Genomic DNA, 72,089 nt, shown 5'->3' with positions numbered 1-72,089 from the left:
CTGAAACCTTTAATGCAAAACTCCCAAAACTAAATCAGTAACTTAAAATTTGAAATCGGTCCACACAAACGCGATTACCTTTGACACAAACGCGACTTCGCGACGCAGATGCGGCTCTGTGAGACACAGACGCAGCTCCAGAACCCAGACGCGACTTCTGGACACAGACGCGTCTAAAAACACCGCAGACGTGACTGAGGAACACAAACGCGATTTTCAGAACCTGCAAAATAAAATACTGTTGATAACACAGACGCGATTCCAGATGTCGCAGATGCACCAAAAAATCAAAAACGCGATCCGAAAGTACATAGACGTGAGAATATCAAAATGCTGTCGAAAATGTCAGATCTGCAACTTCAAAAACACAAAATCTACAACAAAGATGTTAAATGCAAAAAGGGACAAGAGTCCCACCGAGCGTGCCAAAATGTATATGGTGAAAATGGATAACAATAATAATGATATTGAAAGGCTAAATGAATTCAACCACAAAACCCTAGCCTAACAACAACAAAGATCTACCATAACATATGAAGATTACCTAAGACAATGCAAATCAAATGAAATCACAAAGATTATACCATCACGTCCAATAGAGTTTTGATCTCCATTCTTCCTATCTCCATTGATCTTGCTTGATATATTTGCTCTCAGATTTTATGTGCACAAGAGCTCAACAAAGAACGAAATGTGGTTGCAAGTAGGATCGTAGTGTAGTCAAGTCCTTAAGATGAATGATTAAGGTTGATAATGAAGGAAACATCTCCTTATATAGAAGACACTATATGAAATGGAGGGATAAGATTGAGAGGTGTAAAAGGAGGTCGGCTATGATTAGAGGGTAGGTAAAGAAATAATAAAATAATGAAAGGGGTAGGTAGTGTATGAATTAAGAGATGAATGACATGTGTCATATGTGGAAAAGGCTAATGAATTAATTAAATAAATAAAGATTTATTTAATTAATAGAAGAAGTGGGATCAATTAAATAAATAAGATATTTATTTAATTTAGGAAAAGGATAATTTAAATAAACAAATGTATTTATTTAAATGAGAAATAAGGCTAGAAGAGGATAAATGAATTAATTAAATAAATAAATATTTATTTAATTAATAGAATAATTAAGCGTAGATAATTTATTTAATTAGATTGGACAATTTTGGGTGTCTACAGTATCCATTTTAAACAAGTTAGTCTACATTTAAGATGCTCAGATATTACTTGGCATTAACCCAAACCCACTGCCCAATTTTAATTTCTAACACTATTTTCACTTGAGCTAAGTAGTTTGTTTCAATAGGACCAAAAATTCCTTTTTTGTTTATCATGTTCGCTAGTGCTTCGGTTTCCACAATGCAAAAGATTTTTTTTACAAATAGAACATCGACAAAGGCGAGTTTACCTAGAGGAGAGGCGTCTGTGCGTATGCACCCTAACTTTGGGGGTCCACGTGACATGCCATGTGGACCTAGAGACCAAGTTTGACCATCGACCAACTTAATCGATGAGTTGGCAACCCGAAATCATGAGGTGGAAGTCCAATAATTTGTTTTGCCACGTGTCTGGTGCGCATTGGTCTGAGGTGGCGAAATAGTGTCGTTTTGTACCCCCAATCGAAACGTTGGCGGACTTGCCTCGTTACTTATTGATATTTTCCACCAGTATCAAATGTGGTTTACGCGTGGCAAATTTTTAGATGACAACCCATTTTACCGAGCTCTCCCTCCAAAAAACGACGCTGCCACTTTCAAACTTTCCAACCTGCTGCATTAACTCTGCATTCACTTGCCCTACATCCAGATGCCCCATCATGTTTTTTGAGAAAAGAGGCATTCATGGCATTCATCTCCTAGCATTTCACTCCTACGAAAGGTCATCCATTTCGCGCATTTTCTCCATGTAAGGGTTTCCATCACCTCACCTCTTGTTCGTCATGGCATGTAACCAAACCGGCAAGGACCCAGAACGTGCGCACCTTCAGTCGAGTCAAGGATTTATTTTTCTCCTTCGAATTATGGACTTTGCTCAATTTTTTTGTCCTCCTTCCACTGTTTGACATTTCATTTAGTTTTTGCAGGGTTTGGCTATGACGAGGACGCGTTGCAGTTGCTGCGATAAACCAACGACGACTCCCCCTTCGACCCAGGTGAGGAAATGTCCTCACTAAGGCATGTTGATTCCAATTTTTTGTTTGAAGGCTACTTCCCTTTGCTATTTCGGTATTTTTTTCCTCATTCTCTGTGTTTCTGCAAGTCTTTGTGTTTTTTAGCACAACACAATGTGTTCTTGAACACAATTACATACCAAAAGGGAATCACAATCCTCTGTTCAAGGTTCTTTATTTTTTGTTTTGCTCACTGCTACGAGAAGGTAGGTTTACATTTCTTTTATCGTTGTTTGTATTGATGGCTTCTAATCGATGTCAAATTGAATTTGTTTAAGGATTCAAGGATTTGAATTGATACATGCTTGAATTATTAAATTACTCTGTAGAGTTCAATGGTTTTCAGTTGGAAGGGTTTCATTGATTGAATGTTCAAGGGTTTCAGTGTTTCAATGTTCCAATTTCTCAAAGGCTTTTGAATTCACTCACTATTTTAATGGTTTCAATGCTCGAATGGTTGAGGGTATAGGGTTTTCGGGATTTCCTTTGTTACATGGTTTCAATACTCGAATGCTTTGGAGAGTTCAATGCCTTTGGTTTCTATGGTTTCATTGATCGAATGTTCAAGGGTTTTAGTGTTTTAAATGTTTCAATGTTCCAATTTCTCAAAGGCTTTTGAATTCACTCATTGTTTTAATGGTTTCAATGCTCGAATGGTTGAGGGTATAGGGTTTTGGGGGTTTCCTTTGTTACATGGTTTCAATGCTCAAATGCTTTAGAGAGTTCAATGCCTTTAGTTTCCAAGGGTTTCACTGTTTCACTTTTCAAGAGATTGATTAGGGTTTCAAAGGTGCAAATAATTGAATTTGTTGAATGTTTCAATGGTGCAAATGTTTGAATTTGTCGAATATTGGAATTTTTGAGGGTTTCTCGGTTTCTCGATTTCAATGGTTCAAGTGTATATTTGAATATTTGAATGTTTGAGTCTTTGTGAGTTTCAGGGTTTGAGGGTTTGATGGTTTGAATGCTTCCAATGGTTCGAAGGGTTTCACTCTTTCAATGGTTTCATTGTCTCAATTTTTAACAAATTTCATTTCATTTCTTTAATGCTTAAATGTACTTTCAATGCTTTAATGGTTACATGCCCGAGTGTTTACACTCAATTAAATAGAAGTTTATTTGGTTGATTGCGAGTTAGTTGTCAACATACTTTTACTATTATTCTTTCAATGAACTCACTAATGATTGTCATGTTTCAATACTTTCAATATTCTCAAGTTACAATAGTTTCAATACTTGTCATGTTTCAATAGTTTCAATAGTTGTTATGTTTGAATAGTTTCAATGTTTTGATGTCCCCAATGATTTAAATTATTCAATGGTGCAAATAATTGAATTTGTCGATTGTTTCAATGGTGCAAATATTTGAATTTGTCAAATGTTGGAATTTTTTTAGGGTTTCTTGGTTTCAATGGTTCAAGTGAATATTTGAATATTCGAATGTTTGAGTCTTTGTGAGTTTCAAGGTTTGTGGCACTGAGGGTTTGAATGCTTTCAATGGTTCGAAGGGTTTCATTGTCTCAATTTTTTACAAATTTCAATTCATTGCTTCAATGCTTAAGTGGACATTCAATGCTTGAATGGTTACATGTCTGAGGGTTTACACTCAATTAAATAGAAGTTTATTTGGTTGATTGCGAGTTAGTTGTCAACACACTTTTATTGTTCTTCTTTCAATGAACTCATTAATGATTGTCACGTTTCAATAGTTGTCATGTTTCAATACTTTCAATGTTGTCATGTTTCAATAGTTTCAGTACTTGTCATGTTTCAATAGTTTCAATGTTTTGATGTCTCCGATGCTTTAAATTAAATTTTGAATGTTCACAAATGAAATAATTAATACTTTTCATGCTTCATTGTAACTAGTATTGTTTCTTTCAAATAATGCATAAATAGTAAATTAGAAACCCTCAAACCCTTAGACATGAATAGTGGCATGTATGTGCAAATGTGTATGCACATGTGTATGTATTTGCACATGTCTACTTATTTACACATGTTTATGTATGTACACACGTGTATGCACATGTATAAATCTACATGACTTACAACTCAAATTTGAAGACATTCACTATGTGGACATTTACATTTATGTATGTATGCGTAGACGCCTAAAAATTGCACAATGAATTAAGTGAATTTTATTCATTTAATTATTCTTAATTCTTCCTATTAATTAATATACCCTTCTTCTATCTAAGCCATTTAATTAAATTCACATTTAATTAAATCCCCCTTCTAGCTCATTTAATTAAATTTACATTTAATTAAAATCCCCCTTCTAGCCCATTTAATTAAATTTACATTTAATTAAATCCCCCCACTTGAAAAGTCCTACAAATGCAAGTTGCAACCACAATTGAAATAAATTAATTTTATTTTAATTAAATTCTATTTTCCCCACCCACTTGCATTTTCCTACATCTCCCACTTGTCTCCTAAACCCCTTCTAGATTCTTCTAAACACTTCTAATTTAGCTTAATCCATTTCCTAAATACTGTCACATACCTAAACAAAGGGAAGTCACTTCTCAAACCCTTGAAGTCTTTGAAAACCATTAAAGGCTTTGTGTCTTCAACAACTTAACTTTGAAAGTCTTCCAAACCATTAATGGTTAACTAACCCTTTGTGGCATGGTTAGAGACTTTTTGCCTTACTCAACCCTCATCTAACCCAGGGGTCTCATCAAGCATTCATTGCTTTGACTATGGTTATCCCTTTAACCCTTGCACAAGAGTTTATCCTTTGGGTAAAAGCTTTATCCAATGGGTAATCTTAACCTAACCTTAACCCTTACCGCCCAAGGTAACCATCATGTCTTCTCAAGCATTTAATGCTTCTTACATCTCCTCTCAAGCAGTCTTGTGTTGACAATTGTCACCATTTCATTGGTGAGAATTGTGAACATGGATTGATTAACTTTCAATCCTGGCCCTTGTTAAGATTATCCAATCTTGACCATCCATTGCCCTATTTTCCCTATAAATAGAGCCCATTCCTTCTTCAAAACAATCAAGTCTTTGTGCATCAAACTTATAGTCTCATAACATTAAGAATATTATCTCTCTTTGATGGAATAGTGCATTTTAGATCATTTTCATAGCATTATAATCTTAGATATATCATGTTAATCTCATATCGTGTTAGCTTCATCTTAGTATCATTTTCATACTAGTTTAAGCTTCGTATCAATATCTTGCATCCTATCATCATCTAGTTTCATATCTAATTCATCACTAGGATCTTGGTTGCATTCCATTTAGATCTTATAATAATTTAAATCTCATTCTTTAGGTTGTCATCTTAAAGAATCAAGTGCTCTTCCAAGTTGAGAGCCACCTTGAACCTTGAAGATCCTTGGAGATAGAGGAACATGGAACGATTTCAAAGAGTTTAGATTCATTTAACTTGCTTTGTTTGGATTTCTAACCTCTAATGCAATGTTTCATGTGTGTGTTTGAATTGTTTTCTCCTCTTGCAGGTTAACACCACATTTCTAGCATACAACATGTACATGTATATACATATGTGCATGTACATGTATACACGAATGTGCACGTACATGTATATACATATGTGCTTGAACATGCATATACATTAGTGTGAGCATCCACTATATGCACACCCTAACTTTGGGGACAACGTGTCATGCCATGTGGAAAGAGAGACCAACTTTTACCTCTGCCCAAGTACTTCGTTGACCTGGCTACAACAAGGTCATTGCATGCTTTGATCTCCATTTACATGTAATGTGATGATTGGGCCAATATGTCAACAATTGGAACAATGAGCCTCCAACCTTGCACAAAATTTACAAGAAGCCTGGGACCTTACTCAATTTGAAATAGTTCTTAGGTGGATTGAACAATCAAGTTCAAACAACTTTGATCCTCTATCTGATGCATTCACAAAAAACACCTTTATCTTTTTTGCACTTATCTTACTCCCAAACAACGACGACATGCCATTGTTTGAAAACCTTTGTGCTCTTCAATTATCAAAGTTGTCAGAGGACATATGGAGGGAGAGCTTGGTGGATTGGGTGCATCACAAATCAAAAGTATTAATATTTTCAAACAGTTGTGTGTCCTCATTGGAGTACCTTAATTCATGGAAGGTGAGGTGAGATATAGTTAATGACACTACAAGGAACTTTTCAAAGTGGTTGGAGGAAGTATGGAGGGCGAGCTTGTTGGATTGGGTGGTCATGTAGAAAAATGCCACGTGGTGACCTTGTTCGATGGTACAAAATGACACAATTTTGACACCTTACACCAATGGCAAGGTTTCTGAGGTGTTCAATTGGTAAAGTTTCATGTTGGGCACACAACTCAATTGTGCTATCAAAACTATTGCCATGAAAATCATTCAATATATGAAATCTGTAGCATGTAGTTGTTCACACCTTTGCTCAATCATCCCATTACATGTAAATTGTACCAACATATCAAACTTCCCTTTCCAACCCGAAACCATTGGACTCTGCAAACCATTCAAGAATTGAATATAAACGTAACATATAAAACCATTTGAGACATTCAAACATTGGAGCACTTGAACTATGCGAACCAATTACGCATTGAATGTACATGTAACCATTGAAAGCATTTAAGTCATCCAAACATTGAAACCATTGAAACCCTGTAACCCTCAAACAATCGAAACTGTTGACACATAATAAAGTATTTAAATTGGCAAAAACAGTCAATCATCCCATTACTTGTATGTCACCAATCAATATGTCTACCAATGTATCTATTGCATCAATTTCCACACATTGTGTGTAAGTATCAATCAAAATTGAACAAGAACTATTATCTAGAATGTCTTCTTAAACTTCAATTGAAAAAATGAGGCAAAAAAATTCTTGCCCCTGAGCCTAATGGCTACGATGCTGTAATGGGTGTCGTTTTATCGTCAACATCATTTGACTCACTGGTACTCAATTCAAGTGGCATTAGGTTGCAATATTCAGGGCTTGCACCCCTGCAATATATTTCGAAGTACCAGGAAAAGTAGGCGATGGGGAAGTACATGAATAATTCATGCATGTTGGAAAGTTGGGCAACATTGTGTTAATTAGATCTTGCATAATAGGGTGTCGGTCAGGAAAAGGCATGGACGTACTGAACTCACTGATCAACAACTTCTTTCTTGCTGACTCTTGGACCTGCTCTGATATTGCCCTTTCCTCAGCCTCGTGTTCCTTCCTTGCATTATCTCATTGCAGATTTTTAGCATTTTCCTTCTTCTCTAATTCCTTCAGCCTTTCCTTTTCTTGCCGCAAGATCGCTTTCTCCTTTCTCAACAGTGCATTAGTTTTTTTGGCCAACAAACTTGTTGCCTTGTTTGCTTTTATCTGCTCTCTCTTTCTTTGTTTCCCCTCCTCTATTTCTCTACTCCTCGTCTCTGCAAACTTGACACCCTCGACAAACTCATTAGAAGTTATAAATTGCCCTTCCTGTGCCAAACAGATGCCAGTTGGCCCCCCTACCACTTCTTTGGTTCACAATGTGAATGAACAACTTTAAGAATCGTGAAAGTGTATTTTGTTGTTGTGATTGAAGCATAGAGCACTTGTGACATCGGGCTCTTCTGTTCCACATTACAATCTTGTGTTGCTTCTTGCGTCAAACCTGCATCATTTTTATTGTCAGTCACCACAATCTGCATAGTAATGCACCATTTCCGGAATGACACCTTTTGGTGGTGAAGGCAAGCTAGATGTCCCTCGTTCATCTTCACCTTTCAACTCAACACCGATATTCGCCGCCTCTTCCACCACCTGAGATGGTGCAATTCGCTTGGATGGAAGGCCAAGAATCTTATTTAAAGTGTCAACTGCAGCTTCATCAATGTTGGTAGTTGCCCATTCCATGTCCACTCGTGCAATTGAATCCATTTGAGGACTGGCTGTGATGTTTTCCACAACCATTTATGGGGAGACATGGACTCCTGAAAGGTTGAGCATGTTTTGCACTATAGATGCATCTTCCCCATCATTAATGTGGAATGTGGTGTTGGGCTGCATGTCTTGGTTGAGGGCATTAGGATCGAGGGGCCATATCCTCGTCCATTTGAATCGCGCAACAATGTTTGAAACAATCAATGCCTTGGCCAAAGACTTGTTGCTTAATTCTACTAGTTCAGCCCTCATGATTTGTAGATTGGGGAACTTTTCTATCCATGCAACTCTTTTCGATTTGAAGTATGTTTTGAATGGAGAGTATACACTCACATCGAGTGGCTGCAATTTGTGAGATGTGTGAGCTGGCAGTGTCAGCAAGTCTATGCCCAACATCCTTGCCTCCTGGATGGTTGGCAATGAAACATGGCTGTCATAGTTGTCGAATATCAACAAGCACATGTTTGTTGGTGATACACCCCAGGGACGTAGTGCTTGAAGTGGTGCAACCAACTCATGAATAATTCCTTGGTCATCCACACATGTTGTTGCGCTGCCGTGCAAGCACCAGGTTCTCATTTAGCTATGTAATTTTGTATCTGCCTCTTGCCTTTGAATAGGTAGAACCTTGGAATGCTTTGTCCGAAAGCATTAACGCAACAAAGAATTGTGATCCACTCATGACTCTTTGGAAGTATATAAGAAACGTTCCTGCTTCCTTTCCTTGCAAGCACCCTCGTTGCCCCATTTTTATCGGTCATTAATCCTGTTTCATCACAGTTCCAAATACGGGCAGGACCACATGGGTTAGCATCATATACTTTTGACAATATCTCATAAAAAGTAGAAACCACTGCTGGTCTAAGACATAGTGCCCAGTCTTTGTCGATGCCTTCGACCGTCTGCAAGCTGAGTTCACGATGTCTAGCCTTGAATCCAGACCACCATGAGTTGCCAGGCATGCCATCCTTGAAAGGGGTTGGTCTACCCTCACAAATATGAGAGACAATTGCCTTCAAGTTTATGATTTCAAGGCCATGACCACAACCAACCATCTCTTGGCACCGCTGCACAATCTCCTCTTCTTGTTGATACGCGAGGATGATTGGTGGACCTTTCTTGGACGTGGTGGTCAGACCACCCAACCATTTTGACAGTGTTGCAGTTGGGATGCCCCATTTCCTTGATGCACCCCGTATGGACATGTCATTGTCCTCAACATCTTGGAGTGCACCTTCCATATCCGTTGTCGACCACAACTTCTGTTGCATTGTTACTTTTCTTGTAGTTGAAGGTGGACTAGGTTGGTCCACCATGGTTGGGATAGGACGTTCATTTGGATCATCTATTGCTGGGGGTATAGGGTCTGCCTGGGTCTGAACAGGAGGCGGGGCTTCTGCTTCAACATTGAAAGTGACACCCCTTTTTTCTGAACGCACCCTTGTGCATGTTGATCTCTTTGAAGCATGACGAGGCATCTTGTCTACACAAAACAACATGAACATGAATGTTAGCCATGGAAACAACGTTTAATAAATATAAGCCACCATGACTGATATGAATAAGTTTATGTTAGCCATTCAATCTTTTTTGAAGATTAATATCAGCTATACTCTTTTGAATCTGAATACTCTGAGATCGAACCAACTAACCATGTCATTTTGTAAATCAGTGTGTGTTGATCAGTGCCAATAGTGATGCTTGATATGGAATGAATGTGCAATTACAAATTGAATGACAACAAGATGCAACAAGTCAGCAAAGCTTGAACAATATGACTATGGTTCCCTTTTACAAAACTTAAAATTTCAGCAATTGTTTACTTCTTTTGTGTATTGGACACTTGTTTTATTGTTTTTTGTATTGGACACCTATTCCGGTATGAATCCATGGTCAAAACCTTCTAGGTCTTCTAGATGTGGGGGTGTAGCTGGAGTGTGTTCTTTCCAAAGAGTTACTTGATTGTATAGACGAGAAGGGGTGCTTGGCTTACAATCAGGTTGGATGTATATTTTGGTAAAAATCCATGATGGGATTTGTTCATCCACTGCTGTACAAAGTAGGTGTTGCTAGGACAGGTTTTGAGAGCATTCTCGGACTTGAGGACCATATTTTTCTAAGAAAAATCTATTGATATTGTTGTTTTGCCTTGATTGGAGCCTGATTTTGAATAATTTTGAAAAGAAACAAGATCTTGTGGGGAAGACAAGATCATCACAAGGGTATGGACAGAGAAAGAATTGGTCAACATTTTGACCATGCCTGGCTAACCACTCTTGTTGTGCTCGGATTTGGGGATATGGGATGTTAACAAGGCACTCTGTGGGTGGAATAACAAAGTGTTAGGTGGGGAAAGTTTCACAAAGATAGTTTAGGATTTCATAATCAACATCGTCTAGAAATAGGGTTTTGACAAGACCTTCACTTGTTAGAATCTCGTGGACCTTGAGATAGTTTTGCCTCTCATATTTGATAATTTTGTACAATTTGATAGCGTTGATTTGTGTTTGACATTTCCACGCTCTGTTGTATCCATGTGCGTTGTCTAGAATGTATCATTGTCAATCTGCATCATGCTATATATTACAAACTTTGCATGTGACCTCAAAACATTACTTTAATCTGTATATACATACATGCACATATGTATATACATACATGTAGAGTAATTGGCATGCATTTCTACATGTTCTTTGAATTCAAAGATTAGATTGGTATGGAATTGCTAAATACTTGTACATGTTTGTGAATGCAAATATTGAATTGGTTTGCAATTGCACAGTAAGTCATATGCCATTATACGGATTGATAGACATATATATGTATGAATAGTGATGCATGCAATCACACACACACACACATACATAAATACTCTCTCTCTCTCTCTCTCTCACACACACACACACACACACACACATACTCACAGACACATATATACGCAAATATATATTTGACTTTATATATAATCACATATATATGTGTGTGTGTGTGTGTGTGTGCGCGTATATATATATATATATATATATATATATATATATATATATATATATATATATATATATATATATACTCATTGCGTATATATAAATATATGTGTATATATGTATGTGTGTGTTTGTAAAGGTATTAATACATAATTGGAGCCCACTAGATATGTGGACCGCATAGAAAGGTATTCATACATATACAACCCATATATATGTGGATCCCTCTGTTGATAAGTGGGAGCCAACTCAGCTGTATACATGGCGAAGGGTGAAAGCTGACAGCCACCTCGTATACAATTGTGCACATATTAATTGTATACGCATGGCAATTGTGAAGGGTGAAAGCTGGCAACCATCTCCTATACAATTGTGCATGCATTAATTGTATATGCATGGCAATTGCGAAGGGACACAATTATTAATTTGTCAATAAATGAAACAAGACGACGGGCGAGAATAAATCTGGAGGCAATTATTAAAAAAGCAATGAAGTTGCTATTTAATGTGTTGGTGGGATATAGTTTCAGTTAGTTAAAAAAACATTCCCTTCATAAATCTAGAAGTTTTGTATATGTGTGTAGTGTTTGAAGAAGATGTGGAAGCCACCTTCACCCTTTACACAACGAGACAACAACTGGCCTTTAGGGGCAAGATCACCGATAAAAGGTTGAAGGTCGTATTCAAGTTCGGGGATGACAGGTTTCTTCGGTACTTGAAATTGTTTCTGGGTGACTATTTCACGAACACAGATCACCGGTATTGGACGTATGCGAACATCGTGGGCATGGTGGTAGATTGGGAAAAGCTCAGAGAAAGTTAAATGGTTGTTGAAAGAAATCGTGGACGATGACTGGCTGCCGAATCTCGATGAACTTTTCGTAACAACTATTCTAAGGCTAGGGTTTGAAGTGCTTAAGCGAGAACTGGGTCGTGGGGTTCCTACAATTTTCCCCTTCATTCGATGGGAAGTGGGGGCAGACCGCAAGGCAAGGTCTGCCGAAACCACACTCGAATGGACAATGCTGGAGATGCGGCTCATGGAGAGGAAGAAGGTAAATGAAGGAACATCAGGTGGTGTAGGAGGTGAGGGAATGTCGGGAGGTGCAGGTGAGGCGGTAGGAGAGGGAATTTCGAGAGGTGCAGCTGATGCGAGAGTTGCAGATGACACTGGTTGCTGGTACGAAGTACCAGAGGTTCCTGCGGAGTCCGAGGACAACGAAGACTACGTCCCCTCACCCAAGCAAAAGAAGCAAATGCAAGACTGAATGAATACGTGTGTATGTGTTGACACATTTTTGGTAAGCATTATATTGCTTAATGTTTTTAATTTAAAAGTAACTGAATACGTAATTTTTAGTGGGAATGGTTGCTGGGAATGCTTGTCAATACTTGGGAATGGTTTCTGGGAATGCCTGGGAATGGTCTCTGGGAATGCTTGGGATTGGTTTTCTGAGAATGCTTAGGAATGCTTCAAAATGTTTCAGATTAAACGTTACAGTTTATATAGATTGTAAAGGAGAAAATGTGATCTAACAGTGTGATGTAGAAAAATATGTATGGTAACAAGAACAATACTCGTGTGCTTTTGTTGAATCTTTGCCACTCCGTGTTTTTGCTTTTTGTTTTTCTCTTGCACTGTATTCTTTCGAATCTGACTCTTGTAATGAGATGGGAATTTATGTTTTATACATAGATTGCGTGGTTTCGCCCTTTTTAATGTGTTGTTTCGAATTTGAAATTTGGAATTGCATTGTTTGTCTATTGAATCTGCAGAAGTAATTCATTTAAGCCTTATTTGATTGTTTTTGGTTGGAATTTGGTGGCCTTACACGATTTTTGCTGTCGTTGCAGGTGGGAGTTGGCGTGACGAGACGGGAAGGAGACATGACGGGCTGTACAAAGGCGATAGAGTGTTGGGTACTGTGCCAGGGGAAGGAGGTGTCGCAACGCCGATGTGGACCCAAACTAACCAAAATGTGCTATGTGAAGGGTCGTAGTTGGGTCCATGCATGTCGTGTTGGCAATATTAATGTTTATGTTATGCTTGTTTTATTGGTGTCTGAGGCCGCATAACAAAAACTTGGTCATGTTTAAAGCTTTTACAATGACATTTTTTTTTGTTAGAGGGGCCCACTCTTTGGCATGGTTGCACGTGAAAGTGCCCACGCTGACATGTGTTTATTTTGTATTTAATATTTCCAAATGTTATGCAATATGTTATGTTTTTTGGTAATGGATACATGTATGGCCCGAAAGGTTTTATGTTTAATGTGAATATTTATGCGATTTTTTCTGCTATGTTTTTGATGTGCAGTTGCGCAAATTTTGCCCAATAAGGCGGTCATGTGTGGGGCCATGATGCACATGTTCTATATCATCTTGTGGACCCACGGACGTATTTGCTCCTCTCGCCTAATAGCAACCTAGCGCTGAAAAAAAAGTCTTCCACCGAAGGCTAGAGGAAGGCGCACCCTAAAAAACCTCGACTGCCTTGTTTTAGCTGCGATCTCTGGACGCACCAAAAGCCAATGTCCCCTCCACACTGTCTTCAGGCGAAACTGTGCAGCCACTAAACCAAAACAAAACCCCTCTCGGCTACCTGGCTGCCCGTTCAAACCGGTTGGCTACTTGTCTGCAAAACCCTAGTCCGAATTCACGGCTTTTCAAACTATCCAAAACCCCAGTATGAATTCACGGCTTTTCAAAGTGTCCAAAACCTATGTCTGTAATCACGGCTTTTCAAACTGTCGAAAACCTATGTCTGTAATCACGGCTTTTCAAACTGTTTCCCATTGCTTGGATGTTTCGAAGACCTTTCTTAGTTCTCAACAGATGGAATTGGGAGAATCGTATTTTATTTCATTTTCTTGTAACCTCTGTTCTCTTTCAGCTCAAATTGCAATGTTTTATGACGTGATGCCATCCGCTCTGAACCTTGGAGTATATGCTGATGTAGTGCACTCCTGGCTACGAGTTCGGCATAAAATTGGTAAGTCTTTATTTTATGCTTTGGATGGATCATTTTATCTGTGGTTTTACTTTTGTTAGTACCCAAGCAAGCATAAAATCAGTAAGATTTTATGGAAGTGTTTCGATGGATCACTTCTTTACTCCTTCCAACACTGTTTTCAGAAATTCTTTGTGATTAAATTCTTGTTTTTTTCCTCTTAATTTTCAATGTTGATGATAAGCCAATGAGTTTGTTGTGCTCATGAGATAGACAAGAGGTAAGCAAAATAATCAGCCGAAGTTGGTGAACTTTTAGGGGTTTCGAAAGCCATTTATGGCAAAAGAAGGATAAGAAAGTTCAAATGGCTACTATATTTTGAATGAGGGTTTGCGAAAATAACTCTGGGCGAAGAATTTTTCAGACACAGCCGTTCAGAATGCTATGGATCATGTGATCCGACTAAAGTGAGAAAATCATATGCGAAAAGAGAGCTGTCTTCTTTGTAAAGTAAGCTCCTCAAAGATCTTGGTGAAGAAGATCTTCCTCTATTCCATGTAACTGGCTATCTCTCGTATGGTTTTTAAAGGGGAAGCTCTTTGTATTTTTATATTGTTATAGACGACATTGATCAGGTTGACCAGTTAGATGCCCTATTCGACACAACTTTGCTGAATCTAGGTAGTGTAATTGTCACAACCCTAGATGATCTTGCTGAATCCTGGTAGTTTGGTGATTGTCACAACTCAAGTTGAGCTTCTTGAATCTTGGTAGCCTAGCGATTAATTATCACAACCCAGATGAGCTTGCTGAATCCTGGTAGATTGGTAGTCACAACCCAATATGAACTTTGCAAGATCCAGATAGTTTGGTAATTTTCACAACTCAAGATAAGAGGGCGCTAAACCATACTATAACAATTCTTTGTTGAACAAGTCCAAACCATGCAAGAAAACTTCTCTGTTCGCATGCATTCCACCAATTATAGGATAGTGGATGTGAAGATTTGGTTTGAGAGTCTTCTAGAAGCATTTGCAGATTTATCTGTCTCTCAAACAGTTGGGCACACAAACAGACTTTAAGCTTTGATATAGTAAGAAAAACAGATATTTGTGGGCATTACTTGTTTTCATCTGCAAATTGAAGTGTTTGATTGTAAGCATACAGGATGAATTCGGGTGAAGCTCCGAGAATGCACTTCAAACCTATGTGTCTTGTTGAACTGTATAGTAGGCAAAAACAGATCTTCATGGATATTGCATGCTTTTTTATTGGAGATTCAAAGAATATCACTTTGTAAGAACCTCAAAAGGCCCTCAACTGAGACAACTAACGTTTTGCTGAACCTGTTGCGTTTCAAGTGTGTTCTTTGCAAATAATGACAGCAAATAGAATTTTGACAATCTTAAGCACAAAAAGCAACTAATGGTATTTGCTGGGAATCAATTTATATTCAACAACACTGATCAAACCTTCATTACATCCGTTCATCATTTATTTAATAATAAAATAAAAATAACAAGCAGCTAGAGAAGAACTGATAAATACCAGTATATTCTGTTAAAACCCTTATTTTCCTATTGCTGGTCATGCACAGATTTTATGACAGCAAGCTGCAATTTATTTTAAACTGAGCCGAAATACTTGCATGTTAGCCCGATGGAAAGACATTTGCAAGGCGTCCCTTTTGGCATTTGTTTCGGAATTTTTGGACTCCTCAGCAAAAATCGTACCCTTTCAAGGAAGAAAGGTACGGCAGATCAGCAAGCTGTACATGCACAAAACCCCCATCTGTCACACACTTATTCCTACCTCTGTTCTGACTCTGCGGCTGCAATCAATCTTTTGCATAAAAATTAATAAACCCCTTTCCAATCTGTCCAATCTTGGTTTCTGGATAAAACCAACTGAAAGAGCAAGATCAGCTGATATTTCACAACCTCTGATGCTGTTGCACAAGAATCCCACGTTTTCCTGTACCGATACCTCTGATCACTGCAGAAGAATCTTCTGCTGAAACCCTAGGTCAAAACTCCTCTCAAAGCTCCAAACAAAAATATCAAAACTTAGCATAATGAAAAAGAAGACTTAAAATCTTCTTTAATCTTCTCCATTTAGGGTTGGCGCGATTCCCAAGAAAGGCGCGACTTGGCCTTTAATGATGTTTTAACTTTTATTATTTATTTTTGACTATTGAAGTGTCAAAAATAAATCATCTTCCATTTAATATAAAAACTGGCCCCATCTGATGAGAAATAGACCCTCACTTAAGTTATAACTTAAAGTGACTTTTTAAAACATTAAAACATTAAAGTTCGCCATTTAATATATAATTAAAAATAATTAAATATTAATATCTCTCTAAGTATTCATCAGAAATGCCTGCCGTCTGAACTGGAGACTGCCAAACCATAATCTGTCCTTGCCCAACCTACTGGCTATAAATAGCAAGACTGCTAAAAATAGAAAGTATCTCAAACGGAGTCCTGGAGACCTCAAACGAAGACCAGACCTGGAGTGCTTGCTCTGAAGGTGGTGAATCAAACTCTAGAGGACCCTCTACCCAACCTCATCAGCCTACGAGGGTTAGTCATAGGCTAATCTACTCAGCTGACAGATGTCAACTAGAAGGGGACATCACACACTTGAACAATATAAGCGCGGTCAAGATGAAGTGCTTGGATGCAACTTCAAACCCGAAAAAGCGAGTTTCTTGTTGAACTATAGATGGCACAAAAGTTACAAAACTAATCTTCACAAACATCACATGTTTTTCAATTAGGCACTAAATAGTATGTAAGAATTTAGCAGTAATTTGGATGGAATGCTGAGCATGTACTTCAAATCCTCGAAGGTAAGTGTCTTGTTGATTTGGAGAGTTTTTATGAACATTGCATGTTTTTTCTCATTGGGGAGATCAAGGATATTAACTTTAAGGAAATGGGATGAATCTATTTGGAGTGCTGAGCATGCTCCTATGAAAGATTTCAAGAGTCACCACAGGCTCACTGCTTTTTTTAGAATGCATGGCCATCTAAAGATACGGGAAAAACAACGACAACTGAACTTATCTCCCCTTCTTAGTTGTGGTAAAATGTGCCTCTTCCTCTAAAATTCTACTTCTTTTATCTTTTGATGATATTCACAATTTTACAATTTGTTATAAGTTTTTTGTAGCTTCATCAATTTACTTTTTATTCACAGCATAAATTTAATCTGCACCAATAGCAATGATCTGTACGTTTTGGTATTTTTATTTTATTTTTTATCCCTTTATTAGTACACAACTTAAATGTTTTCATCTTAGAAAAGATTGTCCTAAAATGAAGCCCGATGCTTTGGGTTTTTTCAAGCCTTTCCTCCTACCCTGAACATGGCCTCTCCAACTCAGGAGGATGGCTCTAATCAAGATAAGAACCTCAGCCCCCCTGGTTCGAAAAAGGCCCAATAGCTAGTCCTGAAGACTTTGGTCCTAGATTATCCAACCAAGGATGGTTAATTCTACACTAATTAGATACTGTAACTTCAAAGAGGGTGATGAGGCTTTTGGCAAAGAATTGGTGATCTCATGCATGAACACTTTATATTCAGGTCGGAATATGATTCCGCTATGCTTTTGTAGAGGCCTTTTCTTGGGATGGAGGACTCAAAGAAGAGAAATTTAATGATAGGTTGGAAAATTCTGATTCTAGTATGGATAAAAAAGTGTCAAAAAAGGGTAAAGAGGACAAAATTGACAAGATGCCTAAATGTTTTGATAGGCTTTAGAAGAATTAGAAATTCCTCCCTCCTCCCCTTCTCATTAATGAACATTAAAATTTGCAGGTGTAATGTAAGGGGTTTAGAATCAACAAATAGGAAATGTGTTCTTAGAGCCTTTTGCAGAGATAGATCCTATCTAGATATTTTGTGTCTACAAGAGATCAAGGTTGTTGGTTTTTGTTGGCAATTTTTGTGCCAACCTTAGCAGATATCGGATCTAGGAATTCGGATCTAGGAATTCAGTGCGACTAACACGTTGTGTTATCGTACTCAGCAGAGTTAGTTGCTTCTTCATTTTCTAGAAAATGCATAACATGAAGGTTATGCGTCAATAACACGAGGGTTATTGACCTGTGCCTTACAGTTACACCAACATCTTGTTATTGACATCGCGTGTTATTCGGCTGCAACGGGCTAAGGTTTTGGCTGCTCAAGTTTTGTAAAGTAGGTTTCACTTGCGCGGGATGGTGGGGAAGGCAAGGAAGTTGGTTCCTTTCTTCCCCCGCGTGGGCATGAGTTAGTAGAATGAGAGGCTGTGAGATAATAAAAAGAGTTAGTGGGTGATGTTCCCCTCCACCCCCGCAAGGCAGAAAAGGCCTCTCTTAGCGCATTCCTTTTAGGTAGAATGCACCCAGTGTCTCATTGAAATGGCCTTTTCGGCCAGGTTTCTAAGGGCGACAAGATGCACTTTTTGGTCTTGCTGAAGTGAGATGTCTGAGCGAAATGAGGACTGCGGTGGGCCCTGTTTGAAGAAGGCCTTTTCGGCCTAACCTTCTACAACGACACTATGACTTTTTGGTCTTGCCAAAACCTCCCCTCTTAGCGAAAAATTCTTATTCGGTAGGACAAGTGCCTGTTGATAGCGAAATGGCCTTTCAGCCAATTTTTCAAGAGGCGATGGAGGCGATTTTTTGTTTTGTCGAAGTGCCTACTCTCATCGAAATGGAGGTTTTTGGTGGGCTCGGCCTACAGGAGATAACGAAGGGCCTTTTCGGCTAGACTTTTAAAGGGTGTCAAAGCGGTTTCTTTATGTTGCCGAAACCTTATGTCCTGCCAAACTCTTTTGGGGAGTTTTTGATGCCATCTCGCGCGTCCATCTTCGTGCGGGATGGCAGATCCGACGGTTGAGATTTAACTCGCGAGCAAGTTGAAAATTTGAATGCTCTTTGTATGTTGGTTGTCGACCCAGTTGTCAAGATCCTTTTCCTTGCCCCATCGACGCTCGATTTCAATTGGATTTCTTCCCAGCTGTTGGATCTTTTGCCTTTAATCTAGACTTGATGTGTAGGCTGATTTTGGATGCTGCCCATGCCCAATTGTGCAAAATGTTGGTATGGGAGTCAAGTCTTTATTTTGTTAAGATGAGTTTGTGTGTTATGCGTTTTGTGACTTTATTAAATTTCTTCTAGTGTTATTTTATGTGAAATTAATTATTAATACCTCATGGTTATTAATAATTAATGTGTATTGTCATTTATAAATTAAATTAAGGATAAATTAATATGGGCACCTTTTTATGCTTAAATAAATAAATCAAGCATTCTAGGTTGATTATTTAAATTAATTGTTTTAGTATATATCATATAGTAGATTTATATTGTGTCTTGTTTATTTGAGAAAAGTTATTTCAACTCTTAAAAATTAAAATATCTTGTTGACTTTTTTGTGTGTGAGGAAATTTGAATTTAAATTAAAATCTAAATGTATTGAATTTGGAGGAAAGTATTCCAATTTTTATTTTAAGAAAAGTAATATTTTCAAAAGGAAAAGATTTTTGCCCTAAAAGATATTTTGGGTAAAAATCCTTTATATTTGGGGGATTTTTCCAAAATAGAGACTTCTTTCATTTTGGGAAATTTCCTCTTTGCTGTCGAATGTGGATTTTGCTGGAGGTGTTGAAGAATTTTTTGAAGGGGTTTTAGTTTGGTGAAAAGGGAAATTTCCTCTTTGTTGTCGAATGTGGATTTTGTTGGAGGTGTTGAAGAATTTTTTGAAGGGGTTTTAGTTTGGTGAAAAGCTTGGAAAGACTCTTCAATTTTCTTCTAGGAAAGCATATAAGGTTGGTTTTTGAATCTCTATTTTTGAATTTTAGTGTTGTTTAAGAAATCTCTGTGATTTTTGAGTGCTATGTTTAGTGGAGAAAATCTATTTAAAAATCTTGTAGGAAAGAAGTAAATGGTTGTAGTTTATTGTGGAAATGTAAATTCTCTGTTTACTTTGTTTTAATTTCTCCATGAGAGTATTATAAATGTAGATCAATAAAATCTGGGTTGGGAATTTGAAATTTCAAAAATTAGTGCTTATGCTGTGAATGGAAAAATGGGAAATTTGAATATTCTATGGTTGCAAATAAAAACAATTTACTAGAAGAAATTGTTTGTTTGCTGTTTATATACAGCCGTGTTTTGTTTTAATTTATTTTAATTTTTTTTGTTTTAGCATGTTCAGAAAGAAAATAATTTTTTTAATTATTACCAAATTGTGGGAAGGGCATTTTAATTTTGCTTTTTTTTTTTTTTTTTGGTATTTGATTTTTGCCCCGTGGGCATACCACAACATGGGAACCCACAATTGTGGGTGTCATGGGTATACCACAACGTGGGAACCCATGGCTGTGGGTGTTGTGGCACTCCCACATCATGGGTCTCCCACTCACCCACGCCCCCCTTCTCCTTCGTGGGTCCCACCTTTCCCATGCCTCCTCTCCTTGCAATATGTGGGCCCAACAAAAATAATAATTAATTTAGGTTTTTTTTTTTATATATATATATTTATTAGTATGTAGATATGTTTGGAAATATGGAAATAGTTAATTCTGTTTTATGAATATCAGTTATTTCTGCTTTTAAAATTATCAGATTTAAAAATATATATATATATATATATATATATATATATATATATATATATATATGACTAAATTTATCTATTGTTGTTTCAGAATTTTTAAATTGATGTTACTGAATATGGATATGACTAAATTTATCTATTGTTGTTTCAGAATTTTTAAATTGATGTTACTGAATATGGATTGGAGGATTATATTGTTTTTGGAAACTATTGAAGAAATTGATTTAAATCGAAATTTAGAAATTATAGTGAAACTTGGTCAAATATGAACTTGATGGAAAAATAAAATCTATATTCGAATGTAAATAATGGTTTGGGTTTCATATATGTTTTGGTTTCTTAATCAAGTCATTTTGCAAGTTAATTGGCTATATGTTGATTTTGTCCTTTTCATGTTTCTTTCCCTTTTTTGCTCGTCTCGTAAGTAGATCGAATTGTGTTAATATCACCTCCAGCTGGTTAAACCTAGATGGAAGGGTTTTGAGTGACCGAGTGTATTTCTTTAGTTGTGTTTGAAGTTTGAACTCCCTGTGTATGGTTGGTTTTTATGTTTTGCCTTGGAGTTCTTTTGGGTTTGTGTAGTGTCATAAGGAAGAGTGGCTTCCGAGTGGGGACCGGGCCCAAAGTGGTTGACAGGATAATCCCCTCGGAAGTTGGATAATTATGTGATAGCCTAATAATATATTAGGGGGTTTGGGTAGCTTGAACACTAATTAACATTATCTGTACCCCGCTCATGGTTGAGTGCTTGTACAGACTCATGATGCAGTGGGAAGGCCTGGAATGGCAAAACCAACAACCTTGTCCTCACGAAAGGTTTGTTGGGACCACATGAGACTTGGATGGTGTTGTGACGTATTCACACATCGCCCCATTGCAAATGGGGACCCCTACTTTTTGCTTTATAGGGTTTGTTTTTCTAGGTCTTTTAGGGTTTTGTCTATTAGCCTTTGCATGTTGAGTGTTGCCAGAGGGATCACTAGGATGGCAGGCTTTGCTTAAGCCAGGGTGAGTCCACGGGGCCCCAGAATTAGGGTTTCTTTGAGAGTCTTCCTTAGGGCTTGGTTTTGCTCTTGTTGCTAATTGTGTCTTGCTTGGTGAGTGAGTATCATCCTTGAAGGTCTGAGCTAGGTCAAGTTGGTGAGTGATGAAGTCTGGAATGTCATCCTGATCTTCAAATGCCCTGAAATTTGGCTAAGTCTGGAATGTCTTCTTGATCCTGAAATTTGACTAAGTCTGGAAAACTAAAGAATCCTCCAAAAACTAGATTTTGCATCATAACTCTTGGAGGTCCGAAACCACTCTCAAACATCCTGATAGTATATATGGAATATAACTTAAAAGTATAAGTATACTTAAATGTTATATTCCATACATGAATCCCGACAGAGAGACCAAAATGTAGAATTTCGGGTCTAGAGCGAAAATTCACCAAGGACTTAGGATCTCGCCTAAGTCAAAGAGTGGTCAAGCAAATTTGCAAGGATATGGAAGGAAATGGATCTAGGATCAAGTCTAAGACAAAGTCAAGTCAGTTTGAAGGTGAATTGAGCCTAGAATAGGAATTTCGCTCTTGACCCTTCCAAAGGGTCCAAAGCGAATTCCTCTACAAGACACTCCACCTTGACCCAAACTATGAGCTAACCCATTGCTAGCCTTGAATGAAGGTAAAAACACTTGTTTGAATGAAGAAATGCGAAAAAATGAAGTCAGGATCATAGCCTAAGGTGAATTTCGCTCCTGACCCTTCCAAAGGGTCCAGAGCGAAATTCATATAACACCTTATTTTCTTCACAAAGTCTCCAATTGGATGCCAAGGTGAGCTTGATAGAGATCAAAGGAGGCCTAACAAGTTATGCCCAAGCCAAGGAAAGGAGAAAGGAATCAAGAAATGAGCCTAAAATGAGAATTTCGCTCCTGACCCTTCTAAAGGGTCCAGAGCGAAATTCATATTTCCTCTATTTTGCTCTTTAGCATGACCAAATTTGCAACTTCTAAGACATGGTTTGGGGGCCTTGGACACATGTTTGCCTTGAAGAAGAGTTTTTAGACCTTGGGATGATGAAAGCTTAGCCTGGAAAGAGAATTTCGTTCCTAACCCTTCCAAAGGGTCCAGAGCGAAATCCTCCATTTAGCCCTCTCTTGGCCCTAAAAACCTAGTTTGACCTTGCCTAGACTCAGTTGGATGATGGATTGTCTGGATTGCGATTGAAGGAAGTTGAATTGATCAAGTTTGGAGGAGAATGAGATGAAAGAAAGTTAGAAACTAGCCAAGAGTGAGGATTTCGCTCCTGACCCTTCCAAAGGGTCCAGAGCGAAAATCCTTGAAGACCTCAATTTCTTCTTTGTCCAAACCAATTTCCTAGTTTCTAAGGCATGTTTGGAGGTGTTTTTGAATGTTCTAGCCTCAGGGAGTGAGTAAAGGTGGAAAAGATGAAGGATTCTAGCCTAAAAGGTGAATTTCGCTCCTGACCCTTTTAAAGGGTCTAGAGCGAAATTCTTGAAAACACTCATTTTTTTCCCCTTTGCCAAAGTGAGGACCAAGATGGAGATGCAAGAAGAGCGACCTATGTTTGCCTCCCAAGGAAGATTAAAGTTGGAAAAATCAAGAATCAAGGTCAAAAACATGATTTTTGCTCCAGACCCTTCCAAAGGGTCTAGAGCGAAAATCCTCATAGCTCTTGTTTTCTTCCTTATTTTGGCTAGGCGTTGGCTTGATGGAGGATGAATTGGTATGTTCTTGCCTTGAGAGGGAGTTGGATGCTTCGGAAGATCAAGATTTTGCCTAAGAGATGAATTTCGCTCCTGACCCTTCCAAAGGGTCTAGAGCGAAATTCACTATAAACCTCATTTGCTACCTTGAGTGGGCTTAAAACCTTGTTCCTTAAGTGGAAAATGATCTATGTTTGCCTCCCAAACAAGATTGAAGTTTGAAAAACGAACAATCTAGCCCAAATCATGATTTTCGCTCCTAACCCTTCCAAAGGGTCCAGAGCGAAAATCCTCCTAGACCTCATTCCCTTCCTTGTTTGACCAAATTTTGACATCCAAGGCATGATGAAAGGAAGGTTGGACATGTTTTTTGCCTTTGAGAATGTTTGAAGCGTTGAAGAGTGAGGATTTTGTCCAGGAGGGTGAATTTCGCTCCTGACCCTTCCAAAGGGTCCAGAGCAAAATTCCTTGCAAACCTTTTTTTTTAACCTTGCTTGGGCTTAAATCTTGTTCCTTGGGTGAAGAGGGATGAAATTTTGCCTTGCAATGAAGATTGGGATTAAAAGGATGAAGAATCAAGTCTAGAAATGGAAATTCGCTCCTGACCCTTCCAAAGGGTCTAGGGCGAAATTTCACTAAACCACCTTTTTTCCTCAATTTTATGCCAAGACAATTGCAAACTAAAGTGAATTGAGATGGGAGAGGTCCTTAGGAGTGGCTTCAACTTGCTAGAAATCATTGAAATTGAAAGAATTGAGCCAAATCAAGAATTTCGCTCCTGACCCTTCCAGAGGGTCCAGAGCGAAATTCCTATAATCACCTATTTTCCCTTCAAAATAAATTAAATCCTTGGTTTTCATGGCATAGATGGAAGGGAGGTGGCTTGACCTTACCTTTGAAGGAGATTTGAAGTTGGAAAGATGAGGGAATATGCTCAAGATCAAGAAATTCGCTCCTGACCCTTCCAAAGGGTCCAGAGCGAAATTGTGCAAAACCTATCTTTTCCCTCAATTTTATGTCAAGTTTAGTGTGGATCAAGATTAAAGGTGTCCTTAGGTATGTCCTTGAATTGCCAAAAGTCATCAAATATGAAGAAATGAGCCCAAAACATGATTTTCGCTCCTGACCCTTCCAAAGGGTCCAGAGCGAAAAACCCTAAAACCATCCTTTTCTCCAAATTTTGAGTGAAGTTAGGCCTAGACTAGGGTGAGAGGAGCTATTTGGAATGCCTTGGAAAGATTTTTGATCATTAAAAATGCAAATTTTGAGCTAAAAGGAGAATTTTGCTCCTGACCCTTCCAAAGGGTCCAGAGCGAAATTCTTCAATTTACCTATTTCCTCCTTGTGTCAAGTCAAGACTTTGAGTCCTAAGGTGTGGTTGAGGTTGGAATGATGTTACTTTGCCCTGGAAGGTGAATTGAAGTGAAGGAAATGAAGAGTTGTGACCTAAAACTTGAATTTCGCTCTTGACCCTTCCAAAGGGTCCAAAGCGAAATTCCCAATTTCACTTAAATTGCTCATAACGAACATCAGGAGATGGATTCCCAGACCTTGGTGGAGAGAAGACTAGTGTACGCATGCCTTGGAAGGCATTTTGGAGTAGAGGCATGATAGATTTTGTCCTAAAATGTAAATTTCGCTCCTGATCCTTCCAAAGGGTCCAGAGCGAAATTCTTAAAACCTCTATTTTGCCCCAAATTTACATCAAGCTTGGTGTTGGTTGAGAATGAGGGCATCCTTGGGCGTGTATCTAAGCAAGTACGGTCACAAAGTGAGAATAATTTGAGCCAGGAATGCAAAATTCGCTCCTGACCCTTCCAAAGGGTCCAGGGCGAAATTCCTATAGGGCCTGTCCTTGGGAAGGATTTTGAGCGAACTTTATTTTAAAGTCTCCTTGTTGATGATTTAAGGTGGAAAATGCTTTGTTGAAATGAACATGTCATATGTACTTAATCACCTTTTGGTTTATTTTGCAGATGGAGAAAACCAGTCCATCATCATCAAGGACGACCTCTTCCAGTCCATCATCATCAATTACGACCAATTTCAGTCCATCATTGTCAAGGATGTTCCACAGGCAAAAGGGAAGACTCAAGGTGTTCAAGGAATTGCCAGCTACCTCTAGAGCCTTCACTTTGCCACACTAAGGAACCACAAGATGACAGTGAAAGGCGTTGCCAGCATTTCAAGGAAAGGTACGCCATTCATCAAGCACATCAAAGACAGAGGAGAATCAACCAAGGTCGGTACCAGGGTACGTTGAAGAAGCAGATAGTTTCAGAAGAGTTAATCAAAGTTAGCTTCTCAGCATCATCAAATTCAACATCAACCAAGTTACAAGTGTCAGACAAGGTGGCATCCCAGTCATCATTCCTCCAATTGGATTGGTCTACCTCAGTGGGTCCAGATTCAATGTATCTGACTCATCGGGGACGACACAAACTTCGAGGCACCTACCCCTGCTTCCTATTGGTCCTCACCCTTGGAATGAAATTTTCTAATTGGCTAGGGAAGATTGTTGTAACAAACCCTAATTAGGGTTTCTATCTTGTAATCCTAGCCATTGATTCTAAATCAATCAGAGCCGTCTATTTGTGAAGGGTTCTCTATATAAAGCCTCGACTCCTCATTTGTAAAGGTTAATAGTTGATAGCTAGTTAATAGTTAATAGTTAGTTCATAGAGGTTAGAATAGCTAATGAGTAATAGCAAATAGAATAGCAACTAGAGTAGATTAGGAGGAGAAGGCAAGAAATTGTTGCCTAAATTGTAAATGAACTCCATTTTCATTGAAGTTAAGGTGAAATGTGTTCTTTCTTGCAATATGCATGGTTTCTTGTTGAATCTTCAATTTTAGATGGTAGATAATTAGATTGAATGGAGAAAAATTGTTGAATGCACATGCATGGAATCCACCTAGTCCAAACCACTAGCCTTTTGCTGACTGTAAGAGCGCCTTGCGTGGTCAACTGGCATAGAACGAGCTTAATCCTGAGTCATAACACCTCTGTTGTTCACGTATTATCTTGAATGGTGACCAATATCTGATGGTGTACGATTTGGACATATTTGAAACATCCCTTAGAAGATCGCACTGAGTTGGTGTTGAATTGTTCAACCTGATAGTGAGACCCAGCCCAGTAGGACTCCACCTAGTCATTCATCCATCTTCTCGCATTCTAGGTCTTAGAGTAGACTTCCTAAACCTTGTATCTTTTGCCATTTCTTTATCTTCCAGATAGTAAATAGGACTTGTGATTCCAACAAATCAGACGTTCAGGTCATCGGATGTAAGTCCCCTTGTGATTTCCCCTTGTGATTCCAGCAAAATCACATCATACCACGAGAGCTTATCCACACGTAGAGATCCTACATATAGGAACCTTGGAGTTACTCTGGCTGATCCTTCGGCGAGATCTTCAGCAGTCAGGAACTTTGTTCAAGAGAGGATAAGGTACCTTTAGGTATTTTATTCTGTGTTCGCATGTGCATAAAAAACACACCAACAGATGGGGCTAGGGGTCCGGGAGAGGCTGCCAAGATAACCCAGGATGGGGGTCGGGTCTATGGAGGCCTACGAGGATAACCATTCCAAGCTATGCGATGACACTCTTCCCTTATGTTCACTATTGTGTAGTCTTGTGATGTCACTTGGAGTATTATTGTGGAGTCACATTTATGTGTGTATGCTTTATGTGGTTACCCGATGTAATGTTTAGATCATGTTATCATTCTTTGTGGTTTGCTAGAGGGTCTTATTACTATCTCCTAGCATGGTGGGGTGGTTCCTTTATGGGCCACATGGTCGGGTGGTAGTGCCACTTTCCATCGGGTGTTCGTTCCTTTCTAGCGAGGGTTGGCTTCGCAGGTGTTCTGGTTGTTCTCGAGGATTTAATCATCTCATGTACTAGTTGGATCCTCTTTGATCTTATTCGATCATTCTTGTATTTCTTGGACCTTATGTGGTCGGATGTATCATTTGTTCATGTATAGCTTCATGGCAAGATTTAATTTTGATGTAATCATTTGTACTCTTATGAGACTTGATGTTTTAAGTGCAATGTAATATTATGAAGACCTCGTAATGTAAAAGCAATATATTATGATGAGAATTAGATGGTAGGATTTATATCTTTATCTTGAAACATCGATGTAAGGTAAATGAATGTATCATTATAAATGTAGCATAGAAATGTTTATGTTATCAAGTGCAAAAGTATGAATCAATCATTGTTTGGTTTAATTAAGTTCCTAATGGTTAAATATATCTTAAGTGGATGCAAGCCTATCTCACATAGTATTTGCAGCGGTTGATAACCGCTAGGCAGAGCATCAGGCACCGTTATTGAGACCACAGGGGTGTTGGGTGGTATATCTATTTCAGTACTATTTGATTTGGGTGCTTCTGATTCCTTTATAGCTTCTTCCATTGTGGATTAGTGTGGGCTCGCGTCTGTTAGATATGCGGATTGGTGGCAAGTAGAGTTGGCTACCAGTTCTTGTGTGGTTGTAGATTCCTTCATTCCGAGGTGTGAGTTGGACCTAGGACCCTTTGCTACCATAGTTGGCCTTCGAGTCATTCCTTTAGGGTTTCTTGGTGAGGCATTACAGTCAAGATGGGGCTTTAGTTTCTGTTCACCCCTCTATGTCTGATCACTCTCCCATAGAAACTTCCATTTGTGTTGACCTTTCTATGACTGTGGTCTCTTAGCCTTGCACCTCTCTATTTAAACTGAATTCTTCCTTGTTTAATTACCAAGATTGTTTGGGGGCCATTAAAATTGCTACTTTCCTGTCTAAAAAGCTGAATAGTAACCTCAACCCAATTAAAAAATGGGAGGGTTTGATCTTAGTATGGAGAAGCCTTTTTGGTATTGTTGGGAAAAAGAAAATCAAAGATGGGAATAACGTTGATCATCTTCATCATAAGCTGCTGCTTATTGAGAGTCGAATTTAGTCTTTATGTCATAACATTCATTTTGAGTCCATGTTAATTAGAACAAAGGCAATTCTCAAAAAGATGTAGAACTACAAGTTCCAAGGTCAAAAGGTCAGGTCTAGGATGAATTGGCTAAAAGGAGACATGGGTTCTAAGTATTTCTTTAACTTGATCAAATACAAACAAAGTAAGGATGTAATTGGTCCCATAGAGTTCAATGGAGAGGTCATAGATGACTTTGTAGTCATGAAATAAACTTTCGACTCCATTCAAAACCTCTTTGCTTCAGAGGACTGCTCCAAGGCCAAGGAAGCCAGAGAGTTTTGTATTAGAATGATTCCTAATAGGGTCTTTCCCGATGATATAAAAAATCTTGAACAAGATCTTTCTCTGGATGAGATCAATAATACCATTAGATCTTTGGCTAATGGGAAATCTCCTAGGGTAGATGGTCTATGAAGAGAATTTTACAAGGCCAACATTGAATGGATTGGGAATGAACTATTGGAGGTATTGAATGCAATTTTTCTACAAAATTTTATGGGATATGAGTTGAATAGGGGAATCATTAAGCTAATTCCCAAGGAGGAAGACAAAACTCAAGTTAGAAACTACAAGCCAATCACCCTTCTAAACGTCTCTTATAAAATACTAGCAAAATCTCTTGCTAGAAGGCAGATTGAGGTATTGGGTAGAGTTGTTTCAGTTACTCAAATAGGGCTCATGAAAAGGAGAGACATTCTAGAAAACTTGATCACTAGTTGGGAAGGAATGAATTGAGCAAAATAGGACAATCAAAATGTTGCAATGTTTTTACTTGACTTTGAGAAGGCCTATGATAGAATTGAATGGCCTTTTGTTTTGGAAATGCTAGGGGATTTAGGGTTTGCTCCTAAATTTTGTAAATGGACCAACATCCTCTTCAGAGAATCCTCAACACAGATCGATGTGAATGGGGAACTCAAAAGCCCCGTATTCTTTCAGAGATCCATTAGGCAGGGATGCTCCATTGCCATGCACTTTTTTTGATAGCAGCAGATGCACTTTCCTAATGATGACCAGCTTGTAAATGCCTAGTTTGCGGATGATACTGCACATTTTATTGAGCTAGAGGAGTTTAATTTTGACAATACTATTCATAGACTTGAATTTTTTTGTGCAGCCTTAGGATCCAAAATAGCTCCCCATAAATCCACAATTATTGGATGGAGTGAGGAACCCCTCTCTTGGTTAAGCTCCAAGGGCTAGCAATGGGTTGGCCCACACAATGTAATAAGATATTTGGGGATTCCATTCACTATCTCCCCCTCTCAAAAACATGTGGGAATGGGTATACCAAAAGATTGAAAAGAAATAGAGAAAATGGCAAATTCATTTGCTCTCTCTAGCAGGTAGAGTTCAAGTAGTTCAAAAAGCTATCCTATCACATGTTGTATATCATTCTTCTGCATGGCTAATTGCTAATTGCTAGTTTGATAAGTTGCAAAACATTATGAGGGACTTCTTGTGGTTTGATGGTAAAAGGGGTAAGAAAAGGCAGTGTTAATTGGGGATGGTGTTTTTTGCCAAAAGAAATGGGGGTCTTGGCTTGAAAGACCTCAAATTGCAAGGGCCTTGTTGCTAAATGGATTTAAAGCTATTGAAGAGAATGAGCCTTGGAATGTCTTGATAAGGAACAATATGACCTTATTTAAACAAAAAAGGGTAAAGATTGGGGACCTATCCATTTGTATAATATCTATTTTGGCCACTTTGAGGTTAGAGTCTTTGGTTATGTTGTTTTTATCTCTCTATGGAAGGCATGGTCGAAAGTTAGATCTTTGATTTTGAATGGAGAGGTAGTGGGTAATTCTACCCCATACCGTGCTCCTTATAGATATGTGTGGTGGAATACTATAATCAATGACAATTTTCTTGCTCTCTCCTAAGGTTGCTCTATTTATAAGTGGTGTTCAATGGAGATCTCCAATTGGCAAGATGTGATTGAGAATGGCAGATTGAGTTCTTGGGAATAGTTGTAGTCCAGATTCTCCTTACTTGACACTCATTAAAGGTCCAGGGAATTGCATCCCTAGTAGGTTTCTGATTGAGATAGAATTCCTTAAGCAAGTGAGATGGAAAGATGGTTTAAAATTGTAGGTTATCTTTGTTAATAAAATATACATGATGTCGATTGGTGGGAGAGGTTATTAATTGGCTTGATCAAAATTGGAAGCTAAAACTGGTTTGATGCCCATTGGTCTTTTATTCTGTCCCACATCTTGCATAACTGCCGCGCCCAAAGTGGTTAGCAGGGTAACCCATCGAAAGTTTGTTTAAGTAAGTGATGACTTAATAATATATTAGGGGGCTTGGTAGATGAAACATTAAGCAAGATAATTATACCTCGCTCATAGTTGAGTGCTAGTACATACCTAAGATGCAGTGAGAAGGCCTGGAATGGCAAACCAACAACCTTGTCCTCACGAAAGGATTGTTTGGGTCCGCATGAGACTTGGATGGGGCTGCGGGTTCGGGAGAGGTTACCAAGATAACCCAAGATGGGGGCCGGGACCTATGGAAGGCTGCCAGAGTAACCATACCAAGCTATGCGATGACACTCTTCCCTTATGGTCACTAGCATGTAGTCTCGTTGGTTTCACCTGAGTTTTGATGTGGAGTCATGTTCTGCGAGTTTATACTTCATGTGAGTCTTTCCGATGTTGTGTTTTCGACCATGTGTGTGCATACCTTATAGGTTGCTAAGTGGGTCTTATTTCTATCTTCTAGCACGGTGGGGTGGTTCTTTTGAGCCACATGGTCGAGTGGTAGTGCCACTTTCCATCGGGTGTGTTTGTTCCTTCTTGCGGGAGTTGGCTTCACAGATGTTCTAGTTGCGCTTGGATTCGAGTGTCTTGTTATCTCGTTGGATCCCATTTGTTATTATGGATCATTCTTTGTATATCATGGACCTTATATGGTCAGTTGAAATTAATTTGGAATGTATGCCTTCATGGCAAGATGTAAACTGTAATGTGAACATTATCTGACTTAGTGATTTAGTGAAATGTAATGTAATTTTATCTTATGATGCAAACAATGTATGAATGGAAATTAAATGTTAATGCATATGTTTCATCTGAATATTAGATGTAATGTAATGGATAGATTCCTAAAAAAATAAACTTAGACATGTTATCAATATTTTATACTATTGGATAAATTAACCTTTGGATAAATATTAAATATAATTATGTTTGTAAGTTTAATCAACTTAATTGGATTAATTAATGTTAAGCAATGTTAGTTGTAAACCATGTTAACCAAGTTGGGAAACCCTTTAGGTGTTAAGTCTTCCGTTGTATAATCTTAATGTAATGTTAACTCATTGTATCAGTAAACTTATTAAAAAAATAATATTTGCACTCATTTCTAGTGTTTTAGTTTAATCCCTTCGGGGTTTCCTGGCGGGGTGTTACATGATTGAGAATGGCAGATTGAGATCTTGGGAATAGTTGTAGTCCAGATTCTCCTTACTTGACACTCATTAAAGGTCTAGGGAACTGCATCCCTAGTAGGTTTCTGATTTATATAGAATTCCTTAAGCAAGTGAGATGGAAAGATGGTTTAAAATTACAGGTTATCTTTGTCAATAAAATATACACGATGTTGATTGGTCCGGGAGAGGTTACTAATTGACTTGATCAAATTGGAAGCTAAAACTGGTCTGATGCCCATTGGTCTTTTATTCTGCCCCACATCTAGCATAATTTTGTTGAACCTAAACTTGCTTGCTTCCGTTGGCATTTCATTATTAAGAAGCTTGTTGTTGATCAAATCATGCATGAAATTGGTTTTCAAACTAGATAATGTGATTTGTGTGATGTACTTGAAACTTTTGGACATCTGTTTTTTGAATGTAAAGGTGCCATTAGTTTGTGGTCTCTCGTTGTTGGTCAACCAGTTGTATGGAATGCCAAAACTGGTTTTTCTTGGCATGAGATTCTAGTAGGTTACGTTGATGCTTTTAATTTGAATTGAACAAATTTTGGCTTATTATGTCTAATCAGATCTTATGGTTCTTATCGAAGAAGAGTAATGGTGAGGTCTTCCAAGGCAAAAGAAGGTATCTTATTGAGTTCTATAGTGAACTCACTTTCTTTTCTATTATGTTGTAGATCTCGACTGCCAAGGAAATACCTAAAGATTGCTTCATGATTCTATTGAAAGAATGCATTACTATATTGTATAAATCTGAAATTTAATGTGCTCATTTCTTCTTCCATGGAAGAAACAAATTGAATAAAGAACTTGAACTGCTCAATAAGTACCTAGAGGAAAAGAAAATTAAGAAGTTTGATCTTGAAGAGATAGGCAAGAGCAAGAAGGTTGACTTTCAGTTTGGTCCCATGGAGACATACTTGTTGAGTATGTTGTCATTGATGTCAAAGGTTGATGATCAAGGTCATATAAATATCAGAGAATTACTCGAAGTATTTGAAAATTGTATTTATGTGCTTGAGGTGCTTGACTTGCTTCAGCTGCTTGCTTGGTTGCTTAAGTTGTGTGGGTGCCTACTTCTGCTGCCTATTTGTTTACTTGTTTACCTAAGTTGGCTGTTTGCTTACTTGTTTGCCAAGTCAGATTATTGGGACACAACCTCAGTTGGAATATACAAAGGGTCAAGTTCTTTATTTATAAAAGCTGCGATAGTTTTAAATGAGACATAAATTAAAGTTAAGTGAAATGGGCAGCTTCAAAATTAAATAATCAGTGTATGAATGGGCAGCTGTTTGTAACGTATTGCTAAAGAAAGGAATAATGCATATCACTGCTGGTTATTATGATGGTTCGATACAAATATTTTTTTTTCGTATATACCAAGGATGAAAAAATGGGAAAAAAAGGTGCAAATCGCGATTTTTCCTGATTCAAACTTGCAAAAGATTTAATCGCTGGAAAAATCGTGGAAGATTTTATGAAAAAAATTGGTGCCTGTTTGACTTACAAAATCATTGAAAATCATGATTTAAACATCGTTAAATCAGTGGAAAAAAACCATAGATGTTTTAAAAAGTGCGAAAAGAACCCTAACTTCTATTTGCATAATACTTTCGACCCACAAAAATGATGTGGATATTTTTGCACGGGATATAGACGGCGACGACACGCATTACTCGCATTTTTCAAGTTCTTTTTTTGAGCGTTCTGTAACTAGTAAGTTTGTTTCAAACCTTTCTGTTTGGCAACTGTGTGAGTGTTAATGTTTTGCAACTATGTAAGTGTTAATGTTTTGCAACTATGTTAATATTTAAAAAAAAAAAAAAAGCGTGCATTACTAGTGGTCAAAGACTCCAAATCTTGTGCGTTTTCATTGCTTGTTATATGTCTGTATCATGGTGTAATATGTTATTATGTAACTAGTAACTTAGTTTCACAACTTGTTATAATGCAAAGTTAGTGTATAAGGACCAAGCAGAGAAAGCATTATCAGTTGGTTATCATGACATTGTGTATACAGTTATTATATACAGTGTCATGATAACTTGGAAATTTTCCACAAAACAAAATCCAGAAAGAAGCCTTCCTTTGACACCCTAGCATGTTTAAATGCAGTCCCATTCATACAAATGAATATCATAAACTGGCTTTGAGCATAATCAATTTGAAATTCTCCCTCCCAAACTTTGATAAATGATCTTTGAGTCAACAATATTGTTCATTCAAATTCCTAGCCTTCAATCTAAAACCACTATTACAAACCTTTTACTTAAATTGAAGTCTTGACATGATCGGCTTGCCAGTTGCATTACCAGTGATTGGCTTCAGTGTTTCTCAACATTAAGCATTCAAAGAGATAAAATTGCAAATTGTGACACTATAATATAGTGTCACAATTTGCAATTTTATCTCTTTGAAGACTGTGGGAACTTGGGATGAACTGGAAAGTTAATTATTGTTGAATGAAGTTCAGAAGAAAATTAATGTCCATCTCTTGATATCCTTATAAAAATGTGACACTATAATATAGTGTCACAATTTGCAATTTTATCTCTTTGAAGACTGTGGGAACTTGGGATGAACTGGAAAGTTAATTATTGTTGAATGAAGTTCAAAAGAAAATTAATGTCCATCTCTTGATATCCTTATAAAAATGATCATATTTTGTTCTCTGAATTTATTTTATTCATCTTTGAATATTGATTCTTTAAGACCGTGTTTGATAATTTACTAGGTACCTTGTTGATGCTTCCTGTTTTGTCTCTTAAAGCTTTCTATCTTCCTACAAAGACTTAAAATTTCTCAATCTTAATGGTTCATCATTTTTGTGCACAATGTTTCCTTTTGCACTTTGTTGTTCCTTGGCTGTCTTTTAATTTCCATTGCTTGTGTTTTATAGTTCCACTTTTTCAGGTTATATTAGACTATGGATAGAGTAATGGTGTAATATTAGACTGTGTATATTGCTTATGAATATGATTTTTTTTTGTTGACTCTTTTTTGCTAGGTTTCTTTCGAATTATAAAGAGTAAGACAATGGCTTCTGCAACTAGAGGTGGTGGTAGAAAGAGGGATCTTTTATAGAAACATGGCACACTAGGTGCATTGGTAGGAGAGGTTATTTGTAAACCATTGCAGGAAATCTATGACCGGTGGCATACATTGATTCAAATATCACCTTGCACAGATCAATGGTCATAATATTACGCCATGTGAAAATTGTCCTGAAGTGGTTCAAAGGGAGGCAAACGCAAGGCTTTCAGAATATGAGCAAAAGAAGGCATAAAAAAGAGGATAGCAGAGGCAATGTCAGCTCCAATGATAGATCTCAGTTCTATAGGATCGGGAAGTATTGGGGTGGGCAGCAATATGTCTAGTTTTTTCATTCCTCGTAACATTTCTGGTGCGCAACCTGGATTGCTAGGTACTTCATGGAATAAGGAAGTGCATCAATAGACAAAGGTGGCATGTGCTAGATTTTGGTATTACAACAATCTTTCATTTAGTAATTCTGATAGTCCATATTGGGAGTAATTGGTCAGTGCATTGACCATCTCAGGCAAGGGGTTCAAGGCCCCAAGTCATTATGAGTTCAGTGGGCTATTATTGCAGAATGAGGTCCAAAACACACTACAACTAGTGGAATAACAAAAGAGGATTTGGGAAAAGGATGGCTACACCATTTTATCTGATGGGTGGACGGATGGCAGGATTAGGACATTCATCAATTTTCTAGTTGCTTTAGGAGGACAAGTGGTATTTTTAAAATCAGTTGATGCCTCAAATGAAGTGAAAAATGCAGAAACCTTGTGCAACATGTCGGATGAGGTGGTGACAGAAGTGTGAGTGCAAAACGTTGTTCATATTGTGACTGATAATGCAGTTGCATATGTGGCAGTTGACAAACCTCTATAGGCTAGACATCCAACATTATTTTGGAGCCCTTGTGCTGCTCATTGCCTTCATTTGCTCCTTGAGGACATAGGGAAACTAAGTTGGGTGAAGAATGTGGTTGAAGATGGAAGAGAAATCATAAAGTACATCTACAACCACACATGGGTCTTGGAGCTTATGAGACAACACATTGATGGTAAGGATCTTGTACATTCAAGAGTCACATGTTTTGCCACTAATTTCCTCAACTTGTAGAGCATATTACGTGCATTGCCCAACCTGAAGTAGATGTTTGCAAGTGAAAGATGGTTGGAGAGTCCTTATACTAGGAAGCTTGAAGCAAAGAAGATCGTGAAGACCATTTTTGATGATAGACTTGCTAAAGTCAGTTTTCAAAGTTCGATTGATGATTTATTTTTTAATTTTCTAATATTACACTTTGCTGATTTTTGTTAAATTTTTCATATCTAGTTGTTAGAACTGTTGGTGAGGGTTCTACGGATGGTGGATGGGGATAAAACCCCCATAGTGTATTTATATGAGGCCATGGGTAAGGCCAAAGAGGCAGCACTTGTATGGGTCAGATAGGACCATATATGAACCCATATGGTGCATAATTGATCGGATGTGGAATCGACAACTCCACGAACATATTCATATTGCTACCTACTATTTGAACCCCAAGTTTCGTACTTTCAAAGCAGATGTAGAGGTTCAAATTGGCCTCAACACATGTATTCAAAGGTTAGTTGTTGATGAAAATATTCAAGACCTCATTCGTGATGAGTTACAAAGTTATAAGAAGGAAGATGGGCCATTATTCTCTTCACCTATTTGTGTTCGTAAGAGAGACACCTTGCTGCTTGGTAAAAAAAAAATATGCTCTTAAATTTATTTTACCATTCATTGCGATCTTTAAGTTTTTAAAAATCTTTACCAAGTTATAAATGCCAATTTGTATCCTTGCAAATCTGTGGTGGGAAGATTATGGTGCCACAATGCCTAATTTTCAAAGGCTTGCAATCCACATATTATCTCAGCTTTGTAGTGCTTTTAGTTGCGAGTGCAATTCGAGTGTCTTTGAGGCCATTCACACAAAAAGCGCAATAGGTTGATTCAAAAGCACTTGAATGACCTTGTATATGTGTGGTACAACCTTCGATTGCATGAAAGGAGGGTACAAGGGCACAGTTCATATGATGCACTTGACCTAGATGAGATTGATCCTTATTTAGTGGATTGGATTGCTGAACCTGATGGTGCTATTGGTGATGTTGATGTGTAACTATTTTTCACTGATGATCACTTAGCTGAGATGGAGAGGGAGGCAATTAAATGGGTGGAAGAAGTGGCAGAATCTGAGGAGGCAGGAGATGAGTTTGCTGATCCAGAAGAGGCAATTGCCTCACCTGTAGAGGATATTGCAGCAGCAGCATCATCTACTTCAGCACCCACTTAGTGGCAATAGAGTTTTTTGAGCTTTAGTCATAGACAAAATCTGTGATTTCTATTTTTCATTGATACAAAAGCTTGAATTTAATATGTATTCAGACTTTAGAGGTTCTATTTGTTTTGTGGTTTAGACTCTACAATATGTATTTGACTCAAATTTATTTAGAAGTTGCACTTGTATTTTGATATATGATATGTATTTTACTCAAACTATAATTTATATATGATGGAAACCAATAATATGTTATTATGTTCTATAAAATTAGTGTATATGTGTGTTTTTTAAGAATATTTTAAGAAATTATATATTTTCAAATGTTCGATAAATTTGCCGATTTTTTCCCCATTTAAATTTTTTTTTGGGCCAAAAGATTTATTGCCGATTAAGAGTTTTTCATCTTTCTTTGGTATATACTTTAGCAGAATATTAATCCTTTTATGAGCTACGGGACTTTGTCTTTTGATTATAGTATGGAGTGGAAGACGTGCTGCTTTTATTAGGATACTGGACTTTGTCTTTAATTATAGTATGTAGTGGAAGACGTGCTGCTTTTATTAGGATGAGTTTGAATGGCTTGGTGATTTATTAGAATTATGTTTTTGAGCAGTTACGTGAAGAGTGCGTGACAAGCCTGTAATGCAGCGAAGTTTTTCTGGAAAAGAGGATACTTTTTGTTTTATGCAATGGATCATGGCCAATAAGAATAAGTGTTGTCTGTATACATGCCAGGCGTTTATTTTTGTTCGAACTCACTTCTAAGAAAACGTTTGTAATTTTACACAACTTCAAAAAGTTGAGATGTTTTTTTTTGGAAGTGTCTCATTGAAGTATGCAGCGTGAAAGTAATGTTTGTGTTTCTGAACTGGTTTTGTGTCATTTTCTTTCTGCTTTTCATTGCGTTAATACTCCCTCCCATTGAGTTGATTGCGTGGAAGGAGAGTTAGATGTTTTTTGTTTTGCTGTTGAAAGACATGTGGAGATCATTGAGCCTTTACAGACAGAGAATGCGATCTTTTCACTGAACTGTATCTTGTGAATCAGTTTTGTAGTTATTTTCATTTCATTGAAAAGTAGTGAAAAAACTGGAAATTATCAGGCAGAATATATCACAGTGAAGACGTTTTTTTTTGCAGTGAATTTAAAAAGGGTATCCAAAAATAGAAGATGTGGCTGTTCATTTGGTGTTCGTGAAGAATTGGGAAACTTACTCGTGGAATGTATATTTTTTTACTGTGTGATGCTGCTCTGTTCATGATGTATTTACGTAGGGGTTTCTTGTGTTTTAAAAAAACAAAAAATATAACATTTGTCTTTTGGTAGAGCAGAGTTATATGGGATGAGAAAATTAGACAGAAATACACTATGTGGGTGTAGCATGTTTGGAGTTTAAGATGCTGTTGTTGGGTCAAAAAGGATGCTGCTATGTGTGGTTAATACTGTACTAAGATTATTAATGCAAAGCATTGTAGTTGGTGGCTGGGTAAACTTCTTTTGTAGGATACTGTTGTGACGTTTTCACACATCGCCCCATTGCAAATGGGGACCCATGTTTTTTGCTTTTTAGGGTTTGTTTTCTATGTCTTTTAGGGTTTTGTTAGTTAGCCTTTGCATTTTGAGTGTTGTTGAGGAGATCAATAGGATAGCAAGTCCGGCTTGAGTGATGTCCTGATCTTGAAGTTTGGCTAAGTTTGAAAGTCCTGATCCTGAAATTTGGCTAAGTCTGGAATGTCCTGATCCTGAAATTTGACTAAGTCTGGAAACTGAAAAACCTCAAAAAACTAGATTTTGCAATATAACTCCTGGAGGTCTGAAACCACTCTCAAACATCTTGAAAGTATATATGGAATATAACTTAAAGTATAAGATCACTTATACTTAAATGTTATATTCCATAAAAATTATCCTGATAGAGAGTTCGAAAAGTCAATTTTCGCTCCTGTCCTTCACTGAGGATCCAGAGCGAATTTCGCTCCTGTCCCTCTCCAAGGGACCAAGGCGAAGCGCTCCTGTCCCTCACCAAGGGTCCAGGGCGAAAAGGCTTATTTGAGTCATTCCTGACCTTGTTTGGTCAAATTGGAACATCAAAGGCATGGTGAAGGACGATATGAGCATGATAGAGCATCGAGACAAGACAATGAAATGATGAAGTTTTCGCCTAGAAGGTCAAATTCGCTCCTGTCCCTCACTGAAGGACCAGAGCGCTTTTCTTTATGTGCACAATTTTTAGACCTTTTTTGGACATTAACTTTTATTCATAGCATGAAGTAAGGTGAAATCTTCCCTAGCAAAGGAATTTCGAGATAAAAAGTGAAGCATTTTGGCCTAGAAGACAAAATTCGCTCCTGTCCCTCACTGAAGGACCGAAGCTTGAATTTCAAATTTGCACTGTTCTTGCAGGATCAAGACAATTTTATGATTTGAAGAGACCAAGGAAAACATCATTTATCCATTGAATATAATTTGGAAGGCTAACAAAGGACAGATAAGCTTGGATTTGCAAAATCGCTCCTGTCCCTCACCAAGGGACCAAGGCAAAACGCTCCTGTCCCTCTCCAAGGGACCAGAGCGAAGTTATCAAAATTCATTATTTTTTGCCTTATTTTAGCAAATCGCACTAGATGCCAAGTTCGCCAAAAAACTTCAAAATATTTTTAAAAATTCTAATTAAATTGGCATTTAATGAAAAGCGCATAGCATTTAATAATTAATTTTGAGCCTTGGAAAATCGTTTTTTTTTTATTAATTGAGGCATTTCGAAATTAATTATTATTAAATTAAAATTTAAAAAGAAGAGCGCTTGAGGTATCATTTTTTATTGCTTAATTAAGTCGGCCTTCTCCTTTTATTAATCTTTGTTTATTTTTTCCACCAAGTCGGCCTATGGAGAGATGTAGAAGGTGAGCGCTCTATATATTGGAGGTGTTGTTTCACAATTCAAATCATTCAATCATCCTTTCAAGTGCGAAATTGGAGAGCAATTTGAGGAGCGAAATCCAGAGGAGTGGAGCGAATTTCTACTAAGTGTGGAGAAGCTAGTGGAGGGCGAAATTCATCTTGAAGGCTATTGGAGAGGCGTATTTCTTGCTAGTTTGGAGGATAATTTCCAGATTTTGAAGACATTTGAAGGCCAATTTCCAGATTTTTTGAAGAGGAAGGTGGAGTTCTTTTCCAAGCTAAAGGAGGTGCATTTTATCCAAGGGAGAGCTTTGATCTACACTTTGCCTAGCAAAATTCATCTATTTTTACATCATTTCTTAGAGTTTAAAACTCAAGAGGAGGTATGGCGAAATCATCTTGACACCCTTATTCAAGGTTTGATTTTTTAGACATTTTTTGGAAAAATCTAAGTATTACATGGTTAATTAGGAAATGATAACTCAAGATTTATCATGAAGTTTCCTAATTAAAATCTTGAATCTTCCTTTTAAAGTTTAATTTTTAGATTTCAAGATATATTACTAATTTTAATATTTTGTGTAGGCATCAAATGGAGATCCCGGAGTTGTAAAATCAAGCCAGATCAAGGACGGTCTCCTCCAAGGACGATCAAGCAAGGACAAGGGCGACCTCCTCCAGCCTAGCATAGACAAGGACGGCCTTCTTTGGACTAACGTCATCAAGGGCGACCTCTTCCAATCCAACATTCCAAGGCGAGGTACAACAATCATCCTGCAAATCAAGGACACAAGAAGTTAGAACAAGGGTTCGTTGAAGAAGCAGATAGTTCCAGATGAATTAATTAAAGCTAGCTTCTCAACAACATCAAGTTGAATATCTACCAAGTTACAAGTGTCAGACGAGGTGGCATCCTAGTCATCACTTCTCCAATCAGTGTGGTCCACCTCAGCATTTCCAGATTCAATGTACCTAACTCATGGAAGGTTGCACAAACACCGATGTACCTACCCCAGCTATCCATTGGTGGAATTTTCTAGAGAGGACATGTGTCCAAGCAATACAATTTTATATTGGTCAAGCATTAAATGTTATGTAATGGTTGTAACAAACCCTAATTAGGGTTTTCATTGTTGAATCTTGGCCATTGATCTCGAATTGATCTAAGCCATCGAATTGTATTGAGGGCACTATATAAGCCCTGACATTTCATTTTGTAAAGGTGATAGTTAGAGTTAGAATATAGTTGGAAGCAGTTAGAAGACAGATAGAGAGTAGTTAGAAGGTGATTAGCTAGTTGATAGAATAGCAATTAGAGTAGAGTAGAGAGAGAAGGCAAAGATTGTTGCCAAGATGTTGTTGTAAAAGACTTGTAACTTCATTGAAGAAATGGTGAAATTTATGGGTCGATTCGACAATTTGCGTGGTCTTTATACTTCTCATGTTTGATTTTATTATTAGATGAGTGGAAGAAATGTGCTTGATTGATGGTGGAATTCGTATATCCATACTACTAGCAGTTTGTTGATTGCAGACTTGCCTTGTGTAGTCAACTGGAATCATTCAGCTTAAGCTTAACTTCAATTATCGCTTCTTCATTGATATGCATCAGCCTGATGGTGTCTATGCCTGCAGTGATGATTTGAACATCATAAAGCTTTCCTTCGAAGATCGCACTAACCTTGTGGAGATGTTCCTGTGATGTCAAAAGAAGACTTAGTTAGAATTCCATCAAAGATCATTCATTGCTCTTACATTCTTAGTATTAGAATTAGATCCTTTCCTCACCCTCCTCTTTTTTTTTTCCTTTTTTTCAAGTCAAAGCTAGTAAGAGCCTGTGTTCCAGCAATATTCAAAGCAAATCAGAAGTTCAGGCATCAAATGTAAGTCCCCTTGTGATTCCAGCAAATCACATCATACCACAAAGAGCTTATCCACACGTAGAGACCCTACATACAAGAACCTTGAAGTCATCCCGATTGATCCTTTTCGCGACATCTTCAGCATTCGGAGGCTTTACTCAAGAGAGGATAAGGTACCTTTAGGTATTTTATTCTATGTTTGATAGTGTACAAAATACACGTCAACAGATACCTATTTGTCTTTCCTTCAAAGAGGAAGTGGTCTGTATTGGAGATATTGGCAATCCTCAATACAGTAAGCAGTCGAGTAAAGAATGCTGACATAATTGGATCAATCTGTGTGATTGAACATATTATTTCTGTGAAACTGATGGGATTGAAGAAAGCTGTGCTTGTGTTTCTTGGATTTGTGAAATCAAAGGAGCTCTGCATCACTGATATAAATTGTTAAGTGTATTCAGAAGCTTTATATTAAATTCTGCATTTTCTTGAGTTTGTGCTTAATCTGGAGTTGGTGCTTCAGCAAAACGAAGGGTTGGTGCTCTCTGTGGGTTGGTGCCCTTTGAGAGTCGGTGCTCTTTGTGGGTTGGTGCCCATTTTTGTTAAAGAAAGTCTTGTATGACCGTGGTTTTTTACCCGTAAGGGTTTTCCATGAGAAATCTGGTGTTGGTGTCTTAATGATAGTTCTCTTTAAGATTTATGCGGTTTCTTGCATTAAAAGTTTATAAATCTGCAATATTGATTCACCCCCCTAGTATTGCCCGTGTGCTCTTCAAGACACAAATCTGATTGTGCCACCATTGGGTACCTATGAATGTAACAATATATTGGTGCATGGGATTAGCTCTCTGGTCTTAATTTTTGACTCTAATGAAACTAGTTTGTGTGTTTTTTATGCTCTCCTCTAGTGTATTCTTCTGAAACTTATTGGAGCAGTTGCTCCTCATTATGTATTTTGATTTGGTACACTACGTTCAATAGAAATTATTAGAATATTAAAATATTGTTATTTTTAGTATTAATGCTCAATAGTGTATATTTTTTTTTAGTAAGATCTTCTACGATCTTATCAGCAGTTTCTTATTAGAAACTTGCTATTCTTGTAAATACTCCTGTACTATTTATGAGCACCTTGCTCATTCTGTTATTCAATCAATTCTTTGAAATCCATTGCGTGTCTCGCACTATTTTATGGTATCAGAGCTATAGGAGAAATTTTTTCGAAATTTTTTTAATTCTAATTTCCAATTAGTGGAAATTTTCGAAATTATTCCAGTTACTTTTAAAAATCCATCTAGGGTTTTTCAGTTTCCTAGCTCCTGTGACTACTTCGTGGGTTTGTACAGTCGCGTTTTTTTCGCGACCCGTGATCATTCCGCAGTGCTATCTGCCAGCAACACGGGGTACAGGTGACACGATTTGTTTTTTCGCCTTGTACCTGCAGACTCGTCGCGACCTGCAGATTCGTTGTGACCTGTGTTCGGCGGCGTTCGTGGCTTGGTGCGCGACCTGCAGACTCGTCGCGACCTTTGTTCGGCGGCGTCCGTGGCTCTGTGCGCGACCTGCAGACTTGTCGCATTGTTTTATGCTCGTTACTGTGGGTTCTAAAACCCGTGTGGACATCTCTACTGGTGGTGCGACTCCCATTTTTCTTCCCTGTGCCAAGTTTCTTCTGTCTGCAAATTTTCTGGGCATATCATGGCTTCCACGACCCTCTGATTTTTTCGATTAAGGTGTTTACCGTCAAGTTTCCATCGAAAATAAATTTTTCTTGTAGATTCTTGGTGGGTTTTTCGAAACCTAATCTGGGTAGTTGCTCGATTTTTTTGGGTGCATCGTTTTCCGTGCCTCGATTTTCGAGCCAACGGATTTGAATTTGGTTTTCAGATTCCTTTTGGGTTTTCTCTCATCTTTTAGGCACCTGTCTGTTTTTCTGCATCGGTCGGGACTCATCTTGAAATCCATGCCTATTGCTGTTGTACCTATCTCTTGTCATTTTTCAGTACATTGGGAAATGTGCAAATGGCTTCTCTCACCAATCTGATGTTAGAAGGCAGTCAATGCTTTAATGGCAACAATTACAACATCTGGAAACAGCGTATGTTGACCATTTTTGAATATAGGCGTCTTGACCAGCTTGTTTTAGAAAAAGAGCTCAGTCCTGGTACACTTGGTATAGATCAAGATAAGTTTGATGAACGCAATCGGGAGGCAGTTAGGCTTCTCAAACTCTCCGTGACTGATGATTAGTTACTGCAGATTCCTTCCGGCAAGACAGCTTTTGACATCTGGAAGCATCTGAAGGAATTGCATGAGACATCTGACAAGAGCCGAGCATTCTTTCTAAAGAATCAACTGTTCTCCATTATGATGGACGAATATATGTCCTTATAGGAACATCTCACGAGGATTAAGGACATTCGAGATCAGCTCGAAGCTATTGGTCGGACTATGGAGGAAGAAGACATGGTAGTAATCACTCTGAAAAGTCTTCCGAAATCGTATGAACACTTCATTGAGACCCTCAATATTACTTCAACTAATGTTGACTTGAAGTTTTCAGAATTATGCACCAAACTTCTACAGCAGGATCGCTGGAAACAACAGTTTGGTAGTGGTACTACGTCAGCCTCCTCGGAAAATGCCTTCACAGCGCAATCCTTTCACAAGGATAAAGGAAAATTTCAGTCCTCTCAGTCTTTTCAGCAGAAAGGCTCTTCTCAGACACAGGATGGTGCTAAGAAGAAGAATGTGCAGTGCAATTACTGTCACAAGTACGGCCATATGAAGAAAGATTGCCGTCAGAGGCTCGCTTCTGAACAAAAGAAGTAGGGAGGGTCACACCAGAAGGCGCATGTTGCTGAACATTCCGAGCAGAAGGAGTCTGCCTTTTATGCCTTTATGGCTAAGAGGTCTTCAGATCATGCCAGGTCTTCTGCTTGGTACATCGACTCTGGTGCGTCACGTCACTTTTCTCATCGGTGTGACTGGTTTACAGACTTCTCATCTTTCAGTGATTCCGTTGTATTTGGCGGAGGTGAGGAGTATACAGTTGTTGGCAGAGGCACTGTTCAGATACAGTCTGGTGGCAAGAATCTCATCTTCCTGAATGTGTACTATGTTCCTGGTATGGAATTTAATCTGCTCTCTGTCAGTCAGATTATGAGGAATTCTCCTCAGCTAGATGTGGTGTTCAGTGCTCACAAGTGTTCCATCATTGATCGGGAGACTCGTCTTACTGTTGCTGTTGGTCTAGAGGATCATGGCCTATACAGGCTTCTTGACACTGGTGATTCTCCTGAAGTGGCTCTGGCAGCTTGTGTTTCTCCTCTCAGCACTTTGTGGCATCAGAGATATGGACATCTCAACATTCAGTATCTCTCTCAGTTATCTCGGGAGGGACTTGTTTCAAGGTTACCTGATATTCAGACTCAGCATCTTGGAGTATGTGGCACCTGTCAAGCTAGCAAACAGCATCGGACTTCATTCACACATGGAAAGTCTTGGCGCACATCTAAGGTACTTCGATTACTTCATGTTGATATTTGTGGTCCTATGAATACATCTTCTGTTACTGGTTGCAAATACTTTTTGCTTATTGTAGATGATTTTAGTAGAAAGATGTGGGTGTACTTTCTTAAACACAAATCAGATGTATTTAGTATCTTTTAGAAGTTTAATTCCTTCGTTGAAAAAGACTCTGGATGTAGCATCATTACTCTTAGGATAGATAACGGGGGGGAATTTTGTTCTTCTGCATTCTCCAACTTCTGTGATACCCATGGCATCAAACGCCAATTGACTACAGCCTACACTCCTCAGCAAAACAGTGTTGTCGAGCATCGCAATCGTACGGTTGTTGAGATGGCTTGCTCTATGTTACAACACAGGAGTGTTCCGAATAAGTATTGGGCTGAAGCAGTGTTTACTGCTGTCTACCTCCTTAACCATTCCCCTACTCAGGCTGCTAAGGGTAAGACTCCAGAAGAGGTTTGGTCTGGTCGGAAGCCTAAGATCAGCCACCTGAAGGTTTTTGGCTCTGTTGCCTATGTTTGGATTCCAGATGCTAAGCGCTCCAAGTTGGATTCCAAAAGTCAGAAATTCATGATGACAGGGTACAGTGATCACCATAAGGCCTACAGGCTGATCGATATAGACACTGAACGTCTTATCTTCAGTCGTGATGTTGTATTTGATGAAGACAGAGGATTCTTTCAGTCCCCTTCTTCTGAGCAGTGTTCTAAGGATCAGCCTCACAGTGTTCTTATTCCATTAGGTTTGCCTGATGGGAGGGATGATGCAGAATCTATTTTCGATGATGCACTACCTGAGTTCCCTCCGGAGAATAATCCTCCTCCTGCTGCTCCTGTTCCTACTCCTGAGCCTCTTCCAGCTCCTCCAGATGTTAGCACTTCTACTCTCCGGCCTAAATGGTGGGCCAAGACCATTGGTGATCTCAGGGATACTGAGCTCATTGAGGGTAGAACCTCCCGTAATAAGAGCAAACAGCAGCATACAGTCAATTTTGCTCTCATGGCTAACATACATAGTGTTTTTGAGCCTCAGACATATTCAGAGGCTAAAGGTATACCTGAGTGGGAACAGGCTATGGAAGCCGAGTTCCAGAGTCTTCAGAAAAATCACACTTGGGCCCTTTCTGATCTTCCTTCAGGGAAGAAGCCCATTAGCTGCAAATGGGTGTACAAAGTAAAATACAAAGCTGATGGAACCCTAGACAAGTATAAGGCTCGTCTTGTTGCTCGTGGGTTCTCACAGAAAGAAGGCATTGACTACGAGGAGACTTTTGCTCCTATAGCCAAAATGAGTACCATACGGCTCGTTCTTGCCTTGGCAGCCCAGTTCAGTTGGAAAGTCCATCAGATGGACGTCAAGAGTGCCTTTTTGAATGGTGACTTACAGGAAGAAGTCTACATGACGCAACCCCCAGGATTCAAGGTTGCTGGTCAAGAACAGAAGGTCTGTAGACTAGTCAAAGCACTCTATGGTCTGAAACAAGCTCCTCGGGCTTGTTACATGAAAATTGATAAGTACCTGACAGATCATGGTTTTCAGCGGAGTCCATCTGATGCAAACCTGTATATCAAGCATACTAGTAATGATGTTCTGTTTGTGGTTGGCTATGTGGATGACTTAATCATTACTGGCAGTTCAGCACATTTGATCACTGGGATCAAACAGGATTTGTGCCGCACCTTTGATATGACAGATTTGGGACTTCTACATTACTGCTTAGGAGTTGAAGTTTGGCAGACTGAGAACAGTATCTTTCTCTCTCAGTCCAAGTATGCCAGAAGTCTTGTGGACAGGTTCAGAATGCAGGATTGCAAACCTGCCTCTACTCCTACGGAACTCGGGCTCAAACTTTCAGCTTAGTCATCTTCACCAGTTGTGGATGAATCTTTGTTCAGGCAACTAGTGGGCAGTCTCATCTATCTTACTGCCACTAGACCTGACATCAGTTTTGCAGTGAGCTACATTTCACGCTTCATGACAGCTCCCAAGGCTGATCATTGGATAGCAACGAAGCGTGTGCTGGGTTATGTGAGTGGCACTCCTGATTATGGACTTCTGTACAGTCGGAGTTCTGATCCTACACTCAGTGGCTACACAGATTCTGACTGGGCAGGTTCGGTTGATGATCGTAAATCTACAGCAGGGTATGTGTTTAGTTTGGGATCTGGTGCTGTTGTCACATGGACGAGTAAGAAGCAGCAGGCAGTGGCTCTCTCCTCAACAGAATCAGAGTATCGGGGAGCAGTTAAGGCATCTTGTGAGGTGGTTTGGCTTCGACGAATGCTTGCGGATATGCATGTCTCCCAGGCAGGGCCAACTCCCTTGTTCTGTGATAATCAGGGAGTGCTCAAACTCGCCAAGAATCCAGTCTTCCATGAAAGAACCAAGCATGTGGAAACTCATTGTCACTATATTCAATAGCTGGTTGAAGACGGATCCATCCAGTTGCTGTATGTTCCTACCTCGGAGCAGCTAGCAGACATCTTCACCAAGCCCCTTGGTCCTGATAAATTTGTAAAATTCAGGGGGTCTATAGGAGTAGTTAATAGATTGAGCATTAAGGGAGGGTATTAGAATATTAAAATATTGTTATTTTTAGTATTAATGCTCAATAGTGTATATTCTTTTTTAGTAAGATCTTCTACGATCTTATCAGCAGTTTCTTATTAGAAACTTGCTATTCTTGTAAATACTCCTGTACTATTTATGAGCATCTTGCTCATTCTGTTATTCAATCAAATCTTTGAAATCCATTGCGTGTCTCGCACTGTTTTAGAAATAAAAATAAAAATTTAAATGATTCTGCTGAGACATCAAGTGTTTTTCTGTGGTTAAGGATGTTTAAATAGCATGATTTGTATGGTCATTAACAAGACAACCATCCATTCAGAGAGTTCTGCAAAAATTGCTGTGCTATATAATGGATGTTTGAAGAGATTACAGCAAAAAATTGCATGCAGTTTTCTTCTTTTTTTACACAAAATTATTTTCCCTTCAACTTGAAGAATGTTAGACTATTTATTTAGAAATAAAAATATACATTTAAATGATTCTGCTGAGACATCAAGTGTTTTGCTGTGGTTAAGGATGTTTAAATAGCATGATTTGTATGGTCATTAACAAGATAACCATCCATTCAGAGAGTTCTGCAAAAATTGCTGTGCTATATAATGGATGTTTGAAGAGATTACAGCAAAAAAATGCATGCAGTTTTCTTCTTTTTTTACACAAAATTATACGCTAAAAATTTATTACAAATGTTAAATCTTTGAAAAATCTCTCACAAAAGGAATATGTGATGGAGTGCCAATTGGTGTGAGGCCTCCATCAGAATCCCTGCAAAACTCATCCAATTAAAAGCTAGGTTTGAAGAATTTCATTTTAGACATGAGTTTGAACAATAGCGACATGGTGGAAGGCTAACAACTTTTGATTTGCCATGAATACCTTTGACGCCATAAAGATTAGTTATATAAAACATGTAATAATGGTCCTAATTTGCAGAGAGCATTGTTCCATCCTTGATCTGCCCACTTTGAGCCCATGTACAATCTAAATTAAATGGATTTAACAGTACTATTAACTTTGAATTGCCTTCAAGTGAGTCTTGAAGAGAAATAAAAATCTATATGAGGATAAACAAATTTTGTAAGTTTAAATATACTTGGATTTTCCCAAGATTGAAGAAATGACGTGTATTGCACATTGGAGTTTCTTGGGGAGGATCAAGAATGTCCTAAACTGGAGAGTATGATAAGTATGGAAGAGGTGGGACGATTTTAACGGCTGCATCTTTCAGCATGGTTGCGAATGATGGAGTTCTATAGAATTGGATTTATAGATTGCAGGTACTAAGTGCCTCAAAAGAAATTTTATTTTCTGGAGTGGAATTCAATTTTTTCCACTGTTGGCCTTGTGCCTAATTATCTTTCTTTGCTTCAAACTCACTGAGGTTGAAAATATTTAGTGTTTATACGGTCTCCTCTCAATTTATGTATTTTGCTTTAATTTGCGTATGAATTTGGATTACTGGCTGTTTTTCCCCTTTAGTTGTCTTGTAAAATCAAAGACGATTGTTGAGTTTTATTTGCTGTAATTGGGGAATATAATTGATGGGGGTGAATCGACTTTAAAATATTTTCCAGTGTGAATGTTGCTGTCGTGCCCCCTACAGCGAACCCGCTGTCTACCTATCCTCCGTGACGGTTCAGTCAAACACAGTCATCAGTCAGTGAGCATATATCAACCACTTCAAGGACGAAAGCATAGGATCATTCCTAAATGACAGGCGAATTCACTCAATCCAATGCAGTTTCATGCCTTAAGAAAGTATGATTTCATTACTTAAACCTAACAACAGTTAAGCATTAGTTAGCATTGCTAACAAGCATGATTTCATGAAGAGGCAGATTGGTTGTATGCTGGGCCCAGAGACACCTCCCTACCAACGGGTTCCACTTGGAGGAGACGGCACCATTGAGAAGGTATTAGAAGGCAACACCTGACAATGCAGAAGGAGCATGAAAGTATCTATCTTATCAGCAAGGAAAGCATTCAGGTGCCTTCAGACAGAAATATACATATTAATAACTCAGTGATCTGAGTATCCCTATTCATTTTGGTGGTATGATTTATATTAAGAATGAATGTACATCTATGTGCAAAATAATCTTAGTAATGTCATCTCTGATAGATGAAGTTTGATTATACATTTACAAATCTGTTTATAGAATGAGTAGATTCTTTAGAACTCCACTCAATTAGACATTTTGTTGTGGAGGGGAGATACGGCACATATAAGGAGGGCAAGCAGCCAAAGAATCATCTGGGTCAAGCAGGGGTCAATGTTGGATGTGCAGCCGTCCCTTGAAGTCCAAAGAGTTAAGCAGGAGGTAATATGTCGGTCATACTTACATGCCCCCGAACCTGTTTGATTGGCTCAAAAGGTGCCTTGTATGGTCTCCCACAGTATGTCACAATAGCAATGTGTTGATTGGATGAAGCTCCAAAGACACTTGTTGAATATCACGAGCATGGAAATTTGTGTGTACATTATTGAATGATATGTTTATTTTGTGTTACTAATCTAGTTGCAAGATCAAGATTAAAGAACTAATACAATAATCTCAACTTCAAACATCTTTCCAAATCCTACTTAGGGCAAATTAGGGCAATTTGAGTAAGGTTCCCGCAGGGGACATTATAGGTGCCACTGCAATAAATGAAATCGATATAAATGAGTATCACTAGGTTCAAGTATCATTAAAATTGTCACAGTGGTTGGTGCAGCCATCTCATGCCTTATTATTCAAAGCTATTTTAGATGGGAAAGCAAAGCATACATCTAAAAGTCATGCTATGAGGCCATATATGAGAAGTATAATAGTTGACAAGTGGGTGATATTTTTTCACAGCGTGTCAAATTATGATATTACTATCGGAATTTAATTGCATAGTTTTTGAGTCAAACTCATTGACTCATATTTCATTGGTAATGTTTCAATGAAATTGACTTACAAACTGCACAATTGAATCCTGATAGCAATAGAATAATTGTTACTAACAATTGCAATCATTGACTACAATAGTATGTGCAACATTATATTAGCATGTCCTACTGGGTTCCATGTATTGCATTTGATTATTGAGAAAATAAGTGTGCAAGTGATAGAATGGAAAATGTTACACATTCTCAAAAGTATTATTTGGTAACTTTATCAGTGGATTCAATGGTGCACAAGGATCACTTTCACCTACAACTTTTGGAATTAAGGTAATTGTAATGGTCTTCTATGTGAAGAAAATAAATGTTGCTTTTAATTCATAAATTATTTAAGAAATACTTTGGTAATTCTTTCTAATATTTAACTAATATAGGTATTAATAAGGAACTATATTTTCAATGAGTGATATGCCATTATACCACTGCATTTAGAACTGTCTTGAAAATTTTAGAACATATAAATATGCAATAATCACGAGTCAAAGGGACACAAATCACACAAAAGCAAGGCCACATGGCCAGTTATTGGAAAGAATTGCAACAAATTATCTGAGGTGTGGAGACAAAGGGCTAAAGAGATGGAAGCAAATGAATATTAAATGATGTGAGACACAAGTTGAGGAAGAAATACAAGGAACAAATATAATAAGTGGTCCCATATGGTGGATAATCTCCTCCACACAACTATCATCCACAATGCCACCATTCCCACCATCCCAAACTCCTTCCATAAAGCTAGCACCCTTGCTGGAAGAAATTATCAGCAGCTTCCAACAGATCGATATTACAAGCTAGGCAGATGTGTTTATGAGAAACATCAAAGAAATCTTGGAAAGAAATAGAGCTGCAAAGATCGGTACGATAAACTCAATCTCCCTTTAATTTAAAGAGTAAAATAAAGATGAGAGGTTAATAGTGTTCATTTCTTCTTATTTATTTGTAAACCACACAAGATAGGGACAAGTTCTCAAAATGGGGTTATATTTTTAAGAGCGAAAGCGAATTTGTAGACTTTTTTAACAATCACTTAGAGAAAATTCACACTAAGGTTAGTTACTTTCACAGTTGGAATTGACTACTAAATTACTCTTCTTAAATCCTTTGAGTTAAAATTGTTAGTGTGATATTTAGGTTTGTACTATAAATTTGATCTTCTCTCAATTTAATAGTAAAATAAAGATGAGAGGTTAATATTGTTCATTTGTTTTTATTGTTTTGCAAACTACACAAGATAGGGACAAGCTCTCAAACTTGTGTTCCATTTTCAAGAGCTGAAGCAAATCCGTAAAATGTCTTAGCGATCATACAGAAAAAATTCACACTAACGGTTGGAATTGATTGCTAAACTACTCTTCTAAAATCCTTGGAGTTAAAATTGTTAGTGTGATATTTAGGTTTGTACTATAATCTCTATCTTGTTTCAATTTAAAGAGTAAAATAAAGACGAGAGGTTAATATTGTTCATTTCTACTTATTGTTTTGCAGACTACACAAGATAGGGACAAGCTCTAAAACCAGGGTTCCATTTTTAAGAGCGGAAGCAAATTTTTAAAATTTCTTAATGATCACACAGAGAAAATTCACGTTAAGGTTAGTTACTTGCATTGTTGGAATTGATTGCTAAATTACTCTTCTAAAACCCTTCTAGTTAAAATTGTTTGTGTGATATTTAGGTTTGCACTATAAACTCAATCTCTTTTCAATTTAAAGAGTAAAATAAAGATGAGAGGTTAATACTGTTCATTTCTTATTATTTTTTTGTAGACTACACAAGATAGAGACAAGCTCTCAAAGTAGGTTCCATTTTCAAGAGCGGACGCAAATTTTTAAAATTTCTTAATGATCACAAAGAATTTTCACACTAAGGTTAGTTACTTGCATGGTTGGAATTGATTGCTAAATTACTCTTTTAAAACCCATCTACTTAAAATTGTTAATAGTTAAATAAAGATGAGAGTTTAATAATGTTCATTTCTTCTTATTGTTTTGCAGACTACACAAGATAGGGACAAACTCTCAAACTGGGGTTCCATTTTCAATAGCAGAAGCAAATTTTTAAAATTTCTTAAATATCACACAGAGAGAATTCACACTAAGGTTAGCTACTTGCACGTTTGGAATTGATTGCTAATTTACTTGTTTAGAACCCTTCAAGTTAAAGTTGTTAGACAACTTAATCCTTGCTCAAGCACTTACTCTGCAATTATTGGTCCCAACAGTTTTTCTCTGAGTTTTATGATTGCAATTAATGGTCCTAATAGTTTTGGGAGTAAATTAAAGGTTGGAATTGATTGCTAAATTATTCTTCTAGAACCCTTCAAGTTAAAATTGTTACAGTTTAATCCTTGCTAAAGCACTTCCTCTGCAATTAATGGTCCCAACAGTTTTTCTCTGAGTTTTATGACCATTTACCAGCACAAGATAATTCAAATTAAGCCTCATTCTAACTGTTTAATTTTGCTAAGCATCACCAATAATCATTTACATCATCGTTTAAATTATGGTCGTGGTTAGTATCTCTGAAGAATAAATTTTCTACCAACTAATTATGATATAAGGGTGGCAGTCTGCAAATGCCTTGCGGTTGTTAAATTTGAACTGGTGTTCCATGGGATGTTTTAATGAGTCCAAAAGTAGTAGTCAGCCTTTTACTCTGGTAAGTGAGTAAATTTTCTTCCACTCAACATCAAATGCCCCGAAGTCCTTGCCTTTTGCATAACCTGCCTCATTGTTTTGTAGGGTTGATTCTTTTAACTTTGCATATATCTCCTCCATTTGCGGATGTTATCTGTTATCCACTGCAAACTTGTGTGCTTTCTTCGCCACCTTAATGAAGATGCCTCTATGCTCTTTTTAAGCTTCCCCAGCTTGCATTGATTTCTTTATCTTTTCAACATCCTCCCATTTGCCTATGAAGTATATATATTTGTGAGTAGTACAAAGTGGTAGAGTCCTCTGCTACTTCAAAAAGTTACTTGCAGTGAGTTACAATCACCAAGCAAGGTTTAAAATCAGTAGCAACCATGCAAGCATAAAGTTCCAACACTGGACAGATGGCAAAAACACTTTTCACGAATTTAAACAATGGCAAACACCAACTACTCAAAGGTGATATGGTTCAGGCTTATGGATGCATATTGCATTTGATCAGATATTTTATGGGCCTCCTCACAGGCACACTCTGGTATCAGTGAGCCCCATGAGAGTACATTATTGTCAGATATGGCATGAACACTTTCACGTGCATCCACTATGTTTCAACATTTCCAAGACATGGCAACAAGAGAGTTCTACACTTAGACCTTTAAGCCAGCGTTTTATTTGATGATATGGGCACGGATCTATTTTCTTTCTCTAAAGTTGCTAGACCAACATGGCGATTGAAAAGTTCAACTGGTTTGGCATTTGAGAGAATATTTCCACAGTACATATTCTTCTGGATGTAACCATGTGAAAGATTTTGACATCAACCTTTCGGATCATGCTTCATGATCCATCATTTGAATGACGAGAAATGATCTGAGTTGCCTCTTTGTATCCTTTGTGGCAGTTTCCTGTAGTCATTGGTGTCCATGAAATAAGAACTCATTTAAACATTTTCTCAAACTGTTTGTTTGCATCTTGACATTCTCAGAATTGGTCCACAAGTCATCAAGGATACTTCGTGCTAATATATTAACCCCAACTCAAGCTTTGATTAGGTAGACCTGAGCTTCCTTGCCCTATTTTAAGGGTTGCTACGCAAGCAATTGATTTCAGCCTCAAGGAAATTTGCAAAGCTGAATTGGTCTGCTTTAACACCCGAGTGAACCACTTGGTCTGAAATTATGATGAAGGATCACATTCCACATCATAGCATCTTCACGGGGAATATGGGAAAACATTTCCATGTAAATAAGACCACTTGTGACTAACACATTTGAATCAAATGCTGGTTGACAAGCAAGATATGGACTTGTTTGTGAAGTTCAAATATATCAAGCTAGTACAAAAATTTAGACAATAGCTAATTTAATCTTGTTCAGTTTGATACCTTCATCTTGCATTTCCATAAAATGAATCTGACTACCTCTGTTTTGTTCCTGTTTTGCCTTTATACTACAGTTATTGCAGTTACTGAGATAGTAAGTGCCTCAAGATCCCTGGTTTTGTCTTTAGGCGTGGATTTGCATTTTTGGTTTAAATTCATTCCAGTTCAAATCCACAGTGGCATATTCAATGCTAGGCAAGTTTAAAACCTTCTGTTGAGAGGCTACAATAAATTGGTCTAATCTATTGGCGTGGATTACACTTTTGAGTAAAATGATTACTTTTGGCATAAGAATAAAGAAGCAGAGTAGCCAAAAAACATCACTCTATCTACTTTTGATAGTATGAGCATGGACCTGCTTGCCCTCCTCTGGGGATACTGCACTCAAACATGCCTTAAAAGCTAGTACAAATATATTTTTGGGCTGGATAACTTTACTTGGAAAAAATGATGCAAGGCTTCTGGGCCTTTATATATCTCACATTGTCACACTTCAAGTCACCAAAAATTGTTAAAACATTTCAATGATTTTGTCAAACCTTCACACGCATCTTCTATGCTACCTTCCCCATTTGGTAAACATATTAATAAGACCTTTGCCTCACACATTGTCAAAGCAAAATCTACTTTTTTAAATAATACACACCTGCACGTGTGCGCATACACACACATGTCAGCTCCACCACTCAGCAAAATAACAGATATTCACCTATGCTAAGTCACCATTCGCCGAATTGCATACATGAAATTAGAAATTTATCTAATTTCAATAAAACTTCAAAAATTCGTTCAAGTTCGGCCCAAAGTTCGTACGGAGCAAAACTAGGGCTTTTAAAATTAAAATAAATTCTGCTGTCTGATACACATTCACATTCAGTAGGAATAAGCATGAATCTCAGGCAGAATGAATAAGCATATTCTCCTTAAGCTGTGCTGGAACGATCGATTTGATTAAATTTGCTCTCATGACATTGATCCGCTGTGGAAAAAGCCTTTTGAAGGGGAGTTTATCAGAATTCATAACAATTTTGATTGATGGCCCGATATACAATAGTCGTGGTGGGCCCCTCATTCAACCACTTCGACCAATTAGTATAGAGATAATGTATTAAAATTATAATAATGTATTTTTAATTTAGTAATATATAAAGATAATGTATTATAAATTACGGAATATGAAGAGGAGTTTTTTAAATTTATTATAATGTATTATAAATTTATAATATAGATTTATTTATAATAATTTAAATAACATTGTAAAATATTTATATTAATTTTAAATTTAATATAATATTATATAATTTTAATAAATAACAAATTTGAAATTTATTTTATTTTATAATTGTATTTCAAATCTATTTAAAATTTCAAGTTATTGATAATTTAATGAATTTATTATTTATATATTTAAAAAATTTTAATTTATATAGGCAAATTTAATGCCGAAATTTTTTTCCCAATTTTTTGCCCTTGCCGAACTTCATCCGAATTTTATGGTTGTCGAACTCGAATTCGAATTCGAATGCGGTGACTTAGCTCCTATGCACAGAGGAGTATCTTTACTAACAATTTTGTCAGATCTACCTCGTTTGGTATTAAAAGGATAGCCATTAGCACATATTAATGGCCATGCCCAAGGATGATGTCACTAGTTGCCCTTTGCCCTAGCTGTTCTACATATGGCATTCACCAAGTTGTTTGTTTCAGTTTTTCTTACTATCGCAGGACAATTAACTGTAGGCTGGCAAGTTATTCCATGTTGAGCGTAAATATTCTGATCCTTGTTTCAGCTTCTATTATTCTTATGCTTGACTTATGAAGAGTTTACTGGGAATTAGTTCATGCTGTGTGGAATAGTATTATAACGGATCAGGCCAGTTTCCGGTTAGAGCAAATTTGCAGAATAAATGGTCCTGTGTCCTTAGCACCAGGTCAAAGGAGGTCAATTTGCAAATCTGGTGGAATAGATACCCTATCTTTGGCATTAAGTCATAAGAGGTCGATGATGAATTCTCCTTTGCGGTCCCATGGAGGGGGGTGGGGAGATTTAAGATCGATTTTTACGGAATAGGATGTCTCATGAGATGAAAAAAATCCGCCTGAAGATAAATTAGAATCTTGTCTTTGAAATCAGGAGTCCCTTCATCTTAGTTCTCAATTTCTAGCTTTTTTCACATAATCAACCCACATTTTTTAGCATGAACGATTTCTAAAAAAATAATCAGCTAATATTTTAGTACCTTTCACAAAAAAATCATGGAACCACTAACTTCCAAAAATTTATGAACTTCAAATTTTAAGCTTGCTCATTGCTATAAATCTATGTTGTGTCACCGCATTTGGCGAATTTTGGGCTTCAGGTTCAAAATTCGCCAAACCTATAAAAATTTAATAAAATTCGTAAATATTCGCCTCAAATTCGTACGGCAAAAATATGAGTTTGTTTTCTTAGGGTTCCGGCTCAAATTCATACGACAGAAATATGGGTTTTGTTTTTTAGGGTTTCCGCTGAAGTGAAGTTTGTCCATCATGCGACTAAAGCTGTTGGTGTCTGTTTGTGCTCGGTTTGTTTGTGTTTGTTGAGACATGGACCAGCTAGGACTCGAACCTAGGACCTTCCATACGTTGCTGGAGTGCTCTACCATTGAGCTACTGGCTCCTCTTGGACTAGTCCATTGTCGGTCCGGGTGTAGCTTATTTCCAACACCAACACCCCCCCTTAATCCACACCTCTCGTGTGCTTGGGGCTCCTAGCTTGGACCTAGCTCTAATACCACGTTGAGACATGGATCAGGTAGGACTCGAACCTAAGGACCTTCCATACGTTGCTGGAGTGCTCTACCACTGAGCTACTGGCCTCTCTTGGACCAGTCCATCGTCGGTCCGGGTGTGGCTTATTTCCAACACCAACACTTGCTGTTTTAGATCTTAGAATATTGGATTTGAAGTCGTCTCCTAAGCCGATGGCTTTTTGGCATATTGCTGCATTACAAACACTTTTCGGTTAGAATAGAGGGAGTGTTCAGACACAATTCGTTAACTCATTATTTCTGGAATACAGTACGGAACTGAAATTCGTAATTGTTGTTTTTGCTGTCTAAAAAAAAAGGAAGCTTTGTGATTTCCATTAGATTTATGAGGGTTATCATTTGTATATCTTTCTGCTACATTATTCTTCCATACGCTGTGTTTTAAATCTTTGTCAATTGCTAGTTTTAAGTTTAACTTGAAGATCTGAGATTAGAAAGTAGTCTGCATTGGCTAGAGTTTTAGGTTATTTTTTCTGATATCTGGTTGGTAATGCTTGTCTTTTCCATATGTCCTTTTACTCTGCTGTTTTCAATTTGTTGCCTGCAACAGGTTATTTTAAGTGGCACCAACAAAGGTTCTGTGCTTTAATATCCTACAATAATTTCTTCAATTTTTCGCTCTTAGACACCCTAAGAACAAATCAAACATGAGTTGATTTAGCTTCAAGTCTGCTTGCACCTTCAACAACTTAGACACTTTAAGAATAACATCAAACGTGAGTTGATTTAGCTTCAAGTCTGCTTGCACCTTTCAACAAGATAGTTTCAAGGCCTCATTGCAACTTCCTGCTACCTACCTATACCACACTTTAGGCCAACTTAATAGTTCCGATTGAAAATCTTTCAAGCAAACTGATTTTGGCTGGAAGTGTTTCTTTCGCCTGAATCTAGGTGACCCCTACGTGGTGCTTACATGGCATCATACACTTGTTCGAATATGTTTCGGGCAAAATCGATTTGACCAAATCTGTTTCGACCAAGACTTGCAATTATAAAATTAATAATGTGGCCCAAGCATTTTGCTCAGAACCTGCGCCCTTGTAAGCTTTTCGGTTGAAACTCTGCGCTGGTAAAGAGGAGCCCTTGACCACCAAGTTTCAATTTAACAGGTTTTTTTTGCCTTCCTTCTGACAATTTTTTGGTACATGCCATATTTTTCAGAGTGAGTTCATGGGACTAGGTTGTAGGAGGCAAGGGCTAGATACCAGCCCAATTTTGAATCCTAGAGTATGATAATCTCATATAAATTTGACGATCCTTAAAAAAAGTAGTCTACAGTAGACATTTAAGGATTACCAAATTGTGCTGCAAGACTAATCATAATTGTCAATAGAACCATCAGAGTTAACTCTATAAACTATTGACAACCAATTGGTTTCTTGTTCAGAGATAGGTTAAAAAGATCCCAAATGTAATTATATAAGATAAAATTTAACTTCTTTCACGGCTTCATGCCATTGAGGCTCATCTTAAGCCTCCTTGTATGACACAAGTTTATCTATGCCTAGAGAATTAGAGAGTGATACATTGTAGATCTTGTGCACATTCTTATTTTAACACATTCATCATATTGACTAATCGACTTTTTTGTCTTATGTTTTGCAAAAACCATTTTGGGAGCTTAGACTTTTGAAGAGAAAAGGAGAAGAAAAAGATGATTCATTTTCACTTCTCACTTCACCTTATCTTCTCTCTCTTATTTGTTCTCTCACTACCATTCTTGACATCATTTGATTTACTTCTGCCATTGGTATCTACAGTAGGTACAATCCCATCATCACTCTCATATAACACGACATTCCTGCTAATTATATTCTTGTGCTTGAAAGGCTTACAAAGTCTATGTGCTTATACCATCCACACGAACACTTTTAGCATCATCATTTTGCCTTTCATTAGGTACACATTCATATGCATGCATCCACCAACACAAAGATAACTAACAAGGGTCTTTCAAGCAATCCATGCCTCTTCGATAGGGGACTTGATGAACAACTTTTGTACGAGTTTTATTCAACAAGTAAATAGTTAGTATTGACAGAATTCACCCTGAAAAGATTACATTTATTTTAAACTTTCAACATACATAATGGCCATTTCTATAACGCAGTGAGTCTTCCTTTCTGCCACACCATTTTGCTATGGAGTGTATAATGCAATAACTTGCTTAATGTTATGATTTTTACAGAATTTGTAGAATTTATTGGATCTTTCACTCACTTCCCACTATCACTTATGAAAACTTTGATTTTGTCATTTGGGAAATTTTCAGCTTCAGTTTCAATTTTTTTGCTATCAAGAAAATTCCAGATCTGAGAGGATAAATTTGTTACTTTCAGATGTAGTTATTGCTGCATGTAATGAAATACCTTGACGATCCAAGCGAACTTAAAAAATAGTCACCTATTAGAGTTGAACTACTTCGAACTTGATGTTTACTTATCATCATTGAGCAAATAATATTAAGAATGATTAATTCCTTTAGTCAGTTACCTTCTTTTGTGGTTTTATTAATAGTTATTTAGTTAGTCATTTAGCTTTTTAGTTCATCATCTTAGTTGTCGATTTATTTAGCTTTTTAGTTTGTTAAGTGTTTTAGCTTCAAGTTGAAGTTTTACTTCAATGATTTGTCCTTTTTATAGAACATCGTCTTTTAAACTCTTTATATACGATTGTATATCGTTGAATAGATCATTCGATTATTGTGAACAATCAATTTTTCATGGTATTAGAACAGGTTGATGGGATTTTATAAGATTTGGCGAATTTTTATAATTCGAACATCTCTAGTTGGAAATAATTTCCAATTTTTTTTTGTTCAATATTTTTTATGAAAAAAATTCGAGGTTTGTTCTTCTGAATTGCTAGGGTTTGTTTCCAGATCCCAGGATCAGTTTTTGGTGCTTAAGGTTTTTGGCAGTTCGTGGCCTGCAAGGTTTTCTGGAAAATTGTGGTTTTTTAAAAATCGCGTAATAAGGTAAATCAGGGAGTGTTGTTTTAGCACGTGATGTTTGGTGTTTTTTACTGCATGATGTTTGGGTTTTCTAATTTTTTTAGTGTTCCACAGATGTTGGGGATGGGAAGATGGGGGGATGGGCTTTTGGGACTGGGGGACAAAGGGAAAAAGTCTCAGGGACGGGTTTCGGGGACGGGGGGACTTGGGCCTGGGAGGGGGAAATGCGTTTCCATGGAATACTGATTTTTTTGCCACAAAAAATCATGGGAGGGTTTTGCTTGATTTTTTCCTCAAAAATCAAGTTTTGTTGCGTGATGTTTGGTGTCTTGTCGTGACATTTTAGGGTTTTCACGATTTTTTCCTCAAAAATTGTTTGCAGGGTTTTCATGACTTTTTCCTTAAAAATTGTATGTAGGGTTTATAATTTTTTCCTTTAAAATTTTCATCTATAATCTGCGATGTTCGCGTGGGATTTTGGTTATTTGGGTTTTACTGTTTTTTCCACCAGAACGATGATTTGTAACCTCAGATTTTTTGGTTTTTCGATTCTCCTCAAAAATTGTGAATTTTCTTTTGGAGGCGTCTTATTTCAGGGTTTTTAAGTTTTTTCCACAAAAATTGTGGTTTGTTGTAGTCAGTGTTGGGTCGCACTTGGAGTTGTCGGGGCAAACATCTGCAACCATGGTATCCTGCAGTCTATATTGGATTTGCTGGGGCAAACTGTGCTCTTCTGCAAAATGGTTTGCTGATTTTTCTTCAAAATCATGGTCTCAGGCTTCTGTAATTCGCGTGTACCAGTCTTTAATTCGCGTGTGAGGGTTACATCATCTATCCGAGGAATCAACTATTCTCAGATCTTGGGAGGGTCTTCATAGCAGCAGAGTGTTATTTGTATTGCATTTGTGATCAAAGGGCCTACTGTGTTTTCTATTAGGTACTTGATTGATACACTGACCTTCAAGGGAGGGTATTAGAATAATTGATTCTTTTAGTCAGTTACCTTCTTTTGTGGTTCTATTAATGGTTATATAGTTGGTCATTCAGTTACCTTCTTTTATAAGAATGCATAGTTTGCTTTTTAGATTTTAGCTTTTAGCTTTATTTAACACTTGTTTTAGCTTCATGTTGAAGTTTTACTTTAACGATATGTTCTTTTTATAGAACATCGTCTTGTAAACTCTTTATATACGATTGTATATCGTTGAATAGATCATCCGATTATTTTAAGCAATCAATTTTTCAAATAATAGTGCTACTCGATGATGCATCCCTTGCCCTTTTACCTTCATCTCCTATAGGAGATTTAAGGATTGGGGTTTTTATGTTTGAATAGGTCTTATATAGCTTGTTTGCCTCCAGTGTTCTCTTATGGTTTATGTAGAATATTTATATTTGCACATATGCCTTTGTTATGTTCTTATTTTATGATTGATGATATTCCTATGCTTAATATATTTAATGATCATGATGTTACCTCTATGTCATGTTTATTGCGACCATTATTATTACCTTATAATGATCCTAGCACTTAATAATTTACATATCATGTTATAGTTCTCACATCTTTGTAATTAGTTATCAAGTTTATGCCCTTTTCTCGCACACCTTATGTATGTTTATTAATATCATACCTACGCATTATGACCCTAAGTGTACGATGCTTATCATGTTTAATATTATGCTCTCATTTCTATAATATTTATCATGTTTACATCTTATGTTTTTATATTCATAATTCTTACCATGCTTATGGTTTTAGAAATGTTAATTGCGTTTGATTTGTTTTAACTTTAGAAGTAGAAATGATAATTTGGAATATGCAAAATTATTATGTATAGAAGTGTTTTAATTGCTTTTGATGTAGCTAAATTTTATCATTTAAGTAAATTGTAAATTTTCTTTGTTTATAACTATGCAGATATTTCTTGGCTGATCAGAGTTCTCATCTAGATGATCAGAGTTGTATCTGGTTGATTGGACTACTCATTAGTCTGATCAGCCAGCCTGATGACTGCTCATTCTGGGATCTATGCTTTGAGCTGATACCATTCAGATGATAGAGCATGCCTTACAGCATCTAGACCAAACAATATGTAACACTCCAAACCTGTCAAAATAGAGACAGGTTAGTCACTATTAGAGATGAGACCAAGCGTATGATTGACATTATTCGATTGTACAATCCCTATGATGAGATCAACATCAAGGAATTATATGTTTCTCTTTCCAGTAGAGTTAAAGAGGCCATAAAAATGGTCAAGCATTTCGAGGCGAGTTTTATAGATAATGTTCATGCTATGTTCCCATTTTATACTGCACCACATACAAGTGTCCCCATTTCCATTCATTCTTCCGAGTTCAGTGGGATTGGGAGAGCCATTGAGGCTGCAGTTTAGATATCAAGTATGAAAAATTTGGTAACATGTATATTTTAAAATTGATCACATGTTCAAGTTAAAACCCTTGATTAAAATTGAACATTTGAATTTTATATATTAGAAGCATGGTGTTGTTTTAGTGGCCATTGGAGATTTGCAGTAAGTTTTTTTTAGTAAGTTGTGTGTGTGTGTGTATATATGGCATCTTGTAATTTCTAGACCTTGAAGTATCTGAATTTAAAATTAAATTGAATATTAATTTGTACATTCTATATATGTATGTACATACTTGCAGATATTTAATTTTACATGCTTGTGTAGGGCTCAGCACATGACTTACGATAGAGATCGAGACGTGGATAGGGATGGTGCCCGACAAAGAGCGAGGCTTAATCTTACCCATATAGACATTGGACGTCTTTTTGAGCACATATGCAATTGTTCATTATTGTATTGATGATATATGTTTTATCAGATTATTACATGAATTAAATTGAAACCTTAACTTCTAGAACTATTAAACATATAAAGGAGAAAGTTATACATGAGTAAAAAGGAAATAGAGAGATAGAATTCTATGTAGACTTAGGGGAAAATGAGTAGCATGAGAGGGAAAAAAGTATGTAGATTTAGGGGAGAATGAACTTGGCATGAGAGTGTAAAAGAGATTAAAAGAAAGCCACAAGAGGGGCGTCCCTTGTTCCCCAGCCAGGAAACTTCGTGGAACACTGCAATTCTCCAAAAATCACTTAGACCAAAGACATTTAAATATATAGGTTCAAAAAAGATAAAATCTATGGATCATCATCTCTCTCTCTCTCACACACACACACACATATATATATTAGTATAAATGAATATAAATTTTTAAACATAGAATGATCATGGTCCATATAAGGTTGCTTAAATGCAAGTTTTGATGTACATGTGGAATGGAACCATTTATGATATTTATTATTTTTGAAACACGTTTAATTAAACATCATGTTTAATGCCGATTTTATTTAAATCTACTTGTTAAATTCAACGTTTAGATTAAAAATTCACTTAATTTAAGATGCAAATATCCATAGATTCAATAAAGATAGAATTATGAATGTGTTCATTATAGTATATGGTGAACATTCCAGTCAAATATAAATATTTTCAATTGGTTGGGCACAATAGGTGAGCATGACGATATGAGATATAGAAAGCCATCCACCAAGGTTCAAAACCCCTTAGCTGTGTTTGGGATAGGTTTGACCCTTGGGTGAGTTTGATAGACTAGATCCTCCTACATGTGCTTGTTTAGCCGAAAGAGGCTTGTAATTTAGAAGTATGCTTGCCCAAATTATTGTAATCTGCTATATAAAGGCTGAGATGTGGACATCTATGTATTTTGACATGTTTACATTAAAAAAGAACTTATTATATAATATTTCTAAAACATGTAGTCAGTGAACATAAACATGCATGCATAGATTTCAAATCTGGATTGAATTCATGTACATTTAGATTTAATTCAAGGTCCATAATTTAAGACAAATAAATGTCCATAGATTCAATTAAAAAAGACATTCATTTCTCACATGCATGTATTCATTTCATATAAATCTCTAGGTTAAAGTTAAATTCAAACATTTGGATTATATTTTTTCGAAACATAATTTAAGACATAAATATCCATAGGTCGATAAAAGACAAAAAAGAATGAGGTCATGTCATCATGTTCATTCAATATAAGATATAGCACTCCAAACAAATATAAAGCTCAAACACATGTAATATAATATTTCTAAAATACATGCATACTGAATGAACATACGCATGAATGTTGATTTCATATAAATCAAGGTTAAATTCATATGTACGTTTGGTTTAGATTGAAGACCTATTTTAAGACACAAATTATATGCATAGATTCAATTTAAAAACAAATGTTTGCAAGATGTGTATATACTCAATGAGCATTATAAAGCATGTATGCATTTAGGCTATATAAAAAGACATATTCATAGATTCAATAGAGAAATTTAAAATAATTTAATCATCATGTCGTCTATTCAATATAAGATATTTAGTGAACACTATTGATTTCACGAAGTTCAATGACCTTATAAACAAATATAAATCTAAAACAAAGGATGATCATGCCATATAAGGTACATGTTTATGCACGAGCGTTTCAATAACTCCAAACATGTATGTATGCATATATGGTCTTAAGAAATATGAACTTAAATAACTTAAAGCTCTTGGCACATATAATTTGGATCCTCTCTTTGATTATGTCCAAAATTTGTTCAAGATCTTTAATAGACAAATCTTGAGAAAAAACTTATTGTTGCCATAGACAAGACCAAAAGACTTAAGAAGTAGAATTCAAAGTTGAAAGATTAAATTCAAGAAGATAGTGAAAAGTTAGAAAAGATTATCATGGATTTGAAGACTCAAGTAGAAGTAGCCAGACCCATTGAAAAGGTTTTAAAGGACTAGCTAAAGGCAAAAGAATCAAAGTGTGAGAACTTGAATTTGAAATCATTTCCTTGAGGAAGGAGCTAGAAAAGACTAAAGATAAGCTTAGCAGAAACAACATTTGACAAAAGTTGTGAGATGTTAGAAGATGTTTTTGTTTAAGGAAAAAATAGGTTTTGAAGGGGTACCTGAAACCCTTTACAAAGGAGATTCTAAAAGAATTAGAATCAACAAAACTCAAAAGCGAAGTTGTCTTCAAGATGAAGCATTAGATAAATAGACAACCAAAAGACAAGAGGTTCCAATAGCCAGAAACAAAAACCAACAACGAGCCAAAAGCCGACCCATCAAGAATTACCTTTAACTTTGCTCTTGTGTGAATGAAAAGTCATATCAAAAGAGGGTGAAGAATGCTTAGCTTTCTTTCCTTGAATAGTGACCTGTGTCAATCTGCAGAACCACCCCCACCTGGGAGGAAAAACCAGTAGGAGAAACACCCACCAACACATTGACAAAATTTCTCCCAGTAGACGAGCCAATATCACCCAAGACATTGATGTAGGGAGTGGACACCTAGGGCCCATTAGCACCAACAATCCCAATAGAAATCTCCTGCACAATCGAAGAATCATGCTGGGAATCCAATGCAGCCTCTTGAGAAACCAAATGATGCTCATATTTTTTCTCAACATTATAGTGCTGAACTAACGCCCCTTTCCACCATGAAGCCGCCAAATAATTATTCTTAGTACCACAATGAGAAGCCACATGACCGGTTTTTTAGCATCTCCTACATTTGAAGGGGATCCCCTCATAGTCTAAAGGTTGAACCCAACAACCCTTAGAAGTAGTGAGCGAAATCTCAGTAGGCAACGCTTTAGAAATATCTATCTCAACCAAGATACGGGCAAAAATGGAATGATAGCTATCATTAGGATCATTATCAACCATCAAAAAATCTCCAAGTTTATCACCCACCTCCTCAAACAGAGGATCCACCCAAAAGTGAAGGGGGAGATTAGGGAGTCGCATCCAGATTGGAATCTTATTAAACGTTTCCAAAGATAGATTGAAATCAACATGCCACAGTTTAATCATCAATACAAATTTATCTTCCCAGCTAAAAAAATTATCACATAAAATCGTTCTTCTATCCTCTACATTCTCAAACTTAGCTATAAAAAATCCTTTCTCCATGGTTCAATATGTGCCTTAACAGAAATCCAAGCATGTAGATTAGGAAGACTGGACCAAAAACCCTTGAACCTACATATCACTCCACGAGAAGAGATGATAGAATCATTCAAATTTATCGCTCTCAATCTCCTTAGACAACTTAATTGACAAGAAGCACAAGACTGGGACAAACCTCTCCCTAGATCGTCATTGCACCTTATGACCAGGGGCGGCAATGGAAGGGCCGGAAAAACAAACATCTATATTTTCCCCTCCTCTGCAAGCCTCCAAAAACTTCCACGGACCGTTCACAACATTACCCCCCTTGGCAGCCACATCAAACACAGTGTGTTTTTCACCGTTCGTTGCAGGCACTGTAGGGGCCGCCCCATCGCGCGAGATTCCAATAGTAGCCGACCCGACAACCACTGTACCATCCAAAGAAACCCTATTGGCAGTGGAAGCATCATGAGTAGGAATGATGGTTTTGAATTTTTTTAAGCCTTGCATCATACAGGTAATACTAAGAGATGTTAGAAGATGTTATTAACTTACAAAGATTACCATTGATCAAAAGTGGTCTTAGTTTTGATGGCATAACTTTAGAAACTACAAAGAGGTTGGAAAGTAAGAATTATGTTGTGACCCTCAAAAGTTCTAATAAAGAGGTAAACAAGGAGGTGAACAAAGAAGAGAATAAAAGGGATGAAAGCAAACATGAGGTGAACAAAGAGGATAAAGTGTCACAGTTTCAAAGAACTAACAAGTACAACCTCAAATGGTCCCTCCCTAAAAGGAAGCCAATACAACCAGGGTCAACTATTGATTTCATAGATATTGTTTTTATGCAATCAATATGGTCATAAAGCAATAGATTGTAGACTGTGTACAAGAAATGCTTTTAGATTTTTCAAAAGGCACTTCAACTCATTTGCCCCTTTAATGAATTATAACATCATATGAACTACTTTGGTTGAGCCTACGAGACAAAATAAGGAGGATGTCTGTGACAAGACAAAGTCAAAGTTTGGAAAAAGGAACAAGAAATGAAGGAACAATCCATGCTTGTACAAGTTGCACTACATGCTCAACATGAGAAAGACAAATGTTATGTTGACAATGACCCACATGACTGGTGACAAAAGCAAAATTTTCTCTCTAAAGAAATTAAATAACGGTAAAATTTGGGGACAATGCTACAACAAACATAAAAGGTAAATGCACCTTTAGTTTGGATAATGGAAGAACTAAAGCTAAGCATGTCTTGTATGTTGAAGGATTGAAGCAATATCTCCTAAGTGTGAGTCAAATGTGTGACCAATGGCACATCTTTATGTTTCATTGTGGAGGATGTAAAATCATGAAAAGAGGAAAATAATAGTTGATGCTTATAGAACATATGGTAATCTACACATTCTCAATGAAGTCAAGTGAGAAATGCTATATGGGGCAAGAAGATGAGAGTTAGGATGGGAAACCTAAACTTTGACAAAATTGTTAAGATTAGTAAAATGCAAGCCATAAGGGACATGCCTAAGATAGCAAAGCCTTCAAACTTTGTTAGCAAATATTGTCAATATGACAACAAACAAGGACAAGCTTCAAATCTAAGGAGTTTCTACGACAAAGCATTTGGAACTTGTTTACTCTTATTTATGTGGGCCAACAATAATGAAAAGCTTGTAAGGTGAGAATTATTTCATGATGTTGATTGATGATTATTCCAAGATGACGTGGATAATTAAAAGAAAATAAATTTGAAGTCAAAACCTTAGTAGAAAATGAAATAGGGTTGAAACGGATTAGATCTGACAAAGGAGGAGAATTCACCTCAAATAAATTTGAAGAATATTATGAAAAACATGGAATAAAGAGACTATATTTAATTGCAAGAAATCCATACGAAAATGAAGTACTTAGATGAGAGAAGAATATACCAATTCAAGGTATGACAAGAGATATGCTCAATGAATCCAATATAGCTGATACTTATTAGAGAGAAGCGATTCATACATCTATCTACATTTCAAACTAAGCACAAATTAGGGTGAATAACAAAAAAAATCCATATGAACTTTAAAAGGGAAGGCCTACATCAATGAAGTATTTCAAGGATTATGGAAGCAAATGTTAAATATAAGAAGGGATGGGGAAGATTTGGGAAAATTCAATTCCAATTCCTTAGATATTATACAAGGAGAAAAGGTTACAAATGCTATAACAAGAGATTGCACAAAGTTGTTGAAAGTGCAAATGCGAGCATTGACGAATAAAGGTATCAAAAGGAGATAGTATAAAAAAATGTTTTTCAAGAAACAAACAAAGAAATTGAAATTGGAGAAGTTGAGAAAGGAAATCCAAGAACTCCATTAAGGCACCACTCCAAACACCATCTAGTTTTGTTCAAAAGAACCATACTAAATATTTGATTATGGGAGACAAAATAAATTGATACAAGAAGGGGATTTTCTAATATAACAAAACATACAAAGTTGTGTTTTCTATCCAAAGTTGAACCAAATAACAGTTTAGAACTAAGTGAAGACAAGCATTGGATCAAGGCTATGGAAGAGGAATTTGATGAAATTGAGAAAAATGAGACTTGGTAGCTTGCCCCAAGACCCAAGGATAAGAACATAATTGGAACCAAGTGGGTTTTTTTAAACAAGCTAAATGAAGATGGGGAAGTTACAAGGAACAAGACGAGACTCGTGTGGGAAGGCTACCCAACTCTTGCAAGTTTCAATAATTTCACAGTTTATTAGATAGATGTCGAATCAACTTTTCTAATTGAAAATTTGGAGGAGGAATTATATATTGAACAACTTAAAGGGTTCACTCTATCAAAGAATGAAGATTATGTTTATAGACTGAAGAAGGTTCTTTATAAACTAAAGCAAGCTCCAAGGGCTTGGTATTCAAGGTTGGACAAGTATCTCCAAGAGCAAGGCTCCAAAAGAGGAATTAAGGATAACGCCTTGAATATCAAGAATGAAGGACATAAGTTGTTGATGTTTGTGGTATACTTCGTTGACTTCATTTTTGGCAGTAATAGTGATAAGATGTGCCAAGACTTCACCATCAACATGCATAAGGAATTTTAGATGTAGATGCTAGGTGAGCTATATTTCTTCCTCGGTTTGAAGATTTCCCAATTAGATAAATACATCTTTATATCAAAAACCAAATATGTTAAGGAAATATTGAAGAAGTTCAGGATGGAATATTATAATCTTGTAATTACTCCTATGATTATTGGTTGCAAATTGAGCAAAGACGATGAATCTTCTATAGCAAATCAGACGATGTACATATATACACTTAAATTTTTTTCTATAGCTAATAGTTATAAGCCCTGATATTATGTAAGCAATTGGTTTGGTGGCACAATTTCAAGTAGGTCCAAAGGATACCCATGTAAATGCGGTGAAAAGAATATTAAAATATTTGAAGGGAACTATGATTTTGGATTGTGGTATCTGGTGTTAGGATTATTGATAGTCCCAAAGATAGTGAGAGTGGGGGGGGGGGGGGGGGGGGGGGGGTGAATCAGTATCTAACCAGTTAACAGATTCTTTAACCTTATTAAGTATTTTGCTTTCCAGAACAGTGTACCGGTAAATAAGAATTAATACAGTAAATAGAAACAATAATGACAACATAGAAAACACACCATAACACAAGATGTTTAACGAGGAAACTTGGTGTGGGAAAAACCTCGGTGTGATTTGTGACCCACAATATTCACTCACTGGCCAATGAATAAATATTACTTACAATGAGGGACCTGCACATGCAGGAAGGCCAACTGCCTAGAGCTCACTGCTCAATCTACAAAATAGAAGTCTCACTGACTTACAAAATGGATTATGAGAATCCAATACAATGTACTGCTTCAAATCAACATCAATTATGCCAGGTTCAGTACTGGTTTAAGCTCATACACTATAACCATAAACTTTATACAAAATCTGCCTTATGCATTTGCATATATCTTCCTTCTTATTCGCTCATTCCTATTCCATCTCTCATCTCACAAAATGATTTACAATATCTCATACATATATGAGTCTATTATAATATGCCATTTCGGCTTTACAAAAGATAATTACAATTAAATACAATAAACAAAAGTTTATTCTTGTCGGCTGGGGTGCCGGTATGCATTGTTGCCGTTGCCGGTGAAGTGTCTCCCGGTGCCGGTGTCTGCTGGTGGTTTACTAGATGAATGCCACAAGGTTGCCTGAAGGTTGCCATCAATGACAACACCATCAATTCTCCCATCAATTCTCCCATCAATTCTCATTAGAGTGTAGAATGCCAACATCTAGGAGGTGAAGCTTTTACCGTTAAAGAATACACAAATGAGGTTTGGGCAGTAAGTGTTGATGACAAGAAGAGCACTAGTGGAGGAGCATTCTTTTTCAACGTTTGCCTTGTGTATTGGTTAAGAAAGAAACAAGCATTAGTTTCACTATCTACAATAGAGGCAAACTATATTGCGACAATAGCTTGTTGTACATAGGTTCTATGGATGAAACAAATAGTGAAAGATATTAATGTTGAGTATGAGAATCCTATCCCTATACTCTGTGATACTATGAGTGCCATCAACATATCAAAGAGTCCAGTTATATACTCTAGTACAAAGCATATTCCGATCAAGTATCATTTCTTGAGGGAGCAAGCACTTAAGCAACAAGTAAACTTGGAGTATATTGCTACAAAGGAGCAAATTATAGACATCTTCACAAAGCCTCTTCCAAATTAGATCTTGCATTTAAAAATAAAAAATAAAAACACCTTGCTAGGGCCGACCTTCTAGTGTGAAGCACCTAGCTTTGGGCAAATATATTTAACTCTAAAAATATATTTTGTGCTTTCTAGCCAACCATCTTAGAAGGGCATAACTGTTTGTGAAAGGTTGGATTTGAAGGGATATAAATAGAGGCTGATTAGAAGTCACTTAAATAACAAATCATTGAATATTATTCCTATTTTAATAGTAGAATAAGAGCAAATTTAAGGGCAAAATTTGAGTAGATGCTAAAACATATTGATAAGCAACTGTGAAGGATTATTTGTGTGCATTAATGATAGAATTAAGAAGAGCTTACTATATATATATATATGATGCTCTGCAAAATGGGAGATGTTAGACAAAAACCTGTGGTGGTATAACACATAAGATAAACAACAAACAAAGAACTGTTAGAGTTAATCAACCAAAGACTAGTCTAAGCAGGCATACCAAGAGAGACACTAAAAACATAATAAAGCATTTGACAATGAAAGCAAATACAATGAGGCATCTCCAAATGCCTTCCACCATGTAGCTCCTCCTCCCTTGTTCCTCTCATCTCCAAGTTCCAAATTAGTGTATCTC

The 72,089-nt window shown here is 37.1% G+C and overlaps 1 protein-coding gene and 1 long non-coding RNA gene across 2 annotated transcripts; both read left to right on the top strand.

The window, feature by feature from the left end:
* The first annotated feature begins 13,469 nt into the window (after window positions 1-13,469).
* LOC131876422 (uncharacterized) lies at window positions 13,470-42,043 on the top strand. The gene is made up of 2 exons (XM_059221780.1): window positions 13,470-14,055; window positions 40,583-42,043. The coding sequence occupies exons 1-2, from the start codon at window positions 13,752-13,754 to the stop codon at window positions 40,681-40,683; spliced, it is 405 nt and encodes a 134-aa protein (XP_059077763.1). The 5' UTR covers window positions 13,470-13,751; the 3' UTR covers window positions 40,684-42,043.
* Window positions 42,044-52,123: 10,080 nt separating this feature from the next.
* Window positions 52,124-63,216, top strand: LOC131075515 (uncharacterized). The gene is made up of 5 exons (XR_009372741.1): window positions 52,124-52,290; window positions 52,382-52,486; window positions 52,661-52,762; window positions 52,889-52,993; window positions 62,611-63,216. It is a non-coding gene; the product is annotated as an uncharacterized LOC131075515 (long non-coding RNA).
* Window positions 63,217-72,089: the final 8,873 nt, after the last annotated feature.

This window comes from Cryptomeria japonica, chromosome 5 (assembly GCF_030272615.1).
Source record: "Cryptomeria japonica chromosome 5, Sugi_1.0, whole genome shotgun sequence".
In the NCBI taxonomy this organism is placed as follows: Eukaryota; Viridiplantae; Streptophyta; class Pinopsida; order Cupressales; family Cupressaceae; genus Cryptomeria; species Cryptomeria japonica.
This window is presented reverse-complemented; position numbering and strand designations above follow the sequence as displayed.

Excerpts from the sequence above, each read along its gene's own strand:
- LOC131876422 (XM_059221780.1), top strand. The coding sequence starts at position 13,752 with ATGAATTCACGGCTTTTCAAAGTGTCCAAAACCTATGTCTGTAATCAC. Across the intron at positions 14,056-40,582 it reads ACGAGTTCGGCATAAAATTG|GCATCAAATGGAGATCCCGG; the intron begins GTAAGTCTTTAT and ends TATTTTGTGTAG.